The following is a 72,089-nucleotide window of genomic DNA, read 5'->3' on the forward strand; positions in this document are numbered from 1 at the left end:
CTTGTATCAGTCTCTCTGTTTATTGGTTTATGTATTCTGATGTCAAATATATTTTTATATAAATAGTTTTTCCACCATTCCATTGTTCTGTAGTGTATAAGAAACCTGGTTTGATTCCTAATTATCCAGCAGTTGCTTAGCTATTTTGAATATGAGTAAGGTCTACTTTATCCCTGCAAAGCAGCTATCTTGCTTACTCACCTACTCCTTAAAAGTTTCTACTCCTGGAGAGTGGGCGCTTCTGGGTGCTTCTTGGTGCTTTAAAAGATCATTCTCAAACAACTTCAGAATGACATCAAGACAATGGCCAGGAATCCAAGCTAAGGACCTCTGATTCCCATGACACTGTCTTTCCTTCATCATGCATGCCTTGGCAATACATATAAAAGACATGTGAGATCTGTCAGTCACAATTTATCGATCACACTGCGTGGGACTTTAGGCAAAAGGGCAGTTGCAGGACATCACATTAAACCTCACTTAGCACAAGTGATATTCTGTTCATATGATTGCACTCCATCTTACTCAGAAATAAAGAAGTAGGACACGCTGGTTGTTGACAACAACAGAGTGATAAGATGCTGAATACGTCAGCTATAGCATGCAGTTTTGAGATGCTAACTATGTTGGCTGTGGGTGGCAAGGAGAGAGACCTGGCTAAATTGAAGGTCTACACACACAGTGTTACATTCCGCATCTCAACTCTGATATGATGTGGAGGGTTGTTAATGGTCCAGCATATGGTCCGCTTGAGTATTTATCTGGACCTGCATTTAGATTTCATCAATATAACATCTCACCAATATAGGTTATCAAGCCATAACATCAGACTCACGGTATTAACTTATTTATTGCTGTGCATTTACTGTAGGCACAAAGCTTATAGGTCATACTCAATATTTCTTTAGACTGCTACAGGTGATGAATAAGTGATAATTTATGTAGGTCAAAAGACAGCTGAAAAGCAAGAAGGAATCTGGCAAGCATGCAGTTATTAGAGGAGCTCTTCTAATTCCTCCCACCACTGTGCCTGCAGAACATGTAGACTGTGGATTTAGAGGTATTCTTAAACCAGCGAATCATAGCACATTTTTGTTTGTCTAGCTTCCTTTGAAGATAATTTTAATTCCAGCTGACTTGACCTTAGATCAATGCCACCTTGATTAGCTATAGGCTTTCCTTCCCACTATCATTCAGGAGGGGGATTTCTGCCTCTAGTTTACACTCTTTTCTTGGTGAAAATGAGATTTCTGATTGGACTGATCACCTGCTGTCTTTATCATTGACAAGGCGGAAGCCCGTTTTACTGTGCTGGGTAGTCTGAAATAAAGAAACAGAGAAATGTATTTCATAGAATATGTTGAAATGAAGAGGTGCTAAAACGATGTCGTAACTTGATGTATAAAAATTCTGTTCTAGAAAGTTTATTTGACAAATATAACTATATAAACGCTGGAAAGAAAACGGAACTGTTTGGCTAATTTGACTTTTTAGAAGCAAAAAGAACTCTAAGTTAGTGAGTCCTTCCATTGTCAATGCCACAATCTTACACCATCTTAAAGGGGTAGTCCCTTGGAAAAAGAACATTTGTTCTTGAACATAAAATACAGTGCATTGTATTGAAAAAACTTAGAGTTTCATAGTCTTGCTCCAAAAAATCTGCAGACCTGAAGGCTGCCATTGTCAGTGGTGTGATAATTTAGATGACCTTTCCTGCTCAAACGCCACTCAAGTTAGGAACAAAATTAGATATATCAGGTTTCTGTCACTGCTAAGCTACATTACATACAGCTCTGTATTTTAATCACAATGAGAATTTTTTTTATACTTTGGACTCCCTCTTTAAGGGGTTTTTGAGTGAGTTTTGGGTGAGTCTATGTTATTCTAAAACTTAATCTCTGGTTTAAAAGTATTCCAACTTTCCGTTACATACCTTTTTGAATCTAGTTCCTGGTAAATATCTTGTCTCTATTTGCGACTGTAATGACAGAAACACTATTTTGTATCTATGTGTATCTTGCAACCTGCTAAATTCATAATACACAGAACAGTTCAGACTTGGAAGCATCAAAACACTTTCTTTATTTTCTTCTCCAGACCAAGCTTATCCATGGCACAATTGCACGTTAACCTGGATGAAAAACATAATACTTTATCTCTTAGAGTCACATCTACTCAAGTGTTTTTGGTCCAAACATGAGAACATACTTATGGTTTCCATGCAACTAGCGTACAAGGGCAAACTGACTTCACAGCGACAGAGACGGGGATGGAGCCCACAAACGGGGTTTTCATGCTAGAATGCAGTTTTGCTATATAGTTTCTGAAAGCATCAATGAGAAAGGAATGAAAGGTCAGTCAAACTGATGGATTTATTAAGATTAAGAGCATGGAAAGCAATGTACTCCAAAGTAATATAAAGATCAATGTACAATTTGTTTGTAAAAGCCACCATTTTCATAACTTGCTGAAGAGCTTATTTGTTAAGATGAGATGTTTTTGCATTTTTTTTACTTATTATCATTGCACCAACAGAATTCTAAAGAATTACAAAAAGCTTTTGTGAAATATACTGTGTCGACATAGAACTGTTCATGTTGCTTACTACAGGGAGAACCACCAGAGCTCCTTCTGCATTGTTCCTATTCCATGGGGATGCCAGAATATATGTAGAGGTAATTCAAACTTTGTATGTTTATTAGCCATGGTTCTGTTTCTTTGCAGAAAGCCATTCACACCTTTTGAGATGCAGATACTTATTGCTTGCTCTCTTAATTAAGATGATTAATGGTGTTGGAGGTCTAGCCATTCCTCTCCCAACTCACAGGCTTTTCATATAAAATAGGAATGATAACATGAGCATGGGTACATGATACCTATAAAGAGGAAAAATATCAAAGAAAAAGATATTTTTTGAATGATGCCTCAATTTAGAAATATTTATTAATAAGTCAGGATTGGGGAAAGCAGTGATATTTTTACCAAAGGAGGGAATTTGGCAGGACTACATGGATTGCTTTACATAATCAGTTCTAAACAACAAAGAAGTATGTAATGCTTAAAAAGCTTGTTAGCTATGCTCTAATTCAACATAAACATGTTCTATAAGAAAAGATTCAAAATTATAATAATATTGACATTTGCATTGCTTACAACAAAGTATTGGATACATAGCCTAATTGCATCCTTTGGTTAACATAGGAGGAAGCAGTTAAGGTATTAGCAGTATCGGGTATGTCTCTATCTCTCTGTGTGTAATATATATACATTATATATTAGACATGTGCAAATGGGCCCATTCGTTTCGCAAACATTTTTGTTCCCTGCCCATTTGGTTTGGCCAAAAATACGGGGCATTTTTGAATTCGGGAACAAAATTTGTTTCCCAGTGCTTACATTCACTCTCACTTACTCTCTCACACTGTCACTCACTCTTACACTCTAATTCTTGTTCACTCTCTCGTGCTCTCATTGTTTCCCTAACTTCTCTGCTGACCACTTCTGCTTCTGCCGACTACTTCCGCACCTTCTTCCTCACAAAAAATAAATCTCAGAAGACCTACAGTCAAGTATTGTTGGTTTGCACAAAGCTGTGAAGGGTTACAAAGTAATAGCAAAGAGTTTACTATACAGCGCAGAGTGCTCGATGAGGTAAAAAGAACCCTAGAGTAACAGCCAAAGGCTAGATGAAATAATTGGAACTGGTTAACATCTCTGTTCATGAGTCTACCACAGGGGCGGGCTGGATGGCAATTGCCCCCCAGGCTGCCCGAAATCTAATCTAAACGGCCGCTGGGCAAGTCGATACGGCTTGGCATATTAATTTTTTTTTTAAAAAGTATTAAAGTAGCGCCGTCCGGCGGCATCAGCACGCATCGGCCGTTTAGATCAGTTTTCCAGCAGTCTGATTGCCGCATAGCGATGGGAGCAGCGTGAGGGATGAAAGCTCCGCCCCCTCACACTCAGACTGCTGGAGCACCGGATGTCGTGTCACTGACATCCTGTTCACGTAGAAAATAGTCTGCTGCTATCAGAGGACGGAGGCCTAGACGAACCCCCCCCCCCAAGTGGAAGAAGTAGAAGAAGTAGAAGGTTAGTAAACCAATTTATTTTTGTACAAACTATATATTTTTTTGTATTCTTTAAAAACAAAAAATAGGTATGTGTGTGTATGTAAGTGTGTCCGTGGGGGGCAAACAATATAGTTCAGCCCCCCCATGTCATTGCTGTCCCCAATCAGCCCCTCCCAGTGTCACCTCTGTCCCCTTTCAGCCCCCATGTCATTACTGTCCCCATTCAGCTCCCCAGTGTCACTTCTGTCCGCTATCAGCCCCTCCCAGTGTCACCTCTGTCCCCTTTCAGCCCCCATGTCATTGCTGTCCCCATTCAACTCCCCAGTGTCACCTCTGTCCCCAGTTAGCCCCTCCCAGTGTCACCTCTGTCCCCTTTCAGCCCCCTATGTCATTGCTGTCCCCATTCAGCTCCCCAGTGTCACCTCTGTCCCCAATCAGCCCCTTCCAGTGTCACCTCTATCCCCAATCAGCCCCTCCCAGTGTCACCTCTGTCCCCTTTCAGCCCCAATGTCATTGCTGTCCCAATTCACCTCCCCAGTGTTACCTCTGCCCCCAATCAGCCCCTCCCAGTGTTACCTCTGTCCCCCTTCAGCCCCCGTGTCATTGCTATCCCCATTCAGCTCTTCAGTGTCAGCTCTGTCCCCAATCAGCCCACTTTAGGGTATGATTCTGGCAGGGTACTCATATTAGCCTTTACAATTTCCCTGCTGCTGTGTACTATACTTCCCATAATCCTCAGCCAGTATCATGAGGCACATTTAACTGGCTTAGCATTAGGACATTAGGTTTTGCCTTTTTTTACCATCCTTTGTTGCTATTAAATATACTTATGTTAAACCACATTTGAATCATATTTGTATTTTTATAATCAATATGCGTTAGAAAATCAGGAAAAGATGGGCATGTATTGTGGGCTGATTCGGTGGCACAATGGGCCACTTGACTTGACTTGCCCCCCAGGCCTTAGGCTGCCAGCCCTCCCTTGGTCTACCATATGCAAAAAGTACATAACAGAACACCAAAGACTAAGCCACTGCGGTGCATCTGAAGTTTGCCAAAGACCACATTGACACTTCACAGTTCTACTGAAAATACTAAGGTTGAATTGTTCGGGAAGAACACATAGCACTACATATGATGTAAAAAGAACACAGCATACTAACATGAAAGCATCATCCAACAGGGAAGTATGGTGGAAGGAGCATCATAATTTGGGACTGTTTTGCTGTCTCCTTGCCTGAACAGTGTGCCATCATTGAGGGGACAAGGAATTCCTAAGTTTATTAAGTTATCACACAGGATAATGTCAGGATGGATGTCCACCAGCTGAAGCTCAGTAGAAGTTGGGCGATGAAGCACGAGAATGACCCAAAACATCTACTATAGAATGGCTTAAAAAAAGAAAATCCGCCTTTTGGAGTGGCCCTGTCAGAACCCAGACCATAACCTGTTAGATTCCTCTTAAATGTTAGGCAGGTCTGCCAAAAGAGGTTCGCCCAGTTATTAAATCCAAGGATTCACTTAATTTTTCCACCAGCATTATGAATGTTTAATAAGTATGTTCAGTTAAGACGTAAAGGATTTTAATTGTTTGGGTTATTAGCTTAAGCACATTGTGCTTGTCTGTACTTGTGACTTAGATGTAGATCAGATCACATTTTATGAGCAAATAATGCAGAAATCCAGGTAATTCCAAAGGGTTAATTCCCTTTTGCTTGCCACTATATATACAGCATATGCATTGCATGTTCTTGTTGTGATGATTCAGCCATAATAACGAGATCTAGGCTCTTGATGCTAAATTGCAGAGCTTAAGTATTTTATTAATTAGTTGCATTATTAATTAGGAGTCTGCCTCTCCTGTGTTCCTTAGTTCCTTTAACGCAGCCCAAGTAGTCAAAAATATGAGTAGTATTTGATATGACATGAGAATGGGACACCTGACCATTACACCACCAGGGTCTTTTATGACATCACATTCTAAATACATAGGCATTAATGTACAGTTGGCTCCCCCTTTTTTGGCTATAATAGCTTCCAATCTTCTGGGAAAGTGTTTCTATACAGATTATTGCCCATTCATCTAGTAGAGCATTTGTGAGATCAGGCACTGATGTTGGACAAGAAGGCCTGGCTTGTTTTGTCCAGTCCTAAAATAAAAAAAGAATAATTTTTAAAAAGAAAATATAGTTCATACTGATATGTATATGTATTGCATGGAATGTATGATGAAATATTTCATTAATGCATTATTAAAACATTCCCAATCACACAAAAAACTACCTTGGCTATATATGTATGTATGTATGTATATATATATATATATATAAATACCTATACAAATTGAAACTAGACCTGTGCAAGTGGGCCAAAAACAATTCAAACAGATTGTTTGTTTTGCGCCCATTCAGAAATAAAGAAAAAATCCCAACCAGGCATGACAATCACTATATCTGATGTGAAAAAAGATGTGGCAATGAGCTGAAATAAAAAATTACTTTTTGGCCAACAAATTATATCCCTTGCACATTTGGTTTGGACGAAAATCGATGGCATTCACCCTTACACTCTCAATTTTGTTCACTCTCTCATGCTCTCTAAATGCTTCAGCATCTTCTTGTTCTTCGTCTTCTATCTTTTCTCTTTCATCTCCTCTCTTATCTTCTATCTTCGTCCTCATCTCCATAGATATAACCTAGCGGGACCTTCTGCCAAAATGGAGGAAGTTTGTGCCAGGTTATGTCTGCAGAGATGTGGATGAAGATAAAAGAGAGAGGATGAAAGAGAAAAGATGAAGAACAAGACGATGGGGATGGGGAAGTGGAAGTGGTCTACAGAGAAAGTTGGGAAACTTTTAGAACACATGAGTGAGTGAGAGTGTGCTTGAAGGGGCCCATGAATTTTAGATGAAAATTCTGAGCTTTTTGCTTTGTTTTCGTCCACTTTGTGGGGAGAACTGGCCTCATTTTCATGACTTCATAGGAATCACCGAATTTGCCAAAATTCTGTAAAATTGCAATTCGTATGTATCCAAATGCTCAAGTGAAATTAAAACTATAACCATTCCTTCTATAAAGATATTTTCTTTAAAATACTTTTCCAAAAATGTAAGATCATTATTTTGTTATTTTCATACTTCATTGCATTTTTTTAATGTTCTCTTTTTTACGTATAAAGCCATGTTTCTATATTTATCAATAAGATGCCACAATGTATTACTGAATATGATGTTACAATGTGTTTTATCATCAGATCTTATGTAGGCATTAAAAATCTCGATATTATATTGTAAAAATACACACTTTATGCATTATTTATGTTGTTTGATCCCATGCATCCCACTGTGGCTAATATTATTATTTTATCCAGCTGTCACTCATTCAATGTTGGCAAAAAAGCATTTTATTGATGAACATCGCTTCACTGTCTGATACTTTGGGAATCTAACGTATTCCTCTAATATCAAGAAAGCACAAAAAGATCCATAAGCACAATGTGTTTATGAGATAAGCAAACCCTTCATTGCAATTGAAAGTAAGGAAAATTTGAAAAAAAGACATCCTTGAAGAAAACCACTTGTTACATTTTCAACGTTACATTGACTATTGTAAATATTTCACTTGTGGAGCATCATATGTGGATCAAAATATATTCTCGGAATTTCAAACAAATGGCCACATTAAAGAGCTTCGGGCCATAGAACTCTTACACAAAAGGCCCCCTCCTTTCCTGTACCCAACTATTTTTCTACATCAATATGAATAAAACATAATTCATGTAAAAAAAAACATTTCTTGTGATTTGAAACCCTTTTCATATTAATAATTCTTATGACACGATGCTCCACCTAATCTAAGGCCTGTTCACTGCACATGTGAAAATCATATTTCACTGTGACATAGGCACTGCACATGTGCAGCCAATCTGTCGTGACATTGGACAGGACTGTTGGCAAGTGGCACCTAACTCCAGGTTGGACTGTCTCATTCATATCAGGAAAATTGGCAAAAATATAACGTGGGGCGCAACATGATATTACCAGACAACACAGAAGTGGAAAAATGAGCACTTAAGCTCCTCTAAACTAACGTAGAGTTGCTATCGGTCATTCCACTTCAAGACGCTTCCGTGTTGTCTGGGGCTTGCTGTCCTTTCACCACCAGAGTGCAAACACCTGTGCAGCCTGTGGCTGGACTCACAAGCCTAAATAACATATGGGAAAAGGAAAGGGAAGGCAGCGATCAAGGGAAAAGGAAGGAGGCTGGACAGACAATCAGATCCCAGTCTGTGCCATAAAGCCCACCCACTCTTAGTGTTTGGTGCAGATGGACAGTGGGAGAGAGAAGCTCTGCACTCGATTAATCAGGTAATACACATACTTGCTGCTGGCCTTGCATCTATCATTGCTTACCCCTTTTTTTGCTTACAAACACTTGTGGAACACTAACACACACTCTCTCTCCCTATTTCATTTATCTCTTCCCTTTCTGTCCATCTATCCCCTTTCTTGTTACCCCCTTTATCTCTCTCTTTTCCATTTATGTCTCTAGCTGTGGATGAAGGGACACAATATAAGAAGCTTGCGGAACATTTTGCTTATAACTGCCTTTAACTTGTAATTATTGACTTCAGGAAAGTTAGTGAGTCGTTTTTATGCATACATATTTATATGTATGTATATCTTTATTTTAATAAATAAAACATAAAGTATAAATGACATCAAGTATTCCACAATATCAGGCTTCATGTGATTCTCAAGAGCTGAATCTTAATGTGTGATTATAATTGTCCATTACAATAGAAATTTAAGAATAGAGTAATGGTCTATGTACCATATCATTTCAAAATGTATGCTAGAAGTGAATCTTAGTCAATTTGTCCTATATAATGACAACTGAGGCTATAATTGTTCAAGGATTTCAAGGATAGAATAAAGAAGTCTGGAGTGTACATTTGCATTGGTACACAGGGGAGTTTTGTTTTTAGATAGCGAAACAGATCTTTTTAAGGGTTTTTTATTGGAAGAAGAATTTTATTCCCCCTTTAACTCTTTGTGGAGCTCATACCAATTGATTTTGTATTAGTAGTAGTGGTATTTGCAATCATTTGTATAGCACAACATATTCCACAGCACTGTACAAAGTCATAAAAACAATAAGACATTTAAGCAGTCACTGAATGCATGGAAGGCTCTGATTGCCATGGCTTTGAGCCAATTTTTCACGTAGAACTTGGATGGTCAAGTGTTCATTTCAAATAAAGAATCACAAGGTAGTTTGCTCATGGGACTTGGGCATAACTAGAAGCAGATGTTTTCTACCTTTTATAATCACCATAATGAATTTTTAAGGCAAGCATGAATATATGTATTGCATTTGTTAATGTGTGTTTATCAAAGTCGATAACAAGAGTCTGGTCCCTCCTGATATTGTTTGTTTAGGTCTCCTAAAAACCTTGATCCTCCTGTAGAAAGCGGTATTCCATGCTAATTTTGAGCAAGCTCATTCCAGGATGGTGATCACAGCAATCAGGAGGTGCAAGCTTGCACATCAAGATCCATGTACCTTTTTATATAGTGGAATTAGCAAATGTATTTTATTGGAATGTTTGTTTATTGCTGCCATCCGATGCTTGCAGTATTTCTGTTAGGACCTTGATATTCCATGCTATGCATAAGATAAAGCGATGTGCTACTTATTATATTCATCAGGAGTAGGTGAATCAGACAAATATAATGTCTTTCCACTGATCCAAGCTGGTAAAGGCAGAGAGGGGTCCTTACAAGTGTGAATTTAACAATAACTTTAGAAACACACAGATGCAATGTTTCCATATTTTAGGACATATTGAGAGTGGGTTTGTTCAAGTGCACATAATAACTGATTGTTTTCATCAAACTTCTTAAGTTCTAAATTTAGTAAGGGTATTTAACATTCTAAACTGCAAATGACAGTTGCAAGTTACATGTTACTCATTTTTGGAGATCAAAAATCTCTATGGCTATGAAATGGTCCTCTGCCTATATATATATATATATATATATATATATATATTTATATACCGTATATATATACCAAAAGGATAGGCTATGAAATGGTCCTCTGCCTATATATATATATATATATATATATATATATATTTTATAATCTTGTAACAATCACTTAAGACAGAAAGGGTGTCCATCAATTCATGGCATTCATATTTCTCAAACCTCACAGCAGCTAACAATAAGTACAATAACTATATTCAAAAATGATGTTCTTACGCAACAAGGACCTTTAGCATAATACATTTCCGTGCATTATTTTCATGCTGCTAGTCAAATGGTTAATTTTTTTGAAATCAGTCATTTTAAACAGGACTTTTTCTTGGAACGTTTCCAATATCACACAGGTGGACAGTGTGATTTAAACTTTATTTTAGTCATTTTTTTTTATAGACAAAGATAAAACAAGAATAAATTAGCAAATGCTTGCAGAAAACACATATTTTACACTGCTCCAAATTGTGTTCACAGCGGGTATGCTCCCCCCCCCCATTTTTTATTCTTCTTGCTGTTTCAAGAAAAATAAGTACCTCAGTCAGAAAGGACAGGCTCAATTGAGTGCTACAGTAAGAAGAATGATTACAATAGATCACGTCCAAAGATTTTACCCACTTTAACGATTTTCCAATACAAAGCAAGAGAACGACATAGATTGGTTCTAATTTTATTCCTTTGAAAAGCACTGATGAGTGTTGAGTATTAACTTTGATATACGTTTCTTCTGAATGCTGGGCTAATTAGCACAATTGTCTCTCTGTGTTTCCTTTTGGGTCTGATGTCCATGACAGTTTCAAACACAACCTCTCGTTGCTTTTCCTTCCAACATGAACAAAAGCAACAACTAAGGTGATCAGAAACAGAAATTACCGACGTGACTTTAGCTACAGCTCAAAGAAAAATACTTCTGAATGATTCTTAAGATCCGGTAAATGCTATTGCAGGCAATCAAAGCTGGCCAACTATGAAGTGTCATTAACTTGAACCTTACGCAGGACGTTCCTGACCAGTTGTTTCTTCAACCTTACAATAGAGCACGTATTGGACATTTATTAACTCTGAAAAAATCCTAATAAATGTATTTTAACCACAACTTGAATTTAAATATATATATGAGGGTATAGAATGTCTTACTGCACCACTATGTTTGTTATTAAATTTCAATGTTATTTTGGATAAAGTTTCTGATTCTGATTCTATTTTTTTTATCAATGCATTGATCGAAAGTTTTTTTTTTGTTACATCCCTTTTCAACCTACATAAGCCAGCCCCGGACTAGCTATCGGCACGCCAGGCAAATGCTGGACTTAAAGTGCCAGGGCCGCCTCGATGTCGCCAGCCCTGTACATGTGCGTTTCTACTGTTCATCTAGCGTATTATGGTATTTTGACTCTTCCTACAGGCTAATATTTTTTTCACCACTGCAAATATTTCATACCACAGCTGTGTGAGATATGCACGCATATGTCGATGTGAGAAATTATTCTGAGACAGAGACATGTGAATGAGAAATCACCGTGGAAGCTCCAGGACACAAAACCATAGGAAGTCCTCTCCATTTTCTTCTGTACTGGCGAGACGGCTGGGCACTCTGAGGCAGACTGTGACTTGTTGTCATGCAAATCAGCTTACAACAACAAAATCACTAGTCTTCCACAAAGAGTCAGCTTGTATCTGTTCATTTCTCAGGAGGATAGAGGGCATCGTACATGATACCTGAAACAAGCCATCTTCTGCTCCAAGTCTCAATTCCTTCTTGATTGCTGATAATGAATAGCTGGGTATATGTTTTGAAAGAAAATTCTATACAATACATAAATAGGTGTATTTAATAATAAGTGTGTGTTTGAATGCAATTTAATATAGGGACAAGATAAGTGGGACTATCTCTTTAAATTCGTCTGCGCAGCCTTGTTTTTGTATTCCTCTCGATAAAAATGGCAGAGAATTAACAGAAATTGCATACTCTGCTCACCCTTTAATGAGTATCTTTGCTTGCCGTATGATTCAGTTGGTTGAATGAGCATTGTGCTGCCTGTTGCAAAATAGCTTAATGACTTTGAATGGAACGTAAATCAACACATTACATCACAGTGCACAAAGAAGAAAATAAACCACAATCTATGAAGAATTTTACTTACTTTGATCCTGCGCAATCTTCTCTTAACTTCTGTGCATTATTTTTCTTACAGACAACGCTATCCTACTGTGCAGAACAATGAGAAAGATGTGTGCTGCATGTTTGTCTTGCCGTAATTGTGGTAAAAATATTTCCATAGTGGAACCAGATTACCTTGAATTCCTTTCGATGTTTTTTTTTTCTTTAGATCAAAAATAAATGTAGGACAACTCAGAATAGAAACCAATTCAGACATATCTTTGCATAAAAAAAGCAAGTTCAATGTATAATGTAAGTATGACAAGGGTATAGGTTCTCAAATTTGGTCCTTCAGGATCTCCAGCCATGAGCTCTAGTGGATCTCAGAATGGTTAAGACACTGATTGATCCACCTGATCTCACGTGAGGCTATCCTCATAATCCCTTTTTCCATTGTTCAAAGTAGTCCCTTGCCTATGGGGCTCCTTTAAAAATAATTGTTGCCTTTCTACCGGTCATTGTAGTTGAAATGCATACTTGAAACCAATATTCAGTGAAATGTTCCATTGGTGTGGCTTTGCATTAATGATCTTGCATTCCATTGAGGATGGAATCTGTTACAAAGGCTATGTGTCAGTTATAAGTGAATGCGACCTAAGAGGTGACGTTGCCAGCAAGCCTGTGGTTAAGACATATTAATTTGGAACAAATTAGTAATCAGTGATCATACATCTTGGAGGTTCCGAGGTCCAACTTTGAGAACCTATATCATTTAGGTAATTTTTATATCAACTGATACATGGGATCAAATTTTATTGGAGCACAGTTATCATGTTAGAAGGTTTCATGGTAGGTTACAATTAGTGAAGTACATCAACTGTAAATCTTTGTTGAAAACTAATTAAAACACTGTAACCTTAGCGGTTGGTTCCGTAAAACCACAGTTGTATGCTGCTTTCTATAGTTAACAGAATTTATTTGACATTTTGTAAACTGTGTACAAAGAGAATAAAAGGCAAATTCAATCAAGGCTGATTTTTCAGACTTCTCCTTGCATCCATCCAGAAAAATGCAAATGAAAATGTCCTTTTAAAATGTATTTAACATTTTCTCTTGAATAAAGAAGGTCAGAAACAGTGTAATTGTTTGTATGGTATTGTTTCAAACAAGTGTTACTTTAGGGATACCGGGATTGGGTTAATGCTACATGCACAGCAATTTCTATAAAATGTGAGCTATCACATATATTAAATAGCTTTTATTATTTGCCCTTTCTCCTGCTGACTATAATGAAGCTACCCTCTAATTCTTCTTAGATAAGGCTCATTATAGAGCAATTTACCTACGCTACTGTTCCAATTTTATGCCAAATGGCCAAATCCCCACTTAGATGGCAATGTCATATTGGGTGAATGACATCATCGCAGTCAGTATGATGCCACCCACTAAATGTGAATCAAAACAAACCCATTAGGACACAGTTAAATAGCTCTACAATTAGTTTTCTTAGTAGTACAAGTAATCTTAAAGAAGGTAGCACTTCATTTTGAAAATACTTTTTTTGTAACATTTCTGTTAGAAGCTTGGAAGAGCAAAGCCCTCTTCTCCTCCTTCACCAGTTATTGTTTGGGTCAGAGGCTAAGATATAATGTAATCTAGTTTTACTTTACTGAGAGTGTTTGAGGCTTATACAGTGAGATAGTATTACCATGCATGATAGGATTATGGCTATCCTAAATTTAAGACCAGACTAATTGAGATCTGAGTCTTTACATCAGGAAAAATTGATGGCCTGACTGGTCTGTCATCAAATTCTATGTTTCTATGTTAAATTTTTATACCGTCAGTTTTGATATTATTGTTATTTTTTTGTTATAGCACTATGAAATCTGCTGGCACTGTGTAATGTACAGCAGTTGTTTGGCTCATTCATTTTTATTGGCATTAGTAATATATGTGTTGCTTTGTTTCAGCAAATGTCATAAGAATTGTAAAGAAAATGTGAGTTTATGCGTGTAATATATTATAACAGACAATTCCACCATATTCATTTAGCCTACTAGAAAAAAAAACCTTTAAGTTGTTCTAAAAATAAAAAAGTTATGGGATGGATGAGTTTTTGGGACATTATTAATAAGCAAATCAGAGCACATTTTCATTTCTATCCCAATCTTGTTCGGTTGACAAACCAGGGTGTAAATCCCCAGATGTCTCTCTTGAAAAGACAGCAAAATCCTCACGTTTGTATAAGACCTAGACTGCCATAGCTTGGGTTTTATTTTGGAATTCACGTTTCCAGATAGTGAATTAATACCAGGTTGATAGGAGATGCCCTAGTGCTTCTAGTCCCAGAAACAAATCCTTTTCCGTCTGCTATCGGCTTATGCAAATTTAACTGAAATCTTAAAAGGTAATCAAGCATTCTAGTTTCTCCTCTTTCATCATGCAAATTTTAGAAATTATTGCATATCTTATTTGAAACAATGCTACATTCTTTTAAAGGAATAGTCCAGTTTTTAAAATTGAATTTTATTTTTTTATGCATTTTGGAGTGCATTTTACTTAATGTAAACTGATCCATGCATTAATTAGTTATTGGAGTTAGAAAATGAGACTTCTGAAACCTGCAAGTTTCCACTTTTATGAAATCAAAGGAGTAGCGGCAGCTGTAAAATGGGCTCCAATCTGCATTTCACATAAAAATAGAGCCCAGTGCCCTATTCAACTTTGAATTAGTATGCAAAACATTTGATTATCTATATGAATTAATATCACTGCTTGTCATTGGATGATTATAACTGACATTGTATTGCCTGTAATAGGTATTAATATGATTTTTTATCATAGGATTATTGGATGATTTTCTAATATGCCTTTCTATTCTAGAAACAGCCATGGACTGTGTAGTAGACCTACAGCTACTCAAGAATGGACTGTACTATGGGGGAATCTAACCATAGAATCCCCCCAACCAGGCCCAAACTGGCCATCTGGCATATTGTGTAAATCCCCCGTCAACTGGGCTAGTGCTAAGCCTCACACCCATCCAACTCTATATGGAGAACAAGAGGAAGAAGAATTTCTGACATTCACTTTAATGCGAGAGAGTTAACTGGAAGATTTGTGTTGAGTTGTGTTTCAGGCCCTAACTTCATTATACATCATGAAGATCCAACTCCAGTGATCTTCAGCTACAGGAAGAGTTTAGCTATCTCTGTATAATGTATAGTTAAATCAGCAAGATTTCTTCCCATCTTCTTACACATTGTATCATGCATTATACAAGGCCAACTGAGCACCTCACATGAACTCCTCATAATGAATAGTGAAGGGAGATATATATATATATATATATATATATATATATATATATATATATATATATATATATATATATATTGGTGAATGTCAAGGTTGAGTTACTGATTGGGTGAACCAATTGTTCAAATAAAACTGAATCAGTCATAAAAGTGTCCTTTTGTTGTTTTAGTTTATAGTATACATTAACATACATGGGAACTCTTTCAATTTGCTATGCAGGTTCCTTGTGTAGAACAGAATTGTTGGAATCCCGAGGGAGCCATTACCCCATAACCCTACGACTGCTTAATCTGCACATGATTTATGTTATAAAATTAGACGTTTCAGTAATAGTCATTATTATATGTTTAGAAGAAAATGTGTTTATACATAGATACAGTACTATTATATTGATATTTTTATATATATATATATATATATATATATATATATATATATATATAAACATATTACTGCCAAATAATGGTTAATAGAAGCAGAGCGAATACATTCCAATGAGTCAATCAGAGCCATCAGATTTAGAACAATGTCTTCCTCGACTGTGTTAATTTTAAACTTTTAGCCCATGATTACTTATAATGCACTGACCTTAGACACAATTCTAATTTGCCTAATGGATAATTCTGTTTGTGTTAGAGGTTGACGCGTCATAAAGAGAAAGGATTATAATAAAATAAATGTTTATTATGAACCAAGCTCAACTACTGTGAGATTTCTATTCCTTAGAAATGTAGAGATGCACCAGGTCTCTTTACACCGTATTAAAACAGACCATTTGGAGGACATCTTGACATTTGAAGAAGATGCTGGTCTCATTTGCTCTTCATGGGTGATCGGTATTATCAGAGTGCAAAGTGAAGGAAGTAAAGGCCATTTGTTGGGATTAGAGCTAATTAGCAAATCATGATTCTGAATGTAGATCTGTAATTCCAGAGAACCTCACAGATTTCTAATGTCTTACAACAATGCATTCTCAAGGCACTCTTAGTTGGAAAGTATGGGCAAAAGATATAATAAGTCTATTAAATCTATTGCTCTTTGGGAGCAGCAATTTATTGCTTTGCTTGAATAAATAGGTTTCTTGCATCCCATGCTGGGCTTAGAATAGTGTTTTATATAGGGCTGAATTTGTCAATTTTATTTTACGTTCAAAAATTAATCAATGGTAAATGAAATCTGACTGTACATACAAGAACTTTTTAAGGTTGTGTAAACACCTTTCATAAATAATATTTTTGTAAATTATAACCTCTTTTTGCTAACCGTGATGTAATAATCTTGCCTGGTTCATACGGCCAAACCCTGTGCTGCATGCTATTACCTATTGTTTTAATTAAAGCATTTTGCAATAATGTTACTTTATTCCTTATTTACCGTAGCACAAGTCTCTTTGGTTATAACCAAATTTTAAACAAAATTAGGGAATCAGGTCAGATTTTTAGTTCCATTAGGTGATCAATGTCATTGACCACCTCTTTGGCACTGAGGGGGGTTACTACTATTATTACAAATTGTAAAATATTCTACTATTTTACATCTTTGAAATATACACCTCAACAGCAGGAATGTCTCTGCTGATGTTCCATAAATATTATAATGTTATTGAGTGTAGTGCTGTACAGTGGGTATACCTAATAATATATATGATGTGTTTGCATTTAAAGGTTTACATACTATGTTTCTAGATGTCTAAATTGACTGCATGACAGGAGCAGGCCACCAATGGTGCCAGGGATACAATTGTTCTTGATCCATACATTTCCAACGTTCTTTTCATCAGTCATGATCAGGATATTGTGTGGCTGTGCCTTATAGTCTTTCTGTAGCTCATGGAGCACCTGTGAATCTGAACAACAGAAAAGAAAAGAAAATGAGATTCTCTTGTGAAATGCAGGGTATAATTTTAGTACATAGCATGACACGTGCACCTGCTGACAATGAATAGCATTAACACATATGCAACTTGCCTCCCTTTTCTTAGGAGCTTTAAAAAGCTTTAAAAAAGCAGGCACAATAGGGGCTCTGCTTTCTAGGCTTCTAGGTAGGGAGGATGCCGTGTATTTTTTTTTTTCTTTTTGCCGTTGTTGTTCCTCTAATAACAACTCTGGAATCTAGTTTTTAAGGAAATTGCAGCACTAAAAGCATTCTGGCTAAAGAATTCCCAGGATCCTATGCAACTAAAAAGAGGGAGTACGACAAATACACTTGTGAAAGCTACAATCCGGCCCCAGTGTATAAAGGCTAGCGTGATTTAGACAGCACTCCTTCTTAAAGCCATTCTGCAATAGCACTAATGCAATAGTCTCAACAGCTATTGTTCGTTATTTCTGATTTATAAAAATTTATTCATCGGAAGCATAGCTTCCCAAAACTGTAAAAATTGTACATTACCCTGAAATTTTTATACCGCAAAAAGTGCACGTGGGTTGGCCATATGTATTATGTAAGGGACCCAAAGCAATATTTATTAAGGCAATACAGGGCGTTTTTTGCAACTTACAACAGGTTAGAGCATTAGAATGACATATCTCAGCGTTTTGCATTGCAATAGCACAAGTCTTTTCCAAAAAATCAATTTTTTCCCTTTTACTTTAATTTCCGAAAGTTATTGTACTGCTATATATTAAGTGTGGCATGGCTACCTATGTAAAAAATATTACCTTAGATTCTAGTAACTACTACTACACATGGAGGAAGAAGCCATTATTCACATTAAACCTTGAAAGGCATATTTAATTTAAATATACATTAATTAAACATCCTTAAATATTATATATATATTTAAAGATTTGCCAATTTTTTCAATACCACTGCATTTCTTTGCGCTGATTCCTTTCTTTCTTGACCTATGTGAAATACAAATCACTTTCACAGCTTTAAAGTTCAAAGACTCTATATGGATGATACTTAAAACACCCTTCAGCAACAAAGTAACAGACAATAATATTTCTGTAGAAAATGTGCTTTGCATAAATTGAATCTGGTCAAAGTGTCAAAAAAGAACTATGGAATAACAGTTTTGGCTTTAATAAACAAGTATTATGTGGTCAAATGCTGCGGACTGGATTTGCAACAAACAAGGCCCTTTATAGGACAGATAGATACATTGTATTGGATGAACCAGTCGTTAAATCTGCACCCCTTCATACTACTGATAGTAAGTGGTAATTTAGTTGCTGACATTTTTTTTCCATTTAGCAATAAATCTAAACCTGGATGATTTCTAAACCCATATGTTTGTTTTTAGACTTTTAATTGGACACAAAATGCTGGGTCTTTTCCGGACGTTAAAGAAATGTTCATTCATAGACGTAAGTGTGAATTACAAGGCTTATTGATGTTCATGCATTATATGAGGCATTTAGTGAAATGCTCCTATTGCTGGTAATAATGATCATACTTTATAGCACACCCAACATACAGTGTTAATTTCAGCAGACAGCAGAAGGTTCCTAATACAATTTCATCAAATCTTGCCTCCAAACAGGTCATCGGCAAAACAAGCATTTGCTTGGCCCAACTGTGCCTTCCATGTTATGTTGTGTGGAGCACATGAAGTCAAGAACCTACCTAAAACCTTAATGGGCAATGTTAAATTTAACTGGAAAATGTCAACAACAACAACAACAACAAAAATCTAAGAGAGGAATAGTCTGATGGGCCTTTTGACGTCCATGAATGTTTGGACTCAGAAAACATCAGAACAATTTAAATCCTGAAGCAAAACCTGATTAAATAAAAAATCAAGCAGAGATTTGCACTCCCTCTTGCGGAGAGCCCAGAGGCAGATAAATCTATCTGTCCCACTCTGTGGACATGTAAATGGACTGAGTGTGACGACCAAAGCTAATAGTTAATGAGTTGGAAGCCTCTAGGAATAAATGAATAGATCTGCATAAATTAGTTCTCCACTGGGGAGGGAATCTGCTGCCAGTCCTTTAATTCACCCAGAGCAAAACCTTGTGCTGGGTTGAGATGAAGATCTCGCATCTGACTGGAGATGCATAGGTACAACACTTAGAGCCTCTAGCTTTAATTATGCATCAGTCTACTCTTCGTCTCTGTTCACTGCATTGACAAGGGCCCAGTTTGACGTGACAATTTCAGTGGAACTTAGCAAACAACAGCAAAAGTCAGTGTTGAAGCCTTCAAGGCAATGTTCTCAACTTATATATACTTTATTAATATAAAAGATACTATCCAGGGTTTTCACAATTGAAATGGATAGGTATTATTTATAACATTTAGAACCAATATTACGAACACACTGTGAATAAAATTAATCTATTTATTTACCCTTGGTAAACTGAACAAATCCTTTTTGTTATATATATATATATATATATATATATATATTTATATATATATATATATATATATATATACCGTATTTGCTCGATTATAAGACGTCTTATAATCGGGGTCATCTTATAATCAGACCTCAAATAGGTCTGACTATGAGACGACTAAGATCCAGATCCCCTGCAGCTTTCCTAAATTAATATTCAGATTTGGGGGATCGTCTTATAATCGAGCAAATATGGTATATATATATATGAAAATCTGTGAGCAGCAATCCATGGCTGTCACACCCATGATCATTTGTCAACTCTAGGTGGCGCTATTCACCTAGACCTGGCGTGGAGAAGGTTGTGTGTCACTGACACGTGTTAATTACAATAAATAAATAATTCTACACTATTGTATTACTATGTGAACTGAGATTTCAGTTATGCCTTGCAAGTGTATCGCTTATTTCTATGAATTCCAAGGCAGTAGTGGCCAAAGCAAACTAAATAAATAAATAAGACATCCACAAAGAGCAGCCACCAGTCACAGTCAAGCCATATTCAACAGAAGCGTGGATTTCCCACTTATCTCTTGGTGGTCTGGCTTTAGTCAATGAACCAAGCATTTTGTAGAGTGGGGGGCATTAGTACTAGTGTCAGAACGTGGTGTGAGTAAAGCGAGAGGCCCATTACGGTATTTCTTTTATATTTTTTCTTAAATTGTAGTTATAGCATTTTCTGTAGTTTATATCATACATTTCAATGTACTGTATACAAATGCCATACCTATAATGTCTCACCACATTCATTTGGATATTTTGCATACTGAAAACTTATTCTTTGGGGTGGTAATAATTTGAATAGAATCTTTCATATGTTTTCCTATCTATTTCCAAGTATGCATCACTGTACTTCTTAAGGGAGAACGTAAATGACTACTGGAAAAAAACCCTTAAAATAACATTTAATCCCTAGTATTTTCATAATCCCAATGTACACACAAATGGTATGACCAATAAAACCATATATAAATGGCACAGCCATGTAGCATTACAGGAAGGATAATCCGTATCACTAATACAATTGTCATATTTGTTCTGTAATACATGTGATAAGGAGTTAGCCAGGGACGCATTCTGAAAACATTTTGCAATCACATTACGCTTGCAGTTCGATTATCATTGTGCTTCCTCATTTTCCGTGGCATTTTATACAAGGAGTTATTAAAAGTCAGACATGTAAGTCCAAGGTATAATTTCCTGTCTGCAGAGATAAGCTATGCTCCGCTCACCATTTAATTAGCCCCGTTATTTTAGTTTGTACTAAAAGCATTCTTTTAATGAGATTTGTTCTAGGCTGTTTGTTCAATGTTATTTACAGACCATTTAATGTTTTCCTCCTTTTCATCATTTGCCCTGAAGATGATCATAAGTCATTGGGGATACTATGTATTCCGTGGACTCTGCGTGTGCATTTTGAAAATAAATCACACGTCTGTAATTAATCAGGAGAGTGGCTCATAATGGGGGTAGCAACTGCCCAGCCATTGAAAATCACAAATAACTGTTTTTACCAAGATCAGCTGCTTTTTTTTTCTCACCTCCGTGGAAATTAGACAAAATGACCCTAGAGACTATAATTAGAGAATACTTAAAATTGTAACGTAAGACTGAAAACACTAGATGCTATTCTGAGGCATCCTGTGCTTTGTCGCACGTATGGTCACATGATACGGTTGATGTAGTGTGGGCTTTAAAAATAATTTCACGGGGAGTAACAAATGTAGCATGAATTCCAGGAATATCAACTAATCCCATGTTAATCATAGGTTTTATTTCAATTAATCAGTTAGTCAGCGTGCCTACGCCATATGCATTCCATGGAGTCTTAGGGGGCGCTGTCAAAATACTGGAGTTAATAGCGTTAAAGTTTCGATAGCAAAGGCAGAAGAGAAATTAGTTATGGATTAATTAGCTATTAGTTTTTTTTTAAAATAAGTTATTTTATTTAGTTTCACATACTTAATCCAATAAGACATTTGTATGACACACATTTTGGGCTTATGTCCTTAAAATAAGCAGAAATAAGCAAAAAAAAAATAAGCATTTCAACAAATGTTTGCATTATTATTTTCAAATAACAGAACATATACAAGGATAAGTGGAATTCCCTTAAACAAAGAATGTCATAAAAACAAGATTAAATCATGCAGGATATGCAACTATATTGGTTACTTGTTAATGTAAAAAAAAAGAAAAAAATATTTATTAGTCATTTAACATTAAAAATCTGCCTGCAATTGTTCTATTTTGTTCAAAAAATCATTATGTCAGGTTTCAACTCATTCCTTATATTTAATTCTGTTCATAAAATCTGTCACATTTGATAATAGTAGCCTACATTACTTAATCCGTTTTCTGATTAAATTGTCATCCTCTCGTTTTGATTAATTATGATTGTGTGTATGTACACAGTTCCATTTGGCTAATTACTTTTTATGTGAGACTTGTACGTGAATGCCAAGATTCAATATGTCAAGTTCTTCACAGGAACTCTTGTCAACAGGAACATTACTCTAAAGATCTGTTGTCCAGGTTTCTTTTGTATTGACTTGGTGATGTATTTACTTCGGCTCCCTGGCCACCCCCTCCAAGGCCACTGCAGAACACCGAAATATGACATCATATCCTGGCACTGTATGACCTAAAGGCGCAAAGCATCTTTTAAAACAGTGTGTGGAGGCTATGCCGGCATAGCACAATCTCAATGGTGTGAAATGGTCAAAGATCTCTCTTGAACAGCTGGACACTGGCCCAAGATGGCGATCTGGCCCCCAGTTTTGTGGCAGGGGACTGCTGCTCACCGTAGGCCTGAGCCTAGTCAGCAAAGGACAGAATATATGACTGAGTGAACTATAGATGCTGGTTAGCTGGACAGTACCTCTCCATGTATAAGCCTTACTTAAGGAAGCTGTCTGCTCACCTGAACAGTGGGCCTGTCTTACAGTATTTATAAAGGAAAGCATATAATAGAAGACTTCATGCTACTAAGAAAAGTTTAAACCAATTGTTTATGTTTTTTAAACAATCTAAAAGTAAAGATCAACAAACTAAAGCTCCTACTTTTTGATGGTATTGGTTAGCAGATGAGAGGAGCATGAGTTCTCAGGCAGGAACATACTGAAATCAGTCTATGATTAATATGTGAAAAGACACCGTTAAGTAGAGCTGAGGGACCCCATAAAAGCAAACATGAACAGCATAAACATTTTAGGGATTTAAGATATGCCTGACAGGCTTAGTGATCTGAACATAGAAGTCATAGAGTTTTTTATGACAGGAAGGTCAATCATTACTACTGAGCAAACACAGACATATGGCTGGTGTTCCATCCCGCTCACTTACTGCCCATTTAACATAGTTATCTGTCTTCATCAGATACAACAATGTCAAATGATAAGGCACATGCATCCAATTTGTCTTTTTTGTAGGTCACTTTGTGAGCAATAGTATCTGGGTCTTCTGGAGTATAAAGTCAGCTAAGTGCAGCAATATGAAAGTCAAATTGCTACTCTGTGTTTATGTGAATTGTAACCTGCAAAAAGTACATGCAGATTGAATGATATATATATATATATACGGTATATATATATATATATATATATATATATATATATATATATATATATATATATATATATATATATATATATATATATTACTATGAAAATAACAATTTATTCCCGAAGGTATGAGAAACAGAGAGAGATCCATTGTTAATATTATAATAATAATTATGATATATGAGGTATAAACCAACATACTGTCTATTTGTAGAAGACTATTAGTTGGTGAAATATAGATTTTTTTTTACAGGTAAAAAAATGTGTGGATTGAAGGTTCATTATTAGTTGAAGCCACATATTAATTGATGTAAATCCTTTGCATAAAGGTGTATATGCATACATGTGTGATCTATGTGTTTGCTATGGAATATCAGGAATCACAACTGCTTAACATTAGAGCTGAAACAACGAATCGATAAAATCGATAATAATCGATAACGGAAATCGTTGTCGACGATTTCCGTTATCGATTAATCGAGTGATCGATTCGTCGTTGGAGCACTAGGCTCCTTTTACTTACCTCCGCCTGCGTTCCCCGGTTCTGCTCCACGCTCTGCAGTCTCCGCCTTCTTCATGCTACGTGACGACGGAGGTGACGCGCGTCTACTATCAAGTTTGAAGTGGAACAAGTTCGTAGCGGAGGTAAGTACTCTTTATGTCTATTGTCTGTGCGAATGTTTATGAGAGAGAGAGAGAGAGAGAGAGAGAGAGAGAGAGAGAGAGAGAGAGAGAGAGAGAGAGAGAGAGAGAGAGAGAGAGAGAGAGAGAGAGAGAGAGAGAGAGAGAGAGTGCAGAGTGGGGGTGGGGGCATTGCAGGGTGTGAGACTGGGTGCAGAGCAGAGTGGGGGTGGGGGGGCAAGGCACGGTGTGAGACTGGGTGCAGGGCAGAGTGGGGGTGGGGATGCAGGGCAGAGTGGGGGTGGGGGCACAGTGCAAAGGGGTGGGGGCAGAATGCAAGTTGTTTTTAACATCTAGTTCTTAAAATTATTTTAAATAAACGAAAAATTTGCATATTGTTTTTTTTATCCGATTAATCGATTAATCGAAAAAATAATCGGCCAACTAATCGATTATTGAAATAATCGTTAGTTGCAGCCCTACTTAACATGCATGGCTTCCCTGGGCCTCTGGGTCAGTTTCTTATTATTATTGGACAGGGGAGGTATATTTGGTGATATTTGGTCATGCCCAATCTCTGCCCATTTTCTGACTACTCTATGTTCATTTTCCTCACTCAATTCCTACCCACTAAGGGCTCTGTAGGAAAAGCCATTAGAACTTTCCAGGCATCTAGCGCCCAAGAGAAGCACAGTGTTGCCAAAATGTAAAGCACACTTGCACACACATAACAGCTATGTATTATGATACGTATTTTTGGAGTTCTTGAAATATTACTTATTTTGAGAACTAGTCTTAAAATCCACGTTTATTAGAATAAGAAAATCACACTTGTAAACGCCAAACATAACGTTGCATCCCAGCTAAAATAAGCCATGCTAAATTTTAAAAAAAAAAGCAAACCTGGGTGATCAAAAGCACAGTGACTCTTTCAGATATTGCAGCATTTAATAAGGGATACATGCCCAGAGATTGAAATGTTTCCATGGCAACACATATAGGAAATGAGAAGAGTAAACAAAATCATTAAAACGCTAAGGCATATTTGAACAATGGCAGGTGGGAGCACAAATCTTTGCACTGAAGGTTAGGGCACTGCGGGGTCTAGGAAAGGTTAATGCACAATATATGCAAAGTCAGAGCAAAACATGGTGTTTTACAGCACGGAGGGGCACTTGCTGGGAGAATGGAGGACAGAAGTAGAATCATACAGCAGGTTTAAGTACTGATCTGGCAGAGAAAACATCTGCATTGAAATCTTCTAGGCTACATTCTAATAAATCTATTGTCTCTAAGCAAATCCACATGTATCTAGCTGCATACTTGAGACCTCTTATGATTTGACCCCAAGTCTCAGGGATTTTAAACTTGTCGTGGGATGAATGGAGTAATTCTCATGTCACTCAGTCTGTGACTGCCTCCTTTATCTTCTCCAAGAATCCCAATCAATGGTAAAATATCCCATTTCAAATATCTACTTGAACATAGACGCCATTCAGAATATCATTACCATCAGATAAGTAATGTTTTTCAAAAAGACCATTATTTGGTTGCCACCCCTAATAAGTCATTAAAGCGGAGTCTTTATATATGTTCTCCGTATGTTTGCAAAGTGCTCTGTATTCTTTATTTAAATATATGGCTCTTTTACTGATATACGGTATGTACTGATTTGCTACTTTTTGGTTAACTCATTTATAACTCACAGTATCCACTGCCTGGGCTCTGAACGTATTGTGCACACAATGTTCTGACATTGAATATGATTCTCCTAAGTGCCATTTGTAATTTTATTCACAGAGCACAGTGAACCAAACAAAAGGGGAGGGAATGGAGCACTAAATAAAAATGACACTTGGGAAACGTCAACCAAGGGGTAGAAGAAAATTAGACACATATGTTATAGAATCTGGATATTATTACACTGTGTTCCTCCTGCATTCTCTTTTAATAAATTGCAAGATGACTGAACAGGCAAGGTAGGTGAATGGTCCTTTTAGCCCCATCTCCAACCATGCCAATCAATGAAGGTTCAGACACCTTAAATGTTTCGGGATGTATAGATCTCAGTAAAGTGGGCTGAAAAATCATACTACCCATAAACTCAAGAAAGGGCACATTAGTGTTGAGCAAGCCAAAACCTTCAAGGGCAGTGATGTCCTGGTCATCCTAGTAACCTCACAAATCCATTTTTACAAAGAAACAGTGGTATTGTGCCTTATTTGACCATCATATCGATAGCTAATTATAATCTTTCCACATTTATGGGCAGTTTAAACGTCTGTAAACCTTTGCCTTTTTTACCTCTGTTTTGCTTTCCTTATGCTACATCTGTGGAGTCATACTTGACTCATGCTGTACACAGCGAGCTTGAGTCTCACTCTGAGATGTATGATATTAGTATTTTGCCAGCACATTCCTAATTGCTAGAAAATGGTAGGCAACCTCTGAATAAGCAGAGCTCCACTCCTGACCGCACATGTGTTGTTCAGTCTTTCATTCTAGCACTGTACATGTACTGACTTATAGATCACTGTCCAGCTGACAGGAACATTATATGGCTTCATTGGTTCTCATTCAGTTTCAGTTTCTTTTGTAAAAGTACTGCTGGTACGGGCGATTTACTTCAAGTGCCACTCTCAAGATGTGAAATGAAGTTAGGAAGAAGGTAAATAAGTTTAAAACATATGATTGGCATCATTGCCATGTGGTTAATTTCATGGTGCACAAGGGTGATCTTTGTGCAGAAGAGTAGCCTCTTTTGGGAAAGGGACTAATTGTCACCTATCCTGCTCACTATAGTAATGTATGGGCATAATCTGACATCCGCATTATCAAGATCTTCATCGCAGGGGACGCCAACATATCCTAGTGTGCAGCCCATAAAAATGCACGGGCGACGGGCCTCAGCATATTGTATCAAACCACTGGATAGCTCTTCTGTGCCATGCTGCGAAGAAGCCGTACTAGACTAGACCAGGCATTTGAAGAAATCAAGGACAGTATATCTGTTTATTTCTTATTATTTATTTAAAGAGAGGTATTTTACTTTCCTTGATGCCTTTGCCATGACTGTGGCCCACCATGTTAGCTTTTAAGATTGAGGTATAAATCAGGAAAAAAAAATAATCTATGAAAATTGACAAGGAAAACCTTCAGTTGATTAAATACCTTAACTCTGAGTGCTGATTTGTTCTTACGACTGTAAGGTGATCACAGAGTATACAACAATGTGTGTCTGGCAGATTAGCACTACAGAAAGCTCTTCTAGGCATAAAAATTTTATTTGCATTCTTATACAAAGCCCAGATCAGGTTCACACTGCTGCAGGGACATAATCAGGTTTGAAGATAATACTACAGAAACATGGTTTAGTGCTTCCAGATTACTGTGAAATGGCACAGTTAGAATTACAATCTTTAGGCATCTTATATTTATACAGTCATCAGGCTTTAGGTTTAGGTTTTGGCAATAATCACTTGTATAGAGTAAGCATGGTTTTGACTCCCTGAGGATTTCTTCCACGACTTTGGAATTCGGGCCAAGTTCTTATCTATATAATGAATATATCTCAACAGTGATCTCTGTATGAATGGCAACTTATGTAGCTTAAAAGGACTCTTTGGATGGTTCCATAATTGAATGATCCAAACATATGTAGCAAAGACCGTGTCCAACAGACATATATCTACCTACAATGTGTGTTCATCACATGGACAGCCTACTAACTATCAGTCAAAAGAAGATATTCATAATAAAAGTACCAATATTTTTTTGTGTAATCCAATATACTAGCTTTAATAATCATAATAATAATAGTAATAATAGCATTAATAAAACAAAGTTGTGCTCCTCATTGGAAAAGGTATTTGGTTGGCAGTGCAGGTTAAGTACCTTTTGGAGGCTGACAATTACCAGTTACCTGAATTTATATCTTTTATATTTCTAAATAATTTGTGGAACGTGCTTTTCTCTAATTCTGTAGCTGTTATCTTTCCTTCCAGAGTGCAGAATCAGCAATTAGGTTCTCCGCTTTACCTTTTACAATGTTTTTGCCAAACTCGACTTTTTCAACTCTTTCAGAGAACCAGGTGAACAACAGGAGACCTGCTTATCTATTACCCAACATCATCCATGATTACATCCATTGTATGTTTGAGAACATCTCACCACAATCCATCACCGATGACAGCAAGACATCAACCAGCTGTATCTTCTAAATGTTTCAAGAGACAATACAGAATGAAGTGGACTGATTTATGAGATCAAAGCCTAGCTTCTTTGGACTAGAGAGGCAACCTACGGATTTAGCCACTGATCTGTCTGCCTATCTATCTGTCTGTCTATCCATCTATCTGTCTGTCTATCTATCTATCTATCTATCTATCTATCTATCTATCTATCTATCTATCTATCTATCTATCTATCCATCTATCCATCTATCTATCTATCTATCTATCTATCTATCTATCTATCTATCTATCTATCTATCTTATTCACCTAATGAATGCAAACATTAATACAACACAACAACTCGTTAAAGCAGTATACAACAGCATTACTTTCCATCCTGGCAGTACATTGCTAATCGCTTCTGCTTAAGATTACATTATTATTCTTAGGTATCCCTTGTGATTCTTATGTATTTGTGTAGGACGAGGCACAGTTTACAAAGTGTTGATTCTCTAACAAGACCAAAAATAATTAAAGGAAACTACGGACCTACCCCTTCCCTGTTTATAGGTGATGTTCCGTGTACTTTGCTGAACTCCATGCATTTGTAACTAAATGTAGTTTTAGGAATATCATTGTTGGTACTGTTGGGTGTTTTGTCATTGCATGGAAGAATGTTGGTGGACCGCCATGATGGGCTCTAATCTCCATACGAGTGTTTGAAATTGTTATAGGTATTGTACTAGATTTTATAGTACAGACATTAGGATATAATTGGAAAAATATGTATGTTGTAAACATAGGATTCTTGCAATTGTCCACAACTATAGCGTAGCAAATTATGCTTGTATCTTTTTTTTTCATTAGGCTTCAAAATGTAGTAAATAATTTGATTTTTTTTTTTTCTCTACTCAAGTTCTCAGGTTACACATAGATGGCAGACTGGCCTGTAGTAGTTAGAATGCTCTTTGCTCAGCGGATCTGCACGGACTCTACTTACCACGCTGAAACTTTAGCATAAAGCAAATTATACAGTGTACGACTCCCTCCCCCAACCTGTCTTTCAATCGCTTACTGGCAGCAATCACTTGTTAGGTATTCCCTTTAATGCCAGAGACCCTTGTTAATTTGTGATTCAGCATGTGTCTCAGTCTGATGTGTAATTAGAAATCGTAGGGCCTGTCTCTCACCATAATTGCCTTGACTAAGGCCTCTGCATATCCACTTGTTAATTAGTAAACCACAATATCCAGGGGGCTCGTGGAGAGCTGGCTTAATTGTATTTCAGCTAGAACGGAGGGATAATTACCCTTCGCTGTCCGTACTGCTTTTTAATTCCTTTCTTTTTTGTTATTATTATTTTATTTCCCCTTCTCTCTTTCTCATTTCCTCCCCACAGCAAGAGACAAAATCATAATGTAGGCTACATCATAAACGCCACCGTCAGACCTACGTGCATAAATAGAATGTGCAAGGGTCACAACGCATGAGTTGCAGGACTGTCAGAGTTCCTTGCTTTGTACATGATCACTTCAGATCAAAGTTGACAGTAGCTGAAAACCAAAGGCCCATTGTGTTCACGGTAGTTATAACAATGTTCTTCTGAACCTCGCATTAATTGAAACCTAGTACACAGGTGTAGTCCATATCGCATAAGCAATGGCTGTGGATCGTTTTTTCCGGAATTTCTAGCAAGATGTATAATGCGTGGCTCCTCTTGCAGATATTTTGTAAATTTCTTAAATCTGTACACTTTGTGTAGCTCTGCATTTGTATTTGTCCATTTAGACACAGCATATATGGCCGCTATAGGCTTGTGTTCACTTACACTATGGAAAAATATGCAGGGTCTTTTCGGTCAGGACCTACAAGAAGACAACACAGCCACCAGGCATGTGGACATCTGCAGGTTGGATGCTTTTTCGGGAATATAAGCACTATGTCCTGTTTTCCATGCTTATTAATTAAGTTCAGTGCCGATGTGCTGCTGTACCCTATTTCATGTAGTGTTCTCACACTGGTTGGATCTTATATCTAACCTGAACTGACCCTGACTCTTCAGGAATTGGCAGCCACAGTTTCCTCCCCCTCCCATTACATTTTCTGCAAGGCATGCAGCCAATAATTGTAATCCTATATTCACCAATATCTCTAGATTGTAAGCTCCTTTGAGCCGGGCCCTCCTCATCAGCTGTCTCTGTTATTCAATTTGTTATGTTACATACTACTTGTTATGTCCTGTCTACCCATTGTACAGCGCTATGGAATTTGATGGCGCTATATAAAATAAATAATAATAATATCTGTAAAATTACTCACAAATGTCCATTTAATGCAAATTATGAAAATTTTTAAAAATCACCAATAACAAGCTATAAATCCATAATGTGAACATGTGTATTAATGTAATTACATGAGTAACAATTAACTATTTTTGCACCCTAATAAAACCCTGTTTTGGTAGAAAATCTGTAGCTTTGGGAGTTGTTTTTAATAGTATCACAATAAAAAATATTCTTTTGTAAGCAAAAAAAGTACAGCACCATTTGTGCTGATTATTTATAAGTCATGTGTGCTAACTAGACATAATTGAAATATTTTTTATATTTAGCCTTGACAAGTGTTAATTTTTCCATGTGCTCTGGGGTGTGTAACAGATGATTTGTTCATTGATTTCCACATTTCATCCAGGAAAGCAGGAAAAAGCAACCGTATAATGTTGAAAAACACTTATCTAGTGACACACAAAACCAATCAATTCAAACAAACTCAGACAAGCAAAATGAGGGTTAGAGATCTAAAGGGTCCTAAGTTCAATAACACCTATCATGTTTATGAACAGACGCCCAAGCCTGATATTTGCCTAATTAAAAAAAACTATGCTAAAATTGAACCCAATTGTATTTAATAGAGACAGAATTTTAAGAACTACTTCTCAGTTTTAGCAATGTCCAGGATTAAAAACTTTTTCAAGTACATTATGTGAGTTAAATATTCTTTCACATAAGAGTTCATTATAATGAAAAAGGTTAACCCAAAACATTACATCTACTTATAATATCTACATGTAAACCTAATGAAGTTAAGGAAAAATAAAATACAAACAATAACTATAACTTTTAGGGAGTTTTTACTTTCCTCATAATATTACTTTGTATGACTTTTCATTGTCTTGAATAGTAGCATTTAGTAAATTCACGAATTACTGCGCAGCTTTAAGTTTGTTGAGTTGAGCACCCATTCATTCTAATGAATACTCAGGAGGGGTTAAATTCTGTATATATTTGTAAAAATCAAAGTTGCTTCCCCCCATTTGTTGCTCAGTTTAACAATTTTCTTGTTTTGGTGATTCCTTCCATATAACTATAACATTGTTGTTATTAATTGATCTTTTGTTCTTCCTGAAAGCCAACCTTTTTATTTTGTTAATATAAATTTGGGTATAGAAGACCTACCTATCTTGCTAGCATGCTTCTTGGAACGAATGTTGAGATCAGGCACATATTATGCTGTGAAAAAAATATTCCAAGAAGAAAAGGCAGGTGTTTGGTGTGGTAGTTTTGCTTTATCTCTTGGGCTACGCATGGAAGTGGTAAGACGGTTCTACTTGTTTGTCAAAGGGACGGCTGGGCTCTTACAAAATATGTTATAGAACAAACACTACTTTAAAGCATTTCGTAAAACACATGAGCTATTTTCTGTGTAAACTGCGGTGCAATCATTGGGTTCCAATGCCCAAGAGCTCCTGCTGTGTCCATCAATTACTCAATTACAAGTTTCATAGTAAATGCTACTTGATCTGTCAAAGGCCTTCTAGACAGATCAAGTGGCAAGAGAAAAAATTCTTCCTCAAGCCATCAGAGGTCTTGTTGTTAAAAATAAACATTTTCAACAACTAGAAAATTGAGCATTGCAAGCATAACATATAAAGTTGGCTTTTGTCTAATACATGTTGGAATCACTTCTGCCTAAATGGCTCTAAGATTCTACATGTAATTGGGAATATTTTTATCAACATTTTCCATTTATTTGGAGTCATTCGTAAAGTTAAAATAATGCACACACTGACAAATCAATAAACTCAATAAATTCAATGGTATGTGTGTACTAAACCTTTAATCGGCAAACAAGGCCCCACATTGCTATCCTATATTGTGTCTCAGTCATATCCAAAGTTTGGCTCTAGTTTAGAAAATAACACAGCCTATATCAATTACCAGGACAGTTCAAACAATCAGGCAAACGTTCCAATTATCAGTTATCTATGCCAATAGCTAATTTGTTGGAGATCACACTGTATATTTGAGGAAATGGGGAGTTCCATGATACCACAACATAACAGTGTGGAACCACTTATGACATTATGGATGGCTGTGCCAACATTATGTGGACAACAGCATGACATACACGCAGCTCTGCCCAGATGCATGAGATGAATTGTGATTTCACAGAACATTCACAAGTGCTTGGAATGGATGTATTCTAGGTTGGGGATGGCCAAGAGTAGCCTAGGGTGGTGGATATGGTGCTCTGCTGTTCCGTCAAGCTATTCCCAATGTACTAATTTGTAGCACAGACCTCAATCACAACTCCCCGGGAGGCCACCTCATGATCTACTGAAACGCGGAGACGCGATATGTTGTCATATCCTGATGCTTTGCATTAATGGGTCACAAGGAGTTTACAAGCCCGTAACTTTAATTATGATGCAGACTTTAATTACTTACTTCTGTTTGACTACATTTCTCAAATTAACATAACGCATGCTAAATGGTTCACCTCCCAAGGTTGGTGCACACTTCCTTAAATACCTTTTGGAGGTTGTATAATAATATGTTACTGATATGTTTTTGTTTCTTTAAGTAAAAACATCTTTAAACGTTCATCTGAATTACATTCCCATAGATAAGTAGCTGAGCCAGTAATCTCTATCTACGTGGCCAGCATAATTGTTATTTTGAGGGACTTTTCTGTCACACTGAGGACATTACAATAATCCTTTTGTATTTCTTCCTGGTACCTTCTGTATGGTCTTGTGTATATTAAAATTGTTCTGTTTTCAAATATTTTAGTGAATAATACCATGCACAAGGATATTACATGTATTTCAATTTGTTTTGTCCATTAGCCATAGACCTTAATTTAATATATACAGTATATATATATATATATATATATATATATATTCACCCAAAAGTTTGCGGTCACTTAGAAATGTCCTTGTTTTTGAAAGGAAAGCAAATTTTGTCCATTAACCCCTTAATGACAAAGCCTGTACATGTACAGAGGCCCTTTATCACTCCCATCACTCCTGTGTTCCAGCAGTATGTTGTGTTTGAGAATCTGAATTCAAGTTTAAAAGGCTAATTGGTCATTAGAAAACCCTTTTGTAATTATGTTACACAGCTAGACATTTCCTTTTTTCCCCAAACAGCTAAGTGACCCAAATGTTTGCATATACACACTTATATATATATATATATATGCTGTCTCCTACGCAAAGATCCAGTTTGTGTGAACAGGACTCTTCCAGGGTCAAAATGCTATGGTCATAAAAAGAAAAATGAGCCTCAGCACTAATACACACAAAAACTACTATATCAAAGAGAAAAAATAAAAGAAAGTATTTCTTGACCTACACATAGCATTTGGTGCCATGCAGCATAACAGGCCCAAGCATATTTGGCTCATGACATAGTACTTCATAATGAGGAATCTATACGTTTGCATCAATTTATTTAAATTACTTTAAATAAATCCATTTACAGAGAATCAAAATGCAACAGAAATCAGGGGAATTGAGAGAGGCGCCCCGCAGAGCTCATGCTGAGAACCAGTGTACGGCGGCATTCTATGCACATCATTCATTCTCCTCAGAAAGGGTTTTTTACGTTCAGTGCTTTTTAGTAATATCAGAGACAGCGCAACACATTCCGTCCCCCATGAATTACCCTCGTGCCAGTCACTGATTACACAGCTGGTTTAAATGAAGCACTTCAAATAACCATGGTAACAATTAAATGCCTTTGTCTACACTATTTCTAGTGTTTTTTTTCTTGGCACTACTCTAGTGAATGAAAAGTGTAGTCCCTGAAAACCCTATCGCACGTATCTGCATGTATTTATTTGATGGCGGTCCAACGACAGGTATCCCGGCACAGCCTACCTACTATGGCTTGATCTCCTAGTGTCTTTGTTGTCACCATTCATGGTGCATTTTGATTGCAGGAACCATATTCCCCAAGGAAACCGTTTCTGATGTAAGTCATTTTATTTGATGTCTATGTTAGTTTAGCGCCATGGAAATTGGAGCCCTGATGTGACTATACTTCAGGCAGTGATAGCCACACAATGACAAAAAATGTGGTTATTTTCAAAGTGGCTCCTGTGGATAAATAAAATCACGTGCGCTTCATACTGAACAAAATATGATTAGTCCTTGGAGGTATTGACCTTGTTGTACCGTGTTTAATCCCTTTCCTTTCTATATATAAATGCAAGACTTTTGAAGGTAGACAGCTTCCATAATTTATGGAAGTCTAAATGCAAGAAGAATATTTAAAACAAAACTGAGTTTCGTGGGCTATGCTGAAAAAGACCTACACCTTTTACTTATTGCCTCTGGTAATACATTTTAATAGACAAACATTCATAAAGTAACAGATTGTAAGCTTGCAAGAGCAAGGCCCTTTATTCTTCTTTACCGATGTTATTGTCAGTTTTAATATTATTGTTTCACTCTCCCCCTATTGTAATAGTGGAATACGGAATCTGTCTGCACTTTATAAAAAAATTTAATTATGTCTACTCAAAAGAGCATTAAATTTTTTTACCTGGCCTCACATGGAAGCTCTTATTAACAAATTAAATACATTTATGTAGGTGGACTTCATTTTTAAAAAAATAAATAAATCAGGCATTGTTGTTTTTTGCTTAATTAAATTCCTTCTGTTTCCTTTCCGCAAAACAACAATGTAACTGTGTAATTTTTGGCCAAGCACTCACTTGGCCTGTCTGTAATGGTTTGGCTCCTGTAAATGTATGCCACAATTGTCACATTCCTACACTGGATCTGTTCACCGACGTTACCGTAGGATAGGTGGCGTCCTCAAGTTGCCAAAAAAGATTTTGTTACTGAGAAGTTGAACAATATTCACTTAATGTCTCCTTAGTGTTATTCTAACGGCTTATTTTCAGTTGTTATAGTATGCAGCTTACAAGAACCCCATCTTGACAGTCACATATATAAGTATTTATAAAACAGTCAGCCATGCCCTTTTTTATAGATTTAAATCTATATAATATTACATTTGGGGTTTTTTTTATTGTTAATTTTTTTAAATATGTAACCACTATTTTTCCTGTCTTTAAATAGGGCTCCTTTTAGTATTCCGTGCCTCCATTTTAACCCTTTGAAGACTAAATGCCCTGTCCTTCTCTTGTTCTCTATCTAGAAGCTTCATGTTGTCTCTCTTTTTTTTTTTTCTTTTTTTTTTTCTGGCACTGTAGCTGACCCTGCCAATTTTGGGGTTGTCAACAGTTGCAGCGGTTTCAATCACGCTTCCTTTTGTGAGAGTGCCGGCAGAAGACAAGAGAGCAATGCTCTCATACAAGCAAATTACGAGTAGTGACCGATGATTGCTTGTAAGGCCCACATTTGCTGCATGCTCTACATTCTAAGCAAACAAAAGGAGGTCGGAATGTCTACTTGGTAGTTACAATTAGGCTAATATCTGCTCTCATGCCATTTTCTGTTTTTGTTCTAATCAACTTTCCCAGTCTGCGCTAAGCATTATTTCTCCAAGCCTCCAAAATTTGCACTCTCGACCGTTCTCTGTCGAATATGCTTCTGATTATTATAGCAACTATGTTACATGTTGCCAAAGTAAGTATGAAAATTGAAAAGAAAATGTCGGTGTTAAATAAGGATAGGGTAAATAGGTGGGCATATGTGTGTGTATTGTAGCGTCGTTTTCCTAACAGCAGGAATAAAAAAGGAAAGGGACCCCTGCGGTTGGGTTTCTTTAACTGAAGCAATTTGAGTAACAGGTGGGGCAAACCCTTGGCAGAATGGCCTTAAAGTACAACTTTTAGTGCATATAAGATATCTGTTTCATTCCAGGATATAAAAAAATGTGCCTTAAAAAATGTTATCACTGTTTAATTTGGTTTTGCAAACAAAATCAAACTCAACCTTACATTATCAGCAGGTAAAATGCTTTAACATGCTCTGCGCGTGTATGGTGGAGATCATTTTCATACAAGGAATGATCTCTGGTCCTAATCGCACCACTGCCCCATCGGAGTGGCTGTCAATATATTTTTCTTCTCTCGTTATTTCCTTTGTTCGTTACACAAGATGCTATAGAAGCTCTATGAACCTTATAAGAGGCTTTAAATAGGGTGTCTGATTTGATGAGACAGGAGAATGTGATATGCATACAGTAGAAACTCGATGACTGAGTTAGGCTGAGTTGACATTTCCCTTGGCAGGTGTCACATTTATATTTAAATATGATGGGCACAGACTGAAAATTGTATTAAGACTTTCACGTGTGTATGGTGTGTTGAGCTTCCTATTCAAAGTTATACTAATTATTCATTTTTATAGAAACAGCACGGAGCAAATAATAAGGGTGCTCTTCTTGGATTAAGTGTACTTTCTGGTCATCCTAGCAGTAATTCACTAATGATGTCTAACACGATGCAGCTTTTCGCTCATCATAGTCCTCTCGGATGGACCTGCTGGATATTTTGGTCCTTTATGATGTAGCTGCCATATATCACCCTGCTCTAAGCTGGCAACATCACACACCATAACATCTCAGATGTTGTTGCATACCGGAACTCTCTACAGTAGCTCTTGTTTCTAGGTTGTAAGCTTGTTCCTGGAAATCCAAATTGTTATGTGATGTAATATGTAGGTCCTGTCTACCTATTGTACAGTGCTGTGTAATATGATGACACTATGTAAACCAATAAATAATACTAAATCTACACACCATGACTTCTCAGATAAACTTTCCACAACAGTAGCTTTTGTTGAAAGTTGGCTCCTTTACAGGAGGCAAATAAGTGCGTTTGATAGTATGGCTACCCAACAAGAAAAGATGTTTACAAAATATATAAATAAATTACATCTTGTCATCTGTAACGATGAAAACTGTAATTTACTCACAACAAATAGATTTGATATAAAAGAAAAGCTGTACAATTTCCCTAGATACTTTGGCAAAATGCAGTATGTTTTTTTATACATTTGTTCTCTGTAATTATACATTGATTTTATGTTACGTTGCATTTTCTCAATTTGATCCATCTACAAAATAAATAAATAAATTTCTTTCTAATTAATTCGGAACTTGTATTTTAGTAAATACTCTCGAATATTTGGATTACTTTATGTGAATTTCACATAGATGCTTCATACTTTTCCACCTTAATTCATTTAGTTTCCATAGGAAAAGAAACATTAATTTAATTAACAACTATAGAAACGTAGACAGCAGATATGAACCAGCTGATCTACTTGCCTCAACATCAAGCCTGACACCAGCTAGGCGGCATTGCCCCCTTTGTATGGAAAGTCACCTTGCGCATCCACACAAGTTTTAGCAAGGACTACAAAACCTGAAAAAGAAGAGTTAGCATTTTGCATTTCTCTACTTTTGAGAGATCTCCATGCCAGACTGAGTAGGACATTGGGCTCAAGCCCATTCTGGCCTACTCAGCTATTCACTACCATAATTCCGTCTAACTAGTTCTGAGAAGCCACCTTTTCAGACTATTTTTTATTTATAGAGTACTGACAATGCCCTTGTCATTGCAAGCTTACAATCTATTAGGAGGTTGAGGGGAAATTAGATGGAAAGCAAAGGGGCTTCTTGGGTTATGAGGCTTAGTTTAAAGTGAGAATCATGTGGAGGGTTAGTGGCATGGAGATAGCGAAGGTGTGTGGGTATGAGGAATATATATTGTAGGCTTCTCTTAACAAGTTGAATTAAACCAAAGTGACAACATAGATGGTTATGCATACTAAAGTGTAACTGGGCATTAAACACCAGTAGTGGTGTTTTTATTGCTTTAATGATTATATTACACCATGTTTTCATTTTGGAAGCAAAAATCTTGCATCTCCTTGTTTATTATCCTCTAATGTGTCTTGTAGAGTTCTTGGTGGTAAATAAATTAAAAAAAAAACATGGTCATGTGCATTGGAAAAATATAGGTGCTATGGAAAATGTGTTGATTCCATTATAGAATGTGCCTTTTACTTTATGTATATACGTGTGTGTACGTGGCGGGGCATATGTGCATATATTACAACAGTGTAACAGATGGAGACACATTGCTGCGTCAAGCGCAGTGCCGTAACAAAATGAAGAACAAACAGTGGATGGGCAGATTGTAGAGATTAGAAATAGTGGCTGAGTTTAAATGATCCTCTTTAGCAATTAAAATATGCAGTCCCTGTATGTACAGGTGTCCGTTAGGAAAAGCCGAGCCAGCTTCCATGGAAACAGGTAGTTTCTATGTAACAGAAGACCTTTTCCATTAAGCCTCAGTCATCCTTATTCACACGGCCATAAATAATTCAATTTTTTTTCATTCACACACATGAATAGTGTGTCCCTGATCTTATGCACACTCAACATCCACCTGCTTGGCCGTCACTAACTGATAACAAAGCTAATAGCATTTAGTGAACATACATGCGACTGGGCAGCTGGTGCTTAATGGGAAGGGACTGAATGCAAAAAACAGGTTACATTTATATATATATATATATATATATATATATATATATATATATAATGTGTGTATATATATAGAGAGAGAGAGAGAGAGAGAGAGAGAGAGAGAGAGAGATCAAAGATAAAGAAGATGTAATTCAGCATGCAATATTAAAAATGTCGTTTTTAAAAATTGTATTCGTAAATAAAATTGTTTTATAATATTCAAACACTTAAGAACAAGGTGATCCTGAGTCAGATCATTCTGGTTTTATATGGTCTTTGAATTCTCTATACTATGCTAATGCGTTTATGTCTCATTGGAATATGTCATGCTTTTTTATATTTTCGGCATTTTCTTTTGTGCTGTATGCCGTTTTTATGTGATTTGTATAAATAAAAAGGTAGATTACTGCATAGGTATCATGACCTTTTTTGGCCACAAAGATGTTTTTGTGATAGTTTTCTTACTAAAAACACTACCATGTTTTTGGCTTTAAGTGGCTTAAAGAACAAAGCATAGTTGATTGCGTTTAGAGGCATTGTAAGAACGCAGGTCACATGGGCTGCAGATATAACTGAAGAACTTTTTCTTTGAGTGTATTCTATGCATGTCCCGTAAAAGCAATATACTCTCATACATTTTGGATTTAATGAATGGTTTTAGAACTAAACAATGGACTATAACAGATTCTACATTAAAATATATAGCAGAACCAGGGTTATCTGTTGTGAGCCCGCACCCAGCAACAATTTCAATAGCTGTATTTACTAAAGAACTGAGAATAATAATTATTTACTATGTATTACACTGGGAAGAAACCTACCCATTAAAATGAACTGCCTGAAACATTATGAAAAGAAATGACACATGTTATATTACACAAGGAACTATAGTGTGCTATTAATTGATCATTGTAATTTCAGAGTCTAATTAATAATTGAATTCCACTAAAAACATCTTTCTACTGGTTTTTGACAGATCATAATGTCTGTTTTAATATACTGGAAATCAGATGTTTTGCCCCCCCCAAAAAAAATCAAAATGTATTTTGGGAGGTATTTATTTTCATGATACAGCTTAGTCTCTAATAGAACAGAGGGGGGGAAGTGGAGACAAGTCCCAAAAGAACTTCCTACCTCATAGAAGAATTCCTTTTCTATGTTCATTCCATGAAGCTTCATATCCAAAATGTTGCCTATTATGTATGTATATAAAAAAGCAGACCGGAACAATTTCTTTGGGAATCATGATTTCATCTTGGTTTTAAAACCTTTTGTTAAATGATGATGAAAAACAAAATAAAAAACTAAAGTTTTTTTTATCAGCTTACAAAATAGGTGATACTTGTGTATATTAGGAAATAGGAAAACTAAAATGTTAGTGAAATGATGTATGATCTTGCTAATCAAGAATCCCAGAAAACACTTCAATTCCCTAGCGTGTACATCATGGAAGACTGTTAAGAAAGGATAGAAATCTTCAACTATATTAAGAGGATAAGTAAAGGTCAAAAGGAAAGTACTTTAATTAAAAAGGATGAGTTCTTGATCAAGACATCATGATCTGAAGTTAGAGGGTGAAAGACTGAGCAGTAATGTACTACATTAGGGGAAGTACATACGTGGAGTGTTCTTTCAGTAGAAGTAAAAGCAATTCAAAAATGCTTGGGAGGTATTCAGAAACCTTGAACAAATGCAGGTCTCAAACCAAGGGCAAAAAAATAAAACAAAAAGTTTGGACAGTGTGTGGCAGTGGTATATGTAAATATATATATATAAATGACTTTTAACTAAAACAGCAGTTTAAGGTTTCAGATTTTTATGTAATATTAAGATATAATGCCCCCTTAAATCAGAAAAAAATACTTACAGTTGACCAGATTTACATTCTTTATATATATATATTATATATATATATATTCTTTATATTCTTTACTTCTCATTTTACTTCTCATTTTGGGCCCAAGCTCCACAAAAATAAGTTTCAGAATGTGAGTGGTAAGCCCAACGTGGATATCCATATATCTTTAATACAACTAGTATGTGAAATCCCACATAGGACTACCCTTGGAACCAGTGGTATATTCTTGTCTAGTCCAACTAGGCCTTGCGTGGCAGATCTGGGGAGGCAGCAGTCCCTGGGAAGTTTTACTAGGGATAATTGGCCTTCTTGGTACATGGGAGATCAAGAATTCCTTAAAAAGGACAGTGCCATAGCAACCTTTTCTTGGGAACTAATGCAGGCACCAGGGTATGATGTCATACCCTGATACTCTCCAAAAGACCATCCATGATGGACCACTGTGGCAGGTCTGGAGTGGGCATATGGAGGAGCCCTCCTTGTTAAGGCTAAGTGCAGCGCCCTCCACAAATACATAGCTGCTTGGAACTGACCTGCTTAAAATGAATTATGGTGACTGAAATTCACACACATAGTTATATTGTCCAAGCGCACTGTTCCAGGCTGCTTGCTTTCATATAAGACACTCAGACTCTGTACTCTATAGCTTCAGCCACAGGTGGTGAAAGCGGGCCCACAGGACTGATTTTCGGAAGGGTCCTACCAGATTGACAAGTGATTTCTTTCCTGGACAGCTAAGCAAAGGGGTTGCATTTGAAGTACATCAATATCTGCAACCCAGCTTGTGAGTCATGTGTGCTTCTCAGCAACCACCAGAGTATGTGGGGACATCAATAAAAAAATACTAAAAACCTAAGTCCTAAAACTTGACGCACTGGTATCTTTTATTTTAGAAAATCAACCAGCCAGACAAGACAGAAACCAGACACTGTCTCATACAACAACTCAGGGATTGATATAGTATATAATGTCAAATCAGGATGCAGGATTTGTGACTACAATTGCCTTTGTAATTGTACCCTGTAGATACCCGACATGCATGAAAAATAATGATGTACATATAGTGTACTTATTTTAAGGCTCTCACAGAACATAATCCTATGGTATATTCAGTTACTTGACAATTTAGATATATTGTTATCTTCTTTACAAATTTTCCATCCACAGAACATCTGTCCCTTTTTCCCCCACAGATATTAGCATCCTTCTCTTTCCCACACAACTGGAGACATATGTCGTAAAAAACAAAAAAAAAAACATTTTGTTTTAATATAAATGACCATTAGCTAACGGCGTTTAAACAATATTATATGTAAAGTATATTTATCCAAAATCACAATAAAGATGCATAAATGCTTATGAGTTTTGCTATGCTTAAAATGTTAAACATGAGCACTAAATAAAATTATTATATAGCACTAATGATTTTAATGTAATTTATTTTTATCACCATATTTTATTTTGCACATTTCCTAAAAATAAAATACCAAGCTACGTTTCTCGTAAGGTAGCAGAAGCAGTTTTAAAGGTGCCTGGACCAAATGTCCATCCCATGCACCAAGTAATCTGGTGCATAAAATATGTATAAATAAAAAATTGGGCTTTGTGCGTGGACATCAACCAAATATTCATGAAAATGAATTATGAATAGTAAAAAAACATGGATCAAGTATTCCAAAACTAGGCACAGTATGACTTTGAGTGGGCAGAGATACCGCTACCCCCCCCAAACACACACACTTATTATGATCTAGGCTAATTGTTCTCAGAGTTGTTGTATACAAACATACAAATAAGAATTATAGAAGATAGGGTATCTGACAGTTCCAGATTTCTGCCTGCTTCCATCCACACCATGCCCATTCCTCAACCAAAATGCCTTTAATTTTATTAAGAGGACCAAATGAAGTGATTGTGCCTAGAAACAGTAGAAATTGGGATAAAATGATAGGGCACCAAATGCTTAGATCTCAAAGTTGGATGCTAAGATGTAATATAATCAAACCTACAGTATTTTCTACAAAGATGGTGGCCACACCAAATCCCTGAGGACCAAATCTGGTTAGTGGGCTTCCAGCTGATCTACAGTGACAGGAAAAGTACCAAGCACCAATAACTATTAACACAAAAGTTAAAAAGAGCCACTCCAGTCATCATACACACTGTAACGCGTTTGATTGATATATCCCCTTTAAATGAGCACCCCCTATACATTTGCCCTCTTTCGCCGTCATCTAGCACCTTGCCTTTGAGGAGACGTGTGCAAGAGTGTGCAGAAGCCCTTCCCATTGATTTCAACTGCAGCACTTCCGCAGGCCATATACTGCAGTGCTGGAGCTGCAGCTTCTCCCAAAGGTAACTGCTTCTTTTTTTGTTTCTTCAAATGAATGCATATTAAAGTACTTAGAAAGTATTTAAATATGCATCCTTTGTTCATGGAGCTACACAGGGGCATTGGAATGGTCACAACCAAAGCAGAATCATTTTAGCTGTTATAATAACATCTCTCACATTGTTATACTGTAACACGGTGCTTTAATATGAACAAAAGTAATATGTTCCTTTTTAAGCATACAAAAGCTTTGTTCCTTTTAATGCAAAAAAACATGTCTATTACAAGTGACAGTTAAATCCGTGCACAATGGCGGAAAAATATTTTTAAGGTGAAGCTTTGTGGACCCCCGCTGTAAAATATCTTGAGTATCTCTTGACATCTGTTTCCCTAAATACTTAACTTCAAATTCCACTTTTCCATAACTTTATGTCAAGGTGTACGTCGCCTCAAGGCTTTTGTGTATATTCTTCCATTAATTCATAGTATTTTCTTTGTTGGAATCAAAAGAGAATTAGATGCCTATAATGACATGTCTTTTGCATGAAAAGTTATGTCCAAAAAGAAAAACATTAGCTATATTCTTACGTTGTTTATCCACCTAAAACATCTTGCAGCTTAAAAACAATATATTTTTAATATTTTTGTGTTAATCTAGATCATGACCTTTCACACTACAAGGTGCTTACTATATCCGAAAACCGGGTATTGATTATAATTTGATATTGAGATCTCTCAATAGTTACTTATATAGTTTGTGCATTATGTATTTACTAATTTAAAAAAAAAATATGTTCAAACATATTTTTGTGAATTTCAGAGCTTCTAGATAAAGAGGAAAGAGGAATGCAAAAACAAAATGCGCGTCAGGGACAATTGGAAGGCACATACAAAGCTTGGTATATTATTTGTGTGAGGAATGCATAGGGTTTATTCACTAAAAGGGAGTTGGCAGGAGGGTTTTCAGCTCAATTAAATATTAAATTGCCCTGTAGCAAGCATGTTGTAATCAGATAGATTTCCTGAATGTCACTTTACTGCTTAAACTATGCATTTCGCAGGGCCAGATAATCCATTCTTGCAGTGGAATTTGCAAAAGTAAGTTAGGGAGCTAAAGCGACAACTCTCCTGCCAAATCTGGCTTTAGTGGAAAAAAAATACAAAAATGTCATTAATGGAACACCACAAGATGTGAGGAATAAGCTCATATCCAGGATTTAAGGCAATTGATCAACTTAATACAAAAGCAGTGCCTTTCTGAAGACTATCCTTGTATGTACATGGATGAGCCAGATATAGTCATTTTCAACAAATGCCTGAGACTAATGGGAGTTGTGTGGACCATTCTACGTGTCCTGAACAGCCAAAAGACCTTCTCTTAAAAATTCCATTGACTGCCAAAATAAAGTGTAGGTAAGGATGTTTCCAACCATATAGTTGAACTTCTTCTGCTCGAAGGGCTGAGCTGGCCAAGAACGATTGAAGACACTAGACTTTGAAGACAGTAAAGCGGAAGATCCTTCATAATCATACATTTATATAGAATTCTTTTGGAACGCTACCATCTTTGTGATCAGAACCTTGAGATGTTTCAAGATACAAGAAGTACCCTTATATGCCAGACCTTTATAGCCCTCTTTGTATCTGAGCTTCTGCTCTGTTGATGCATATTGACATCAATGCAAAAATATGCTTAGCTTCTCAGAGCCTAGAACACAGCAAAGCCTCTTCCAAAGTATGTAGGGTCATCTGCTAACTATGTCAGTACACAGAGTATCAGCTGGGTAACTATGCATCAAAACGAGAAATCTGACTCATGTGCTCCGATTGGCTTCGCTAAATCACGCATCGTTTTTACATGCAGATGGTACAGACGTGAAAAATAATGTTTTTTTATCCCCCCCCTTATGAAACAGGAGGACGTTTTTATTTAAACACACTGATTAGTTGGCATAGTGATATATTGACATTATAACGTGGCATTGCTTCTGCAATGTACTGTATCAAAACAAGCTCGATAAAACCGCACCAAACTGTTATTGATTTGGCAATTTATAATGTATAGTACTACACCGGCAAAAAAAAAATAGGTTTTTGTTGTATTGTATAAAATGATTTAAGAACGAAAACAACCCCTAAAAGCCCTACTTATATGTCATTTGAAAAGACTCCTGCAACTGAACACAAACATAATGGATTTATAATTGTACATATGTATTTTTCTTTATAAATATCATTGCAAGCCGGTGTACTCTCTGAAGGGGCAGCAAAGAAAGAGGAGGTAGAAACTTGAAGATACCCTTTAATATACTCTACTATATATTATGTGATTGGTTTATTTAATGTTATTTTGTTTACCTGTTTTTTTTACTTGGTCTCGCTTTTATTGGGGTTTAGTAATTACGATAACGCATAATATAAGGTGAGAAATGGAATATCATTTCTCATATTTATTTTAATTATATTGTATAGCGTATATACTGAGTGCTGACTTCAAACCTGTTATATTGGGATCACAGGTAATGTGAACTTTCAAATATTTTGAGACATCAAGAAAAAGTGTCCTACAATCTATGTAATAATAACCTTTCTACATCACTTTACAAGCAAGCTTAACATGAAATGCGCCTTGTCAGATATAGAAGAAAAGCACATTTCCAATCCGGTATTTTTTTTCTATATTTCCAATTCATGGATTCAGAAGAAGGATGGCAATAATGACTACTGATTTTTGGGAGATTATTATCATTTCCATTTAATTAAAAGAGCGATCATGTACATAACGGTTGCTGTAAAGGACAACGGAAATGGAATGATTTGGCAAAGCCAGTGGAAATATTTTATCTGATCTTTAGCTACTGATATTTCTTTCAAAGGCCAAAAAAGACACTGACATGACCTATACCGTCTTCTCAAGACGAGCGAGCAGTATAGCTGAAAACTAAAATCCAGTAGTTTTGTTACATTTATGTGCAAAAAAGGAATTGATCTAGAAATTGGCAGAGTTTAAGGTATTTCAAATTGGAAGTAGAGCCCTGCGCGGGACAGCTTTTTGAATCCCGCTCCCGCTGTTTTGAATCCCGCTCCCGCCCGCTCCCGCAATGTGGGTGTTCTGCTCCCGCCACATTTGTGGCCAATCCCGCCTGCTCCAGCCACATTTGTGGCCAATCACGCCCGCCTCGTTACCTGATTTCCCGCGCAGTCCCGCAAGGCTGCCCTCGAGTTGTTCCCTCACGGCGTCTCTTCTCTTGCTCCGCCCAGGAACAAGGCGGAGTCACAGGAAGTGATGTCACATCACGTGACTCCGCCTTGTTCATGGGCGGAGCAAGATAGGAGACACTGTAATGGAGCAGCGAGAAGGCATCCTTGCGGGGCTGCGCGGGATTACCGGGACCCGCAGGTTCGGTGCCTGACCGACCGCTCCCGCCCGCAGCCCCAGCAAGACCCGCCTCCCAATGCAGTCCTCTAGTTGGAAGTATATACGGTAATGGCAACCATTGGCAATGGAAATTTTAAAACGGGACATTTACACCTGTTTGTGAATCATACTTACATGAACAAAGCTTCGATAAACAGAATGATGATGGGAAATTTGTGAAGCTTTTTTTTATTAATTGTGGGTGCTCTCCTTGTGCTTTAGCATATTGTTCTGGACCTGTCGATAATGGGTCACGGCATAGGTCCCACCAGCAATGTGGGTTTTCAGTTTTCCCCCAAACTTTGGAACGGTAGTGTGTGTGTATAGAAATATAGAAATAACAGAGACTATTAGTAGTCAGGGGATCACGTTACTACCGATTCCACTTTACACGGCGTTTTTACTAATGGCATTGGACACGACTACACTTCTAACATAAACAAGCTCCAAAATCTATAAAGTCTCTTCTGTAAAATTAATCCGATCAATACATTCTTGTTTTTCTTTCATGTGCAATTACACAGCATCTCCAATAACATCATTTAAAATACTATAAAGCATTTTGAAAGTGTTTTAAGTAGTAGCTTTTTTACTAAGTGTTTCTGGGCATAGGGGTGTAACAGAGACCCTGTTTTAGGAAGATGATTGATTCTAAAATATGAAGGCGGGGAGCATAGCTCAGAATATAGAGAGTCAAGAGTCCATTGGGCTAGCGTGATGCTAATAAACTGGACTATAGAGACAGATAACTAATCCATCGCATAGGGGAGAAGAGAAAAGCCTCCTCCTGGTGTCATTGTTTGAGAATGAAACATCTAAAGCACTTTATACCAGACAGTGGTGCCCACAAGTCAGGTACATTGCAAAAGCTGATTTGGTTCTTTGGCTAGATTGAAATAGAGCTCCCCATTGCTAACACAGCAGACTAGCATGTGGAGCGGAGGAGGACCTTGTATTCCAATAATAAAAAAAAAAGCGGGGATAGAGAGTTAGAATTTTCAGATGAACTGGAAGATGCATTAATAAAAATAATAATAATGATAATAATAATAATATTAATTAATAATAGAAAACAAAACATGTCACATCTGTAGCATAAGAGTGGAAGGAAATGGTGTTGGATGGCTGCCACTTGGCAGTAAATGCACAGAAGGATAGCAGTTACTAATTGTTATTGTATGCAGGGAAAGATGGATTGTAACAACATGCACCGGCAGGAGGGCTCTGAGAAGTGACCAAGGAGGTATTAGCAGTAGGAGAAAAATTAATTGGGAACCACACTCGGTCCAAATCTTTTCTGCATTTTTTATTTAACTACTTCATTGTCAGGGCTTGTTTAGGACTCTTACATTTGGATAAAAAAATTGAAAAAATTGGACGTTTCCTCTCTTCTAACTTCCTACTTTCTACTATTGTGACGAAATACATCACTGTAATCATAGCACATCAAGGATTTCATCAAGGCGAGGCTCAGTATTTGTGACGCTTGCCTTTTATCTATATTAGGTTGATGCACATAACAGAAAACAATATAAATGGAACAAATATAGCAATACTTAGCTTTCACTTGTATGTTCCAATTCTCAGACTACATAGCCTACACATTATCTGTGTTACAGGCAACCATCCCTCTCCATAGTTCAGCATCTTTGCTAAAATAAAGCTAAATGCTATCTTGCATTGCCTACCTTTATCTCTGAACAAACACACACAGGACAGAATATAAAAATTAGATACACGCTGGTTATTTCTCTGGTGCTCAGGAACAGGTCCTTGTCACCTTGTTCAGCATTACAGGCAGGGAATGTGCATGTATTAACCATCTACAGACCAGAAGGATGAGCAATGCCCTTGATATGCCACATTTCTGCCAATTCTATAAAAATAGCTGCTTTAGCCATTAGCGGAAACCTTTAGTTAATATTTTAGCTCAGCATCCAACCTCCCAACATATTTATAGCTCTGCTATTTAAAGGAAAGAAAAGACCTGAAGTTATTCTAAAGGCAGAATAATGTATGTATCTGCCATGATAGAAAGTTTATTTTAAGAACATACCTGTATTATTTACAGTAAATGGAACTATGGTTACAGGGCCACGACCCATGGATATCTTGCCAACCCAAAGCGATCAGAGACATTTTGTCAGGGCCCATAATGTTGTAGTGGCCCTGACCCTTTGTACCAGTAGTTCTGTTTCTAAGCTTTTTCTGCAATGGCGGTCAAAGAGCATCAATGAACAAATACAATTTACAAAACTAATTGTTTAACGTTGAAAAAAAAGTCATTTCAGAGACAGAGTCTCTAAATTTCATGTTCATTAGTTGTGACCTGTGGACATGTTGAGATGTTATTCTTATATTTTTTCTAGTGAATCTCTCTCCTTAGAACTGTATTGAAGGTATCAGAGACCACAGAATGATGTCACTGTCACATTACTTTCAATCAAACATTACATCATTGGGCAAATTCCATAACAATCCATTATGCGTCATGTTCGTTAAAAGAGGTTTAATTATCCATATTATTATTTTTTTGTCATCTTGGTGTATCATATCATTGTCACTGACCTTTGATTAGCATGTGAACACTTAACTTACAGAGTTGGAGGTTGAATCATTTAACATAACTACTTAAAGTACAAACAATTGGCTATTACTTTTAATCAAGTAATGTAATAGTTAGTACCCTTTTTTTGTAAAATAAAAAAATAATAAAAAATAGTTCATAATCCCTGTGGAATGGAGAGATGAACTAGACAATAGATTCAAAAAGGTTAAATATTTTAGACAAAGGGAAATTAAAAGCAATTATTTTTTTTGTATGTTGTGGAATTACATGGGAATGTAAAAAGTCTAAAAAATTAACCTAGCGAAAGACACATAAAGCCCAAAGTTCAACTTGTAGGGTACCTGCCCTATATCATCCTCCCACCACGTTTCTACACCACCTTCCGGAATAAAAAGAAAAGTATGGAACTGAAGAATGGAGTCGTCCAACTGCCTAACAATATCGCAGATATTTAGGGTACAAGTTTGAGAATGTTGTTAAATATGTTAAATATTTGGTGCGAGTAAACTATAACTCTTGTTCAAACTGCGATGTATGAAATATCGCAATATCGAAAAGTCACATGACCAATTTGCTAAAGCCACACATTATTTAGCGTTAAAACAAACATGATTCACCACTGACGTTATTCTGTTTTGTCTTTGGAAACCTGGCATTACACCAGAAATGTATCTTTTTATAGATCCATGGTTCGTGCGTGGCAGATAATGCTTTTTAATTACCTAATATAAATCCATAAGCTTAATTGCCGGCTGCACACAGGAGCCTTATCATAGCAGGAGCGCCTGTATAACACGTTGCACACATTCAGTGGTAGGAGTGATAAAATCATTTGTCCATCTGTTACTTGCTAGGGAGTGGTACAATATTAACCCCGTCGCTGCCAATATTGCGGCTAGCTTTTTTTTTTTTTTTTTTAAATCAGAGAACATTAAAAAATTCTGCCCATAAAGGAAACATTTCTTTGAGTCCCTCTCAATATAATGATGTAATCTCGTTTTGGGGCAAAAGCATTCAGAAAACAGTACACTGTTTTTTTTCCTTGTAACAATGTAAAAGTTATATTTTCTGGTTTACCTGTAAATGTTTAGTGTATGGGATCGAATAGTACAAAGGTAGTTATTTTTATTTTAGAACTAACACAGTAGAAAAGAAAAAAAAGAAAAGAAATCAAGAATTTGGATAAAAGCGCACAGCTCTGTGTACTGTAAAATGTACCCATCCGCTCCTAGTTCTTGGCAGGGATTTACACCTTCTCCTCCAAGTTATTACTTAAGTTTAAATGATCCTAAATTGTTTGCAGAATGCTATTGTCCCACTGATTACTGCTGATTTCTTTTAGTTTTATGTCTGGTTTAGTAGCGATCTGCATTTTGTTAATAGGTAGTTACCTACTGATAAACGGCAGGAGTAACATCTGCGCGGTAGTAAACACACTATTTTCTGTACTGTAGAAGTAACAAAGGAAAGAGAAATATATAATGCGACCGTGGGTTTTGCCTGACAGGTGCGCGGAACCGACTCCACATGGAACACAATCAAGACACAATAACTAAAATGTTGTATCTTTTAAATGGCGCACTTCAAAAGATTACGCCACGGTGCCAAACGAGCACACACCTAGACATCACCGACGAGGCAAAAGCAGGGCTAAAACGCTTTTTCATGTAAAACATTTAACCAGAGTTTTGCCAATAGAGAATACACATATTATAGAAGGATTTGGGGAAGATATAAAATATTTATTTCTTGATAAACAGAGAGGAAAAAAGTCAAAATTGCCTCTTTTTAAGGCGTGTGGGATTGCCACAAGGAAAATATTGTGTCTGCTAAAAATTTAGGTAGGGCTAATGAGAGGGCTAATGAGAGGGCTTATGAGAGGGCTAATGATAGGGCTAACGATAGGGTGCAATTTCATTATGGTAGAATTTCAAAATACAGTTTTGTGACAATACCAGTAGGTTTTTTTATGGTCTTCAAATTCAATACTAAAACATTTTAAAATGTTCAAGGCACTATTTAAATATCCACAGAAATCAGGTTACAAACACTCCAATGCCTGCAGATATCTGTCTATAAAAATAATCTCTCTCTCTATCTATCTATCTATCTATCTATCTATCTATCTATCTATCTATCTATCTATCTATCTATCTATCCATATTGTTCTGCTGCTCCCTGCATCCCGTGTTAAGATCGCTGTGAAAATGTTGTGGAACCTTTTGATACGATGATGTTGGACTATTACGCATTAAGTGCTGTTACCTACCGTCCTCTAATTAATATAAAGGACCAATTCTCCCCAAGACGACTCAATAGATCAGTGGGCAGCAGCGGAATCAGTGGGGAATAAGCATATCATGCTGACAATTCTCTACTCTGGGATATCCAGTGTTGGCATATGTGCTCGCACTTCAGCCTGATTTTATGAATCTAATTCAATGCAAACTGCAGTAAAAACATAGTTTTGTAATTCTGCACGTTTCTACTCCATGTTACAACGAATGTCAGAATGACTGTCAATGTCTCTTCTACACATCGTTTTATTTTGTGTATTATCCTGCAGGTTTACAGTAGACCTAAGAGAGAAACCTGTTCAGCAATCAGAAAGAGATGTACATTGTGTTAGCATGTGTCATTTCACATTTATCATAATAAGCACAATAACACTAAGACATTTGCTAGCACCAAAGTGCTTTTTTTTTATACCAACTGTTATTCTTTTAAATATTTACCCAAATTCCTTTTTTTTATTTTTCCGCTAGCGAGTAAAAAAAAAATCACTTGGCTTAGCGTCTATGATCACATGTGCATTGAACTAACATTACATGTCAAGTCAGCTCAATGTCAGGGATTTTTACTACAATGCTCCTTTCAATCATTTTTACATGTAACAAGGAAAGAGTTTCCCCATTCGTGATCGTATTGAGCAGCTCTGCATTGTGTATCCTGGGACTGTGGATCACAAATGCAACAGGGACAATGGCGAGAGCAGGACAAAAGACATCGTGGCACAAGAAAAAGAGAAGATCCACTAATTCGGATTCACACTCGCTAATTCAGACTCACACGGGGGGTCTGAAAAAATCAAATAATAATAAATAAAATAATAACAATTGTAGCCATTTAGTAATAGAAATGAAACATATTATTTTTATACTAGTATTTACCATAACTGTCTTTAGATTAAATAAATAGATTAGTCAGTTCCGATACATTGTCCTCATATCAGCATCTTTGAGCACCTGAACAACTTGAAGGGTTATTTGAGGAATATAAGAACCCTGTTCTAAGCATCTGCTAGCTGATAAGCATGATGAAAAGTAAAGTGTATATTTCAGCAGCGGAGAAATGTGTTTTTTTTTAAGGTGTAATGAGCATCAAGAACATATTTTTGTTTGTTGGTTCCTAAAAAAAGCTGAGGTTAAAGAAAGGTCTTCTGTTAAAAGTTCTGCACAACTTTTTAGTAGTTTTGATGAATTTGGTGGCTTTATATATGAATATATATATATATATATATATATATATATATGTTGTACTGTGGCCTAAATCAAAGATGTCATGATCTCTACTACCATATATAAAAGTGTCTCCAACCACTTTGATTTTAGCGACTTTAATAAAGATGTGTGTCCCAATTAAATGCCAATTATCCAACTGTTATTGCTATTAACATAAAACTACATTCATAATGAGAAAAGGCTACCTGAAAACCTGTCCCACGTAGACAGTTGAACTGTGATACATATACGCTGGACATAAAACATTTTGGTTCAATCCATGTAGTGAGATACATTCATATGAAATACTAGTCAATGAAACGACAAGCCACTTTTCAGCATATATATATACCGTTATTGTGGCAATAGCGAATATCATGGGCTATTTTCTATATTTATCATAATTGTATTGCTGTTAAAAAAGAGCACAGACCTTAAAAAATGTTTTAGGCTCCTCTTTCTCTCATCAGGATCTTGCTAGCCGATTCTCTCAGGGAAGTTTCTTTGCTTTGAGCCTAGAAAAATCTGCAAAGGTAAAATGAATAAACTGATAACAGTAGAATAAATATTTTGTAAAATTCTGCAAAGACAGGAAGTCTTAAAACATATATATATATATATATATATATATATATATATATATATATATATATATATATATATATATACATTGTCTAGAATTAATCAGGCTGTGATGTGGGATATTGCACCTTCACCAGGTGTCAACTGCCTTTGACGTCAGTGGCAGTCAAAGCATCATCTCTGCATGATTCCAGTTACTGTAGCTTTGTGGATCCCATTAAGCATATTGCTTGGAAAATGGGTCAAAATTGTTCAATAAGGTGGAATGGTGGAGTGGATAAAATATGTAGAACACAGATTTACAACACAGTTGTAAACTTATTCAAACAGTAAGACTGAAAGGTATACCGTAGTGTAACTATAGAAAAACATTATTAATTACCATCACCATTTCATGTCATAGATAAATAACGAGAAACACTGATACTCTGTAATTTTTACATGAATTATACAAAAATGATGCCTCATATGGAATAAATAATTATTTAAATAATAGGTCATTATCATATTGGCATACACAGGTACAAATGTGACTGTAACTTAAATTAATTAATATTTTTGGGGAGAGGGGAATAAATGATTCTTTTTTATAAAGAAGAATTATTATTTTCAGCATTTTTTATGGTTAATTCAAATGAATGCTTATAGTAAAATATTCTGCTTACTGGAAATGAACCCAAGAAAAAAAACTAATATGATGGGACCAGCTGATAATATGAATTTTCTAAGCATCATTGACTTCCTCGATTTAATTGCTGATAATGAAATATACTTAATGACAAAATGACTCATTATAATAATGCAGTAAAATGAGTCTCACGACCATCTGCCCCACCCTGCAAGGAACGGCACTAGATCACACGAATTCAAATATATCAAAGAACACAACTATATGCACAAGGTAAAGATATGAATTTTTCAAATGGCAATCATTTTCTTTTCACCATACACACATCTGTGTATATATAGAGTGTAGAAAATGGATTTAGAGTTTTCTTAATTTCTTAAACCAAAAAAATATTTTGCATTCTCTACAACAAGTCGCTGGCAGTACATTCTTTTCTTGGCACATTGACACAACTGTGTAATTCCCAAACATTTGTGGTGTGTCAGATCTGAACCACAGTACAAGTGGTTGTGATGTGTGTGTGTGTATATGTATAGATACATAAAAGGTTAGGAAATGAATCACTTGATCCCATACTTTCTTATTTTGTACTCAATTAAGCCACTCTATGTAAAGAAAAAATACATATATATGCGTCTTCTGTTATTCTCTGTACTTCGTACTTAGGCCAGATTAATTTAGCTAGAAGGACAGAGTCGTTTTAGAGAACATCTCATCAATTGTAGTGTTCAGTTTAAGGTCGCTGTCCATGGCATGGTGCTGAATTCAGTATTGGAGGATGGCACTAAACTAGAAGTATAGGAAGGAGGGCAATCTATACACGTTTTTATTGTATTCCTTTTTTTTTCATTTAGTTGATGCCTTTCTAATAAACAGGCTTGCATTTTTTTTTACTATACAGTGATTTACAGACAAAATATATGTTTAAAACATTGGTGAAAAACGGGCTAAAGACACTCGAAGAGCTTCGGGATGAGTATTCAGTGGGGGAAGAGCGCAGATTAGTTTGAATTGTCCTAGGATCTATTCATTAGGGTGGTTCAGAAAGTACCTTAATGAAAATCTCTGGTTACTATTCAGACCGCAAATACAAAGCCAAACCAATCTGCCTCTTCAATTATTAACCACGATACATTGCTGAAGAGATGGCTTGAAAATGAAAAGTTCATCATCTGTCAACACACAAAACCTTGACTTTAGAACAGTGTGAGGAAGGAGTGAAATGAGACAGCAGACTGGAAATATACAGCCATATAGTTCAAACCACCAAAAGAAGATTAACCGACTACAGGTGTGCACAGTATTATATTTATTATTATTATTATTATTTATTTACCACTAGATATATGATACTTAATCTCAGCATCGGTAACCCTGTAAGTACCATCAATGTTTCTCTTACTCCTCTAGCAACATAAGGGTTATTACCCATTGCAAGTATTATGGTGGTGTTCTGAATACATACATGCATAAAATGTCCCTTCATCTCCATCTCCTATTTTGTTTTTAAGTAGATTATTCTGTAACATAAACACTTGCCAAATATAGTATACTGGCGTACTGCTTAAAATCGCTTGATTCACTCTGCTTGGAGATTTCAAATATAGACTAGTTTCTGAAGACTCATTTGGACTGTAAATGCTGTACACCACACCTTTAAAACACAAATGGTTAATAATAAAATCTCCTTAAAACTCAAAACTACCATGTTCTACACACCCAGATACTGGTGGAGGAAGCCAGGGCTAGTTCAGTGTGTCTATAACATAGATCTTTGTCAGAAGAAAATGTAATTTATGTATAACTTAATTATCCACCAGTGATTTTTTTGTTGTTGTTGTTAGCATTGGAGAAGGTCCAGAAATCCAGAGATTTTACATTAAAAACTAATAATGAAACAATGGTCATTTAAATCTAATTATCAATAGACTACCAATGTTCTCTGATCTATTTTCTATTAAAACATATTTTGAACAGTTCAGTAAAAGAGATATAACAGCTGGGGTGCTCCTGCTATTTCTACACACTCTGTTAAATTATTAAATAGAAATAAGAAGAAATTAGTCTTTTTCTTTAAAAATAAAGAAATCCATATTGGGGAAAAAATGCACTTAATTTTAAGGAAATAATAGCTACTTGGGTTATGAACAGAACTTTGTGTTCAGAGTTCAGATCAACTGCAAATTGCTCACCTGTAGAATGCAGACACAGACCAACAAAAAATGGACTAAGTATGTAGATAATATATACATAAGTGTAACACATGCATGTACATTTAGGTAAAATAATAAATAGCTTGGGTGTATTATGATTCATTGTTGATGATAGTATTTCAAACTCCAGAAAAGCACCAAATGCCCATTCACCTTACCTTACAGCTTTGGTTAGGATCTTTTTTTGTGTGTCCTTCTTTAAAGTTTGGAAATGCAGCTTTGCCTTCCAGCAGTGATCTTCTTCTATTGGCTGCCTTGGATTTTCTTAAAGAAAGGAGGATTTGACTTGATACTGAGTGATAAGAGGAGGTGCAGATAGATATGTTCTGCTGTAAGCTGACATCTGCTTAACTGTGACATGCTACCCTCTCTCTTCACATCAAGGCAGTGCTAAGTAAGGGAGCTTCCTAGGTACTGAGCTTGGGGAAAGAACTGTCCCCCCATCTTTATATCAGCATCTCAGACAATAGTCAGGGCTAGTGTTGCAGCTGGAGGCTGTCTCTTTAAACCTCCAACCCAAAGGTGGCCTGTCACATCCATGGACATCCATGACGTCATCTGATAGAAGCATAAAAAAAAAATCCCACTTCAAAACAAAAGTCCCAGGGCGACCATGGCAACAGACTGCAAATGTCAGTGTGCATCCATGAGGATGCAGCTAAGCAGCTTTCCCTTTGCCTCCCACATTGCAGTGAAAGGGTGTAAATCTATTGCAATTAGCACTACTGCCAGGATTAATTTGCAAAAGGAGAGGATGTCATTGCTGGGGTGGCATAGGTTGGCATCAGCTGTATTAGCTACAATTTGTCTTTGCATGCCAGTGAGTCAGCTGTTGCACTCTTGGTCCCCAGCCCTTTTATTCCTGTTCTTCTCTCTCTCTCTTTGCTTTCTTATGAAAACAGGTATTATAATGTAAATCCCCTCCTCCTAATCCTACTGTGTGTGATGCACTATGAAGGAAATAATTTGTTTCTTTTGTTGCTTTGGGTTTCCTCCTTGCCTTGCTATTATTATTAGTATTATTATTTTTAAATATTACTATATATATTGGATGCCTAAAGCATAAAAACAATTGTGTTGATTTAGTGACTACAAAAATGTAAGCAATATAAGTCTAGAATACTCAGAAAACTGAAATCATTAATTAAAAAAAGGACATATTTTTGTATTTATTTTTTCCTATAGCTCAAGAACATTTTTCCTGTTTTTTTTTTTTTTTTTGCATATTGTACACATTGTACAAGGAAATTAAAATTCAAGATGCTACGAATTTAATAAACGGTAATAATAAAAGCTACAAAATAGCAGAAACTTGCATTTCATTAATTCCTTACAGCATGTGTTCTAGTAGTAGTAGGTAGTAATAATGTCAAAACAGTATAATAATATAATAGGAACTAACAACTCCCTACACAAACATATGCAAATGTTCACAAATACACAGTGACTTTGCACATATGTATGCACATATATGTTGGGTACCTTTTAGTGTGAGTTTGTATTGCTTTTAAAGAATACATGTCTTCCTAAGCTATAAAGGTATATATATTCAGTATATATATATATATATATATATATATATATATATATATATATACATACATTACAGATCTCTACATTTTCTTTTTGTCGGTATATGCACAAATTAATTACATATTGTTTTCTTACATTTAGGCATTGGCCAGCAGCTGGTACTTAATAATCACAGTTATCCACCAAACTCATGCTTCCTCTGTTTTCGCACAGTTGGAACCAGATACTCTGGTGCTAAGCTGCTAAGGTCAGCTAGAAATACAGATCAGTCTGCTGGACTCCTCATAGACTCATTTCTGAGTCTACTTGCCTCAGACACAGGGAGACTGACCATGGCTGCCACTACAACATCATTTCATATGAGGAACTAAATTATCATTTAGACAAAAGTCTTGGTATGCCAGGAGCATGACCACGGTGATATCTGCTTCCAACATGATTGCATGCATGCCCATAATCTGCCTATGTGCGTATCAGGCATCCCAGGCGGTTGGCTCATGGCACCTACTTACTCTTGCTCTGGATGAATAAATGCTAAATTTTATTGTTCTTCAGTCTTCACCCACTCCCTGCTGTGAGCAGTAGTGTTGCCAATATTATACAGCAGATACAAGGCTGGATGATAAAGATATGTCATATGACTCACATAAGCATTTGTTGCTGGGTGCACCAACCTGCCCAATGAGTTTGCCACCTACACTTGATCCACCACTGGGTAGTTGAGGATGAATGAGGTAGAACCAGCATGTTGACTTGGGTTTTGTTTGAGCCCCGTCATGTTGGGTACTGTACAGAATACTCTACAAGTATAACAAGTGATAAATAAAATGGCATGACAGCCTCCCACTATCTGCCACTAACAACTCTCCCAATACATCATAGCATCCTTCTTATATTCCTTAGATTCCCATAAACTTTGTTACATTGTCTATCTGCTTTTAAGAATTCAGAATCAGTGAAAGACAATCCTTTTTTTTCTGTTGTTGTCGTCAGCATGCTACCTGCAATACTATACCCTTTGGATGTTTTGACTCCAAGTATATTATTCTGCACTTATCAACATTATATATACATATGAGTGCTAAAAATTCATCTGATCTAATAATCCGAAGAACAAGTAGCCTGCGGGTAAGAAAACCATGTGCTACTTAATAACAGTAAGAATTAGGTCCTGCTCAAATCATACAGGTGCTACAGAGGGTACCGTACATAACAATTACCTTGAGGCAATAACGGTTTCATAAGACAATTAACCTGGAACATTTAACACTGTGTTGTATGTCCTCCATTGGCAATGGCTGTTTTTATAGGAAAATAAGCCAATAAAGTGTGAACCTAAACCAATATGTCCAAGGTCTGCCTTTCAACTATTTCTGTTTTTCTAAATGGAATTAAAATAATTACCTGTTTAGTCACTTTGATGAAATCATTTTCTTTCTGGCTAAAATGTTGGTAGAAGCTGCCCTTGTTCGACTAGTAGAAGAGACGGTTTAAGAGACAGTAGGCTTGATTGAATATATTATATAAACCTATCCTAAGTAATTGAATAGCAATCCTCTCATAGATTGCAATGGGAAAAATAAGATAAATTCTACCTCTGTTTTTTTTTAACTCATTCTTTCCATTGCGTTATTTGGGATAAGTTTATCATCAGCATTAAAAGTATTTTTGTCTAAAATCACTATTAAAAAAAATGATGTGCTCATTCAAACTTTTCTTAATATTAACAGTACCAAGAAATATAGGATAATGATTTGGTAGCGCCATTACAATAGGGGGGGGGTAGTGAAGATTAATAATAACATTAAAGAGACAGTTTAGTATCTTTGATACCATCTGTAAAGAATGAAAGCACTTACCTGACATAGAGGGTGCATCTCTGCAGCAACAGCTGCCCTCCTCCTCTTTTGTATGACTATTCTTATTGTAGTAATGAGAGCACTTTTCCCCATTCTGTCAGAATATATGTGACGGTGCTCTAACTAAGTGCTGTCACATTTAATAATGACTTAAATGTCCGAGTGGTAGTTCAGGCATTCCCTGCCAGTGACATCATTGCTGACATTACCAGGAGATCCTCTTCATATGATAGGGAATAGCAGGGTCTATAGAGACCCCAATCAGGTCATCTGCCACAGTTCTTGGTTGACTGTTCCTACAATGTATTGTCAGGCTGCGTTTAAGCAGCTGCAGCCTCAATAGACCCATCACTGGGCTACAAGCAATCAGAGGGTTCTCCATAGGATTTGCCTGATTGCTATTCAAGGGAGCTCCTTAATTGTTGTACAGGGTATCCCTACTGGCGATGTCATCAGTGGCATCACAGGGATTCCCCGTGCTAATAGTGATTCCTGGGGTCATAAAAAATCCAAAAGGGAATATCTACACAGTGTGTACTGCTCTCTGAACTGTGCAAAAAATGTTAAGAAAAATTATTAAGAAAGGGAAAAAAATTCCCTGTTATTTTAAAGAATTCCTTCACCATGCCTTACAATGCTTCCACTTACCTAAAAAAAAAAAACAAAAAAAAAACACCATAAAAATATACAAAAATACTTTGGGTTAAACTGCCCCAAATGCAAATCCCAAATATGGGATATTGCACGAGCAAAATTGTCTCTAAAAAATGAAATGCACATGTTGCAGTTCTGTAGCTCCCCCAAACGATGGCAGCATGAAAAGTGTCTAGTTGTCTACTATTTCTAAAGAAATACTTATGTGAATTGAGGGCTGCAAAGCTGTCCAAAATGGGTCATGGGGACGGTAAATCTCGGAAAATTCCACATTTGAAAACTAAAATGCACATGTTCCAGTTTTTGCCCTGTAGCTTCCACAAAACATGCCAAACCTATGCATGCCGAATCCAAACTGGTGCTTTTTTTTCTCCAGATGCACATATTTCCCACAATAAATTCAAAGCAATATTGCAATGTATGTGTAAAAACGCAAACAAAAAATTAGTTCCCACAATCTTATGAAGAGATTGGTGATAGTGTCAAAATGGTGCTAGTAAAATACCCTGGATTGTCTTCTCTTCGGTAACGTATAGTTTTATGGAGGATTCGATATGTGATATATGTGACCACCGTTGAAGTTAAAGTCTCAGCATGATATAATTTAAAAAATGTGAAGCGTACCTTGTCATATTTGCCCTATGACTGCCAAATTACACGAAAATCCTGGGCGTGTAGAATGGATTCCAAGTTAATGAATATATTTGTGTATTTTTTTTCCCATTCACAGTAGCTATGTACAATTTATAAATGTAAAACCTTGAAAAATGTTATTTTTTCCCATTTTTTTCATACAAAATAATCTGGATTCACAAGAAAGCCCACTTGCCCTGAAAAAGAAGAGCATTACAGTGGTATTACATAGTAAAGACATGTAAATGACTCTGGTCCAGTAGTGTAAAATCGCCCTGGTCCTGAAGGGATTAACGGCCTTAAAAAAAATACACATTTTTATTTTGCCTTATATTGTACAACACTGCATATTTTATTGACATTTAATATCTATCTATCTATCTATATATATATATATATATATATATATATAATGTGAGGATTCACCAAAGTCCTTTTGCGGCATTTAGGTATGACCAGGAAGCTCTCAGACAAATGTAAAATAGATCAAATTGATTTTGTTCGCTAGACGTGTGCCAATAACAGAATCGGAGGGAATCTGTAATATTGGTCACTAACCCTGACTCCACTAATGAATTAAACGTGGGTTCGTACGTGGATTTGGAGGACGTAAAAACTATTATTGTTCCAGGGGGTCACATTGTTCTTTCCATGGGCTTCCAATTGGACAGGTTTGCTCTAAATGTATTAGCAACGCTACTAATATACATTGCAACATGAGACCCCATACTTATAAAATGAGTCCCGCAATTCATGAATAGTGTCTGTTATGCTGGGGAGGTCCAGATGTGTGTAACCACCCCTTTCTCTCTATCTTGTACCTCATATGATGTTTTTATCCTCAAGAGTGAAATCCGGACTACAAATAAAATGATGTCCAATACGTCCAACATTGCTTTTCTCTCGATGTTTGCTCGGATTAGATTACATTACATAAAATAAACGAACATAAAGACCTAATTCTATATACTAGGTTAATGTTACAGACATCATGTTCATTAGAAACAACCACTTCCTCTCACCAAACAATATAAAGTTGCATTTCTTAACATTCATTTGACACAATGAAAAAAGCAATCTCCTGGATCTTTTTTTTCTTTTTAATGACCCATTAGTTTCTATTGTGCAAAGAGAACCCACCCTATGGTTTCCTCCCATCTCAGAGGCTTCATTTTGGTCCGAGAAGACACTTCACAATCTCACTTCACCCATAACAATCTCCAGAATCCTGTAAATACGTAATTGTCATTCTAGATGATTAGAAAATAATGACACAGATGTGTTCGCAGGGCACATCGGGTCAGTCTTTTCACGATCCACGCAAGCGCTCAGACTTGATAATTAATATCTGTTCGCAGTCAATCATGGAAGACATGTTTCTTTTTATTTCATTTATATATTCCGTTAATCATTATTTGGGACTAGTTCTATTGTACACTGCTTTGGAATATGATGTTGCTTTAAAAATCAATAAATTATAATAAGATTTCTATATCCAATCTATCCTAATACAAAAGGTAAACGTAAGAAAAATTCCTATAATCTTTTTTTTTCTCTTCGTAATGTCACTTAATTAAAAGCTTTCACATAATTTCACATCACAAAATAGTTTCTAATAAATGCAATGGTTTTGGACTATGTTATATATAATAAATATACTGTATGTGTTAGCACACCTATTCTATAAGTAAACATGCCAACCCCCATCATATTTTCCTGAGGTAAAAATAAAGCACCTAATTCCTAACCTCCCAGGGGGGACCACGGGTTTGATTCAGTGACCTTTCTAAACCTTAGCTGGTGTTAACGGTGTTTGGAGACGCATGGTTTAGGATTCAGCCCCTTGACAAATCCCCAAATAGTGATCCTCAATTCTAGACCTTGACAGCTAAAAAAAATAAAAAGGGAATTTGAAAGCAATTAAATGGGGGCGCAGATTAGTAAAGCAAATTAAATAATTATATTTAAATGGCAGTAACAAAATTTTGAACAATATAGGCAGAAATAAACACCAACACAAAAAAAAAAACAACACAATATGCCAGTGATACTTTAACTCTTACAATGCCAACTCACGAAACCAATGTGCTACTGAATTAGGAGTTCCATGGACTTATTTACTAGAATACCACATTCATTCAATACCACATATATATATATTTTAGTTTCATCCAAATCTAAAAGACATACATGTAATTACACAAGTTTAAGAATTTAAGTATATTACGGTTATATAATATATAGTTATATAGTTATTTAACTATATAGTATAATATAGTTATATTCTAAAAATAGTGTAAAAATTTAAGTACAAATGTAAAAACAAACATATTTACTTCAAATAATGGTTAATATACATGAAAATAAACATTAGGAAACATAAAAGTACTCACACTGTTGACTGTACCAGTTTTGCTGTAATGAGCTTCTGCTGTGGCAACAACCTCTGCTACCATCAATTAAACGTTTTACTTTGATCTTTTAGACCGTGCAGAGGTTTAGATGTGCAATCGGTGCAAGCCGTTTAGTGAAATACGTTCACTAAATGTGTATATAAGAGAAATATGTACTCGAGGTGCATTTTGCAGGTTGATTTTTGTGAGAGATTTTAATTTTCAGTAAAAATGTATATTGTATATACGTCATTGAACCAAGGTGCATCTGTCTAATTAAGATGTTAAGACTTAAAAAGGACCTCATAAGCAGGTCTATTTACAACGGCGAACTCCAAGCCTAGAGATATAGTACATTTATTGCAATAATTGAAAACAAAACACACTTTTCTTCATTTTATTTGTTACAAACAGGAATGGCATTTTCAATGTTTCTGTTAATCATGTTGCCGATTGAGGGTCAGACTGTGTATGTAATCATTTTGTACATTATTTTTATTATATACATCACAAGGCTGGTGACACATCTCTGCATATATTTAATGCTTCAATTATTTGTGTTTACCATTTAAATCTCTCCAAAAAAAAAAGGAAGGCTCTGTTTTTTATTTCACCAATTTATTGTGGATTTGACTCGTGAATGTATTGTTTAGAAACGAACAAAAGCATACACACAACTTACAATGAAAAGCTTGGTTAGTTAGAAGTTCACTGCAAAAATAAAATTTAGAAAAAGTGTTGGAAAATGAGTCTAGACGCTATAGTGAGCAGATTTGGTTAGCAGAGCACATTCACTTTCATGCCACCATTTTTTATTGGGCCGCTATCTAATTTCTTACCTCTCAATTAAGGCAGCCAATAAGAGATGGCATTACTTTTGTGCAGGTTTTACGTGTTATTAAATGGTAATACTGCAAAACAATTACATATATATATATATATATATATATATATAATATTTATATATACATATTAACAACACTGTGTATTATATTCCCAACCCCCTGATTCCAGTTGATAATTCATTATTATAATCCTTAAAACATATTAAAATGCTATTAATGCCTTCCACCCTTCATGACGCACCATGCCATCATGAAACCAGTGGACTTTTAATCATTTATGATGTCATGGTCTGTTATGCAAATAAAAGCATTTTAGAGGACCCGACATCTTTTGCCTCTGTTACTTTAAATAGTGACATTTTATATATGACATTTGTACATTGTGAAGGGCTGCATAACATGTTGGTATTGTATAAAAAAATAATAATGAAAAACAATACAAAGATTTTCATGGTAGGGTAATGAAAAAATATGATGTTAAGCTAATGAAAGGAATCAAAAAGCTTTCTTACAATTTTCCAAATTAAAAAGGAGCTTCTTCAGTCTGTGCAGCGTGTGCAGGGGAAATGAAATGCACAGTATTATTTAGCAAAAGGAGACGCGACTTAGATTTTTTTTTTCCCGTTTTTTAATTTACAAGCAGTCCTAATGTAAGCATACTGCATGGAGTGGCAGATGTGTCCTGTCTGCACAACCAAGGATCCTATTACTGTATTTCCTTAGTAACGACACTGAGAAGGAAACCCAGGGACAACAGAGTAAATGGCATTGTTAAGCTTGGTTCTTCCACATGTTCAACAACTATTAACCCTTGGTTATACAGATACATAAGGTTGATTTACCATACAGTGAATTCATCGGCAGGTTTTTAGGTATCTTTAAACATTACTAAACTGATGTTATTAAGGCTAGAAATGTTCTGCGTGTAAGCTGTGGATGCTTCCCAACAGAAGCGTGATAAAACCATATTTGAAGCCTTGTATTTTAAAATAAGCCGAAACAAGTCATTTACTTTCTGGCAGTGTGTCAGTCACAGAAAGGTGGTTTAATGGCATAATTTCCCAAAGCAGGAGTAATGACTAGAGGGGTTAAGGGGGCTGAAGCTACAAGAGTTGGCCTGCCAGGACAGAGACTCCTCAGGCTGCAGTATACTCTGGGCATGACCAGTGTCACAAAGCCATGTAACCCCCGACAGACTCGATGTTGTCGAGATCAGGAGGTCATACCATCACTTCCAGTACTCCTTGTTCTTCATTACGCTGAAGATCTTAATGACTTTGGCTGTATGTTTGGGGTCGTTGTCATGCCGCAGAATAAATCCGATGCCTCCCTGATGGTATTGCATGCAAACCGCCTACAGCTAAATATTTCAAATTGTGACTCAGTCCAAAGCACGTTCAAAATCACTGAGCTCTTCAGTAGGACCCATTCTACTACCAATGGAGATGGCTGTCTATGTGCTTGATTTAGTACAGATGTTAGCAATGGGTGTGGTTGAAACACCTACATTCAAGAACTAGGAGAGGGGTCCCAACACTTTTGTCCATATAGTGTATATATAATCTCCCAGACTCTCCATGCTCTGCTGAGTGTTTAGATTTGAAACACTGTGAAGAACTACTAAGCTCTGCCTTTTCGTGTTTGATAGCAAGTTGGACTATTTAACTAGTTCAGTTCACGATGTTTTTTTTTAATTTTAGAACCCTACAAGGTTTTATTCATTCCCTTCATGTGTGAACAAAGTTGAAACCTAGCAATATTTTGCCAAGTCCTGATCAATACAAACAGTATTTAATAGCTGCATCTAGTGACCCAAAAAGGTTAATTCACTAAAGTGGGAGTTTGTAGGACAAATGCAGCTTCAACTCTATTCTTCGCTATGTATTATGAATAACCACCTCCAGCAAGCTTCTCCTGCAAGAAAAGTCTGACTGGGCTTGTGTAATGCATCGGACAATAACTGAGATTTTCTTAGTGATCTCACTGATGATGCTGAACCGGTTCATCTTTTTTGTGACATGGAGAGATCACAAGTGTGGTCCTCCTGTGTAATATCTCCTAAGTCATCCTTTACATGTATCTGGCTAACAGCGGCCCTGGCATCTGGTCAACTTACTTTAAGATCTTCAAACCAGAACAGCTGAACCTTCAATTTGTTATTGCTTTAATTATTTATTAAGAAATGCATATTTACAAAAGAACTGTAGAATTACCTGGTATTCATACAACCCAAACCCCGCGATACTATCATATTGATGGTTTTAAATATCTTCCAGTTGGAACAATCTTTGTGTGAAATGGCCAGAAGGACAATAATGCTTTAGGGAGTGTGTTAAAGGTGTTGCTGGAGGGCTTTACGAAGACTTTTTTAATGTGACTTTGTAGCCTGTTGATTGGTATTTATATTGCCAAGTAAGTGATTTGGAACCTCAGCAGTTTCATTTTAAACATTCATTCTGTCATTTGTTCTTCTGATATATAATTTTATTTAAAGGCTACAGTAGCTCCAGCTCTGACCACTATGACTTCTTCTCACAGGTGGCTGCACTGAAACAAACAGCCCTTTTAATTTATTTTTAAGATGGGTTCTTGTTCGTACGTTATTCTTAAATAGCCACAAGTCACTTACGAAGGAACAAATTGAAAACATGCATGACTCTGAAACAGGAATACCCAATGTAATAATTGTATTTTACTGGTCACTTATGTAACCATCTTAAATGCAGATTCTGCTTAAATTTTGACCAGTGTCTAAGGAGCCAGGCAGTGCACATACATATAACGTTATTCTCTTTGATTGTCGTAATGCATGATTCCACACTGAGCTATACTACATAATAATTATGGTTCATAATTGGGGCTGTGTATCCCACTGACTGTTATGAATCCAATGAGCCAATTAATTAGTCATATGAAGACCTTTTAGATTATAGAGATGTTAGGGCACACTTATACTAATGATTCAGTTAGCATCCTTAATGACAAAATGCCCAGTCTAGAAGCTTTTGTGGCAGATACTCTCCACATTAGACAAGTCTCCTTACAGTTCCAATGCTACATAAAATAACATCATTTACGCTCATTATTTTGAACTATAAAAATATGGATCTAGCTTAGCAAGCTCTAGTTAGCATTTTATTTCCAATTACATGGCAGTTGACTTGAACAGAATTCACCGGGTCATCTAAATTATATATCATCAACATTTAAACTTTGTCACTATTTCTAGAAAAGGCTCCAATTTTACTGCTTGGACAAAGGGTTAGATGGAGTAACGGAGAAGTGATGCACCTTCTTTGATTGCCGTGTAAGTGTATGTTATTGTTTCCTGGGGGGAAAATATGTAATGTGAAATTTGGAACTGCACTCAGCAGTCACAACCAAACTGAATAGCAATCCATGTTTGCTAGTATTCATGCTGTGTTCATAATCACAAATATATAGACCATTGCATTGCTACACACTGTATTGTAACATTACGTATTTGGATTTCTGTCCACAATTTCAAAATATTCCGTCAGGTAAATATTGAAAGTTAGGTGTTCCGTACTTAATCCTCATTCACAACGTTCCATTTCTAATATGTGACAAACTTTCTTTATGATTATGGAATATAATGATGCGTTGCAAGATAAGGCAAGGCATGGACAACATTTATTTTGTCAACCAAAATACACATAAATAAAAAAAAATAAAACATATATGCTACTCTTGCTAGGCAGACTAGTTTTAATGACTCACCTTCACCTTCTGTTCATGAGCCACGAACACCAACCTTCTCAAGATACAATGTGCTGTCGATACTTCAATTAGTTTATAAGTCACACTGAGCTCCAGCCAACTGTTTATTAGTCACACAGGTCACAGATGGCATATACAGTATTGTTGGCCTTCTGCATCATTTAGTGGACCTATAACAATAGTGAAAAACCTTGCTTGAAGACAATAAGCAGTTATGTTTTACTCATTGGTAACAAACAAATGACCACAGTACATTGATTGATGGGTACTTTATTGTACAGTCTCCATACTCAAAATAAGAGACATGAAAGATGAATCAGCCATCAAGAAAATTACTATTTCGTTAGAGGATATTGGAGGTCTTAATCTGGAATCCCTCTTTTAAAGGTCAGTATATAATCTTAACCCATACAATTTTTGACAATATGTTTGGAATACAGGCCAAAGGGTTAATGGCAGTTACAGGTCAAAGTTAACAAGTAAGTCAAGGTTAAAATTCAGAAAAACAAGGATAATAAAAACAGGATCCAAAAGACCACCAGACTGGCTCGCTACACTAGTAAGTGAGCAACGTTGTTATGCTTGGCCATGCATAGCACAGAGAAAGTGGGATAAGAGGGGTGGCTGTGACATACAGAGATGCTACAAAGGATGGCATCTCCCCCAAGCACTGGAAAAGGTGTGTAAAAAAATGGGATAGGCCCCAATAAGGCCACATAGGCCACATCAACAACTCAGCAACCAGAGATAAGGACCTGACAAGATAGCAGATGCATTCTATTAATTTTTAAGGTTATTGCACTATTATTCTCACTTTCCAGATGTTTTGATATATACACATAGAAACCATTATATGATCAATGATAATGGAAATACTCGTATCGGTAATCTTGCTTGTTTAAATCAAATAAGGCAATGTGTGTACATTTAAAGACAGTCCCTGATAATTATGCGGATAAAGAACAAAAACTGCGATAATGTTTCTGTGCGGAAAAAATAACCGAAAGTAGAAATGGGTTCATAAGGGTAACATGCGCCTTACACCACAGCACAGAACTTAACAGCTCTGCCTCTTCCTCCAGGATGCTTTTATGTGCCTCAATTGAAATTTATGGTCACAGTTGAAAGCAACAACCTGCAGGCAAGCCTAAGCATATAGCCCATTACCTGACTCAAACTGGTTAAAGTGTAGCCTTGTCAGCCAATAAAGGGACATCAAATCATTACTTCCTGGCATCTCCAAGTTCCTTGCAATGTGACCGCAGAATAATCCTTGGAAAAAAATACGAGGGTGCTGATTTAAGCATAGCATTTTCTGTATGATTAGAATTATAATAATTACATTGTACATATGATGCAGTGATTTGATTTCATTTTTTTTTTAGATATTCTAAGCCTCAGATTTGGTGTTAGAAGTGGGATTATTGAGTGGTCCTATGGGTATTTGACCAAGTATCTGAGCTGTTATGTATAAGACCTGTTCCTGGCATTGTGGAAAATCTGTGAACAAATGGACATTCCATTGGAGCCAAAAGAGGTGTTGCTGCTCTTGATCCTTCAGCAATTGCTGCTCGTGGTTTGCCACAAGGTGGTTTACCTGAGGGTATCACATGACTAATGAAGTGGTTGGCTGAACAGCAAGTGGAAGCAGAGAAAAGACACCAAGAGGAGACAAAGACATGAACTATAGAAACAGGATGATCGTTGGAGGGAATTGTTCTTTACACTCAAGCAAGAGCAATTGGTAAATTCTCCTACACCTGTGCAAATGTGTTCATGGAAAGATCCTCATATGACTAAACTGACTCAGCATGATGGTATTGAGGCATATCAAGAGGTCAGACAACGAGGATGACAGGTAGAATAGCAACCAGTGAGCGAGTTTGCTATGACTGCCAAGACAAAGATCATATTGCTACTTCCTTAATCGAAACAGAAATCAAGCCTATCCAATCCATCTTTATGTGGAAATAGTGTTTTTACAGTGCCCATAAAACTTAATGGAGATGCAGTGGATGCCTTATTGGACTCTGGTAGTAAGGTCAGCATAGTAAAGGCTGACTTAGTAAAACATAAGCAAGAGGATCCAAAAACTCCAATCACCTGTGTATATGGAGATGCACTGCGGAATCTGCTGGCGCTTTAGAAATAAATGTAATGTAATACCAAAGATCATCATCAATAAGTGAGATACGAGTACATGGAAAATGTTTTACTGTATAAGCAGCGGTTGTTCCAGACCTGTAAGTTCCAGTAATTCTGGGTAAAACCATCCCTGGATTTAAAGATTTGTTCATGGCCATTAAAGGACAGTTGTCTGCAGTGACTACCCATGAAAAACAAGACATCTGAGACACTAGAGGACATTTTTCCTTTTCATCAGGATATATTTACACCATCATTCTGTATATCATCATGACAGTATATTTGTAATGTAAAGGATGCAATAGAGGTGGGTCTGTGGGACATTGATATTTCCTCTGAACAAAAACGGCATGTCACTTTAAGAAAATACGCAAATAAGCAACTTGTTCACTGTTTTATGTGTTTTAGGACCATGTACAACTATGTGTGCGTAAAAAAGGTTAAGGGAGAAAATTATACACTTGGCTAACAATGTTTCTATTGCTGGTATTCATTTTATTAGCCGGGATGTATAACCAAGTATTGTTGTTGTTGCCCAGAATGCCAGTATAACCAGTTGTAGATGAATCATTTTCTATAGTAGCTATAATTAGGTCCCTTGGAGAAAATTTCAAAGGTAACCAATATATTCTTACCATAGTAAGAATAGTAGATTTCTATGAGGACTATAAAATTAGCAAAGTTTCAATCCTATTGATTTTAGACGGTGCTTAAGTACATTAATATACATTATTTGTTGTTGTTGTTGCCTCTTGAAGTTATAATTAGTTATGGAAAAGCTAGACCCTAGTACAGCCATGGCGAACCTATGGCATGCGTGAAGCAACAGGCACACTAAGACCGCTGTTGTAGCTTTGCTCTTTAGAAAGGTGGGCTTGACTGTCCACCATGGATCTTCCTCAAACCAGCCCAAAATAAAGGAAGAGAAAAGTTTCACTGCTCCCTCGAGATGCTGCCGGCAATTGATGCTGAGTATATAGAAGCCATATAGGTCTGCAGTAAGATAAGAGGTGGTGAGAAAAGAGAGAAAAAGATAGGTGGACATAATGAGAAGGAGAACAGATGCAAAGGAGAAGAAAGAAGACAAATAAGGTAAAGGAGGGGATAGAGAGGAGAAGATATGGGGACAAAGGGGAGAGATAAATAAAAAGGAGAGATATAATGAGAGAAGAGGAGATGTGGATGAGATAGGAGGAAAAGGAAGATATAACAGAAAGAGAAGGATAGCTAAATAGAGAGAAATTGAAGAAAGAGGAGAGATGGTGCAAAGGGGGAGATAAAAGGAAGAAGGAGAGAGATGGAGACAAAGGGGTGAGATATAGAGGAAGGAGGGGGATAATTGGAGATGAGTAGAAGTGGGAGAAATAGGAGGGAAAAGGGGGAGATAATGGGAAAGAGGAGGAAAGATTAACAGGAAAAAAGGAGGATAGATAAAGAGGGAGAAGTAAAATAGGAGGTGGGATAAAGTGAATTAGGAGGGGAGATAAAGAGAAATGGGAGAGATCAGATTAACAAAAACAGGAGATAATGAGAAAAGGGGAACAAAGACAAAAGGTGAGAGATAAAAGAAAAGGGGACAGATGTGGAGAAAATTGAGAAATAATGAAAAATATATAGGGGAGAGATAATGAAGAATCGAGAGAAAATGGACAGATAGAAGTAGGAGAAATGAGGAGAAAGAAGAGCTAATGAGAAAGAAGAAAGACTGGGGGCAAAAAAAGGAGAGATAACGAGAAAGTAGGAGAAAGTAAATTAGGGGAGAGAATGTTCAGTTTTTCTTTTCTCATATCTTAAGGAAGAAAAGGGCAGTGGCGGCAGCACATGGGGTCGATCTGGGGAGCCCAGATTTATTCCCCAACAAAATTATATATATGTCTTGCTAAAATAAACTGTGTCTACCAAGCAGTGTACATCTGTAAGTGTATGTATGCATGTAAGTATGTATGTGTTGAGCATGTGTATATATGGATATATGTATGCCTGTGCATGTAATGAGTATGATTGTATGCTTATGTGTGTTATGTGCAGTGTTGGCACTTTGAGATCTCCAGCCTGGTTTCATGCAGACGATTGGGCCCAAAAACATTCCCCATCACTGCCGGGTTTTTTATTATTTTTATTACTATCTTTTATTTATATAGCGCCAACAATTTACGCAGCACTGCTTACAATACATATATTCAAGGGGAATGAAAAGACTAGAATTG

General features: G+C 36.4%; 1 long non-coding RNA gene across 1 annotated transcript; it reads right to left on the reverse strand.

Moving 5' to 3' along the window:
* Positions 1–17,069: 17,069 nt before the first annotated feature.
* Positions 17,070–56,819, reverse strand: LOC128490503 (uncharacterized). The gene is made up of 3 exons (XR_008353954.1): positions 56,238–56,819; positions 53,090–53,181; positions 17,070–17,381 (listed from the first exon to the last, which is right to left on the reverse strand). It is a non-coding gene; the product is annotated as an uncharacterized LOC128490503 (long non-coding RNA).
* Between the last annotated feature and the right edge of the window lie 15,270 nt (positions 56,820–72,089).

This window comes from Spea bombifrons, chromosome 4, assembly GCF_027358695.1.
Source record: "Spea bombifrons isolate aSpeBom1 chromosome 4, aSpeBom1.2.pri, whole genome shotgun sequence".
Taxonomy (NCBI): domain Eukaryota; kingdom Metazoa; phylum Chordata; class Amphibia; order Anura; family Pelobatidae; genus Spea; species Spea bombifrons.